This window comes from Asterias rubens, chromosome 9 (genome assembly GCF_902459465.1).
Source record: "Asterias rubens chromosome 9, eAstRub1.3, whole genome shotgun sequence".
NCBI classification, from domain to species: Eukaryota; Metazoa; Echinodermata; class Asteroidea; order Forcipulatida; family Asteriidae; genus Asterias; species Asterias rubens.
The window spans coordinates 5,812,287-5,884,375 of NC_047070.1; the positions used below are offsets into that span (position 1 = coordinate 5,812,287).

General features: G+C 38.3%; 2 protein-coding genes across 2 annotated transcripts; one reads left to right on the forward strand and one right to left on the reverse strand.

Moving 5' to 3' along the window:
• The first annotated feature begins 1,379 nt into the window (after positions 1-1,379).
• On the forward strand, positions 1,380-10,863 carry LOC117294699. Its single transcript, XM_033777209.1, has 6 exons — positions 1,380-1,479; positions 2,271-2,438; positions 3,415-3,609; positions 8,317-8,622; positions 9,664-9,780; positions 10,717-10,863. Exons 1-6 carry the CDS (start codon positions 1,380-1,382, stop codon positions 10,842-10,844), a joined length of 1,014 nt encoding a protein of 337 aa, XP_033633100.1. The 3' UTR covers positions 10,845-10,863.
• A 1,830-nt stretch (positions 10,864-12,693) lies between these two features.
• On the reverse strand, positions 12,694-51,028 carry LOC117295096 (pentatricopeptide repeat domain-containing protein 3, mitochondrial-like). Its single transcript, XM_033777664.1, has 24 exons — positions 50,955-51,028; positions 49,318-49,407; positions 47,764-47,809; positions 44,950-45,018; positions 44,462-44,569; positions 43,061-43,184; positions 42,077-42,198; positions 40,449-40,543; positions 39,635-39,722; positions 38,570-38,713; positions 36,692-36,836; positions 36,473-36,523; positions 35,482-35,562; positions 34,939-34,967; positions 33,903-34,009; positions 32,064-32,142; positions 30,507-30,597; positions 29,691-29,779; positions 28,814-28,893; positions 27,241-27,309; positions 26,711-26,752; positions 25,864-25,927; positions 20,494-20,588; positions 12,694-13,565 (listed from the first exon to the last, which is right to left on the reverse strand). The coding sequence occupies exons 1-24, from the start codon at positions 51,026-51,028 to the stop codon at positions 13,508-13,510; spliced, it is 2,040 nt and encodes a 679-aa protein (XP_033633555.1). The 3' UTR covers positions 12,694-13,507.
• Positions 51,029-72,089: the final 21,061 nt, after the last annotated feature.

Here is a 72,089-nt window from a genome sequence, read left to right on the forward strand (position 1 = left end):
ATTATTTTACTACAAACCGAAACAATGGATTTAAAGTGATCATTGTATTCTGCTTTCTAAACATCTTTCAACCATATTCAGTTCATAACGAACGCTTTGTACAGCCCAAAACGTAAAATCCTGTGCAGCGTGTCCCTTTAATGTTGATCCAGACTGGTTTTATCGCGCGGACCTCAATTAGAGATCTCCCACCCAGACAATCAAAATAATGGCATAAACGAATGAATGATACAAAGCCTTAAAATATTTGAAACTTTGCATTGTGCAATTGAGGTGTGCGGTGGCACCATGTGTAATTACCTTTGTTTCTCTTTGTCTACCACCTGTTTTTGGCAGAACCAATTATTCGCATTATATGGAGAACAATCTAAACAATAAAATAATTCAATTACTATTCAAAAGATATTTCCACATTGTGCTACCGTAAAGCTTCACCTATAATGAAACACGCCCTGTAAAAATACAAAAACATTTGAAGCAAAGGACTACAACTTTCGTCCGTTTTGGGGATGGGGTGAGACGTTCCCGCAACACGACTTGCTAATGAGAGTAGCCGATGGGATTTGCTCAATCTTGAAATTTAGTAAAATCACATAATGCGCACTCACATCCGGAAAGATTGCCGCTTGTTTGTTTTCTAAACTGTATAAAGTTAGTGGAACAAAAGGAAAGACGTCAGTTTTGTTTTTCGACTCTGCTATAAGTTCCACATTTTACGAATACCCTTTGCATATAATACAGACAACAAAAATATACCACGTTCGGTATTTCATGCCTTACCTCAAGTAAAATTACCTTAAAGTGTTTTCGAAACTATGTGTATACAGTGTTAGAATAACTTTCAGGAAACTGAAGCACCTTTTTGAATGAAATTTCCTTTTAACTTTCCCAACCGTGTAAGCATAGCTTTTTCAAAACTAGTTATACTGTTTTGGGGTCATATTGGTGATTGTTTTCAACCAGCATCTCTTATCTTAACACATATTTCAGATGTCCTTTAAATATTAAACTAAAACACAAGTGACAGATTTATGCAAAAAAAAATATCAACACCATTAACAAACAAACACACAACAATAGCAATTCAGATAATGTTGCCGTGGAATGAGTAGACAGTTGCTATCTTTATAAAATACAAGTGACAGATCTATGAAAAAATAATAACATTAAACAAAAACACAACAATAACAATTCAGATAATGTTACCGTCGAACGATATGGTTGGGAAAACATCTTTGATAGTCCATTATTTCCTGGCCCTTGAAATTGGTAAATTACCTCATTGATAACCTAAATCAGATCAGAATATCGCACTTGAGAGTCAAAATAGAATAACAAAAGTTTGGCTATAAGACTTGTCTCACAGTCGCCTGTGAGAAATGGCCAAGCGAGTTTCGTCAGTGCGTGTCGCTGAATTTGTTGTACACCTCATGTGGATTTTAGGCAAAGGACTGACTATCGTCTCTACCGTTACGTCAGGTAACGCGATTTATTCCTGCATATAAACAAAGGTATGCGTCCTGTTTTGGTTTTACGCCAATCTTGCGGGTTTTGTTGTTTGCTATGCTAAAAAAAACTTAAACCATGTTCAGCCTTTATAATGTTCAACCTTATGACATCCTGTTGGGATATTTGACTTTAGGAATATGTTTGGTGGTTTGTTACGGTAAGTTATTTGCACCAGATGCACAATACATGGAGTTTATCTAACAAGCAGTTGATGTGAAAACGACATAGGGAAAAGGGACCAGGAAAGGATCATCGCAAGTTTCTACGGATTTCTAGATATCGCACAGAAAAATGACATAATTGAATGAACAAAAGAAACAAGTAATCGAATTATTCAGAACATTGTGATAAAATCATTACCTCTATTAAAAAAAAAATTGGTGTTCGGCCTGTAATTCTAAAAAGATTCCCTTTTTTAAAGTGGGGAAAAAAATCCACCCACATGCTCAAAAATGATTCCACATTATGAACAAACAAAATCGGCACAGGTGCGGTTGACGTCTCAATCACAACGAAATGAAGCAAGGACAAACGAAACAAACCGTTTCCAGCAGATCTTGTCTTACGTTCAAGGAACGACCAGACCATTTGTGTCGTTGCTTCCTTCAGATAAAAGGGGATACTTAACGATTACGGTAGCAAGCCGTATCAAATTAGAGGGTGAACTATTTTTTTTTTTTTTTTTTACTTGAGGCATCAAACGTTACTTTTGTTATTTAATAACCATATCTTTCTTCGTTTTATCTTCCATGTTTTAACAGGATTGAATACTTCTGTGGACTGTCCGAGTGAATCTTGGGAGCTACCGGTCCCTCTCTATAACTTTGGGCGGTCTAAATCAGACTGTAGGTCGGCAGCCAGTTGCCGAGACCAACCATGCCTAGCCGGAGAAAGCTGTGAGTGCACGCCCACTTGTGGACTGCGCTGTGGTGAGTCTGTGGATACGCATAACATGCGATTTCACCAAACTCTTTCGAATTATGATTTATCTTAGAACTTAGGACGAGTTAAAATCCGTATTTATAGACGTTAGGACGTACTGAACCCATCCTAAGTTTCGACGGGTTACTCATCCTAACTCGAGATGGGATCAATCCAAGCGTTTCGTGAAATAGGCTGCAGCTTTACCCTTCGAAAAGTCAACTGAACTATAATTCGTCAAATTTAGTCAGAAAGTGAAACAATGCATCTCATCACGTTTTGTGTATCCATTTTAAAACACATTATGATGTGGACACATTATAAGACATTATGGACAGACAAAAAAAAGGTGTTTCTTTAATGAGAACATTGTACGGAACGCCTGTTGTTTGACAACTCGACGGTTCATTTGGCTGCTGCTGCTGCTTTTGCTGTTGTTTTGTTGTTGTTGTTGCTGATGCTGTTGTTGTTGTTGTTGTTGTTGGTGTTGTTGTTGTGGTCCTTTGCATGCAATGCAGTTTGTTGTCCCAAGTTGTACATAATGTCTCGTGTATAACATGGCCCTTCATTCAAATGTCTTATCGAAGACAACACACGTTAGACACGTATTCTTTACTTTCAACAAATTAAAGGCAGTGTGAACTATTGGTAATTATTTAAATAAATGGTTAGCATACAAACTTACTTGGTAACGAGTAATGGGGAGCTATTGGTAGTTTAAAACATTGTGAGAAACGGGTCCCTCTGAAATTTTGAGAAAGAGGTAATTTCTCCCCCAATCATTGAAAGACTTCAGGCTTGGAGCCTTTTTTCGGCATCTTTGACCAATTGAGTCCAACTTATCACAGATTCGTTATTTTATTTATGCAAATATATATGGGATATATTTAGTAAGAATACTGGTCTTTGAAAAAGGACCAAAGGTGTCCAGTGCCTTTAAATAATAATGTGAATATACAATACATATTTTGTGCACGCCCACAGAAACAATATGTCCGACGGTTGAGCCAACATTTAACATGCTCGGAAGGAGATCTGGACCGTGTGGGCAACCAAAATGCCAGCCGGGTTTAAAGTGTATTCACCGGTTCAAGGAGTGCCTCTGCGTCGCTGGTTGCGGTCATCGATGCCTCGTACGGCTGCATTCTGAACCTGCTAGGACCCAGATCGCAAAGAAGGGTAAATTCTTTTGACGCATACTCTAGTTGTACTTTTTTCTCTCGAAGTGCTCAGTTTTTATTTACCCGGTACCACAATTTCAAACACTGGGCAATTCGTTAAAACATAATGACAACAAAAATGCTCTCGTTATTAAGCGATTCACTCAATATCTCAACCCTCGCAGGTTCCCATTTATAAACCTAAGTCTAAGAGAAGAAAAAATAAGTACCTTGCTCAAGAACTTTCAATAACAATCTTGTCAAGGTACATTCTAAACTAAAAAGTCATGAGGTAACAACTATCGACACCCGATAAGATTTATTCGGGTAGACGTTCAAACCATATTCATATCAAGCATTACGTTTCTCCAAACTTCAACTATATTCACATAACAGTCACTATTTGCTTTGCTTTGGTAATATTCGGTACTGTTTTTCTTCGATGAATTTGGTTTCTATTCTGTTGCGTGGCCGAGTGGGTCATGAGCACCGGACAGCAGAGTGTGGGTTCAAGTCCCAGTCTTGACAGTCACATTTGATCCTTAAGCAAGACACCTAACCTTTAATGCTGCGTCATTCGGATGGGACGAAACGCCGTTGGTCCCGTGTGTTGTATAATTCAGGTATACAATAATTCAGTACACTTATCATAAAGAGAAGGGGTTCGCCCGGTGTCCTAATTGTGATTGGCAACAAATTGCGTCACATCACCTTGTAAACCATTACATGGTACTATGTAAACGAATAGGTATCATACTTCAAATGTAGTTTAACAATACCTTGTAGAAAAAATATTGAATAATGGACGGGTTAGTTTAAATACGATATTTTTCAGCACTTAGAAGACACTGGACACTATTGGTAATTGTCAAAGACCGGTCTTCTCACTTGGTGTATCTCAACATATGCATAAAATAACAAACCTGTGGAAATTTGAGCTCGATTGGTCGTCTGAGTTGCGAGATAACTATGAAAGGAAAATAAACCCTTGTCACACGAAGTTGTGTGCTTTCAGATGCTTGATTTCGGGACCTCAAGTTCTAAATCTGAGCTCTCGAAATCAAATTCGTTAAAAATTACTTCTTCCTCGAAAACTACGTCACTTCAGAGGGAGCCGTTTCTCACAATATGTTATACTATCAACCTCTCCCCATTACTCGTTACCAAGTAAGGCTTTTATGCTAATAATTATTTTGAGTAATTACCAATAGTGTCCACTGCCTTTAAGGTTCGTCTCTATGCACAAGAAGTTTTAAAAATCGCATATTAACATTATTTCGGGAGCATGTATTATTTACGATCGTCTCACAGACAATATTTAATATGTAATCTTACACAGAACCATGCGAACTTTCTGGACGTGATGGGCGACAGTTTCTATGGAGTGGTCTACGGCTAGAAATGTGCAGGGGTTTCAACTCATGTAACACAAGCACAGACTGCTCGGAAACACAATACTGCAAATGCAACCAAATATGCGGACTGGTTTGTGTGACCAGACCAGACACAAAACAACAATCAACCATGCAAACTAGGCCTACTGTCAGCACTACAATTTCAGGTAAACCACGTATTTGGTGTTGAATAATATTTCGATATTATTTTTGAGCGCTCTTGCTATAATATTTCGAGCGCACAGAATATTATTTCGTTTTCAGGAAATACTTTTAATGGAAAACAAACCCACCATATCAATAGGCAACGTTGTCACCATCTTGGTCATGTTGCTTGTATCCAATAACAGCAATGAGTAATAATATCCATTGTACAAGAAGGAACCAGACTTTTAATCTCACGTCAAAACTAGGTTCGGATGAAAAAAGACTTGAATGGTGTCGAAGTGAAGGATCTTGTCAACATAAAGGATATCACTGGGCAGTCTGAAGCAGTTTAAAGTTTTAAGTTCGCAGATTTACAAATAATTCACAGGGTTTACAGAAGGTAGTGGTGAAAGACTTCTCTTGAAATATTATTTCATGAAATGCTTTACTTTTTGAGAAAACGGTAAAACAATATAAATTCTCGATATCGAGAATTACGGATTTATTTTAAACACATGTCATGACACGGCGAAACGTGCGGAAACAAGGGTGGGTTTTCCCGTTATTTTCTCTCGACTCCGATGACCAATTGAGCCTAATTTTTCACAGGTTTGTTGTTTTATATATAAGTTGTGATACACGAAGTGCGGGCCTTGGACAATACTGTTTACCGAAAGTGTCCAATGGCTTTCAAGACCAAGGCTACATAATTACAATCTTTTGAATCTTATGTAAACTCAAAATACTTATCAATTGAAATATCATATGTTGCCGTTTTCGTTCGAGAAGTTCTTTAAAACGATCATGAAAAATAGTCTCCATTCAACTTGCTTTCTCGTTTTTGATAAACGAGAGCTTTTGTACTGTCTAATAAGTTACCACTTACCCAACCGCGTTGAAGGTACACGTGTGGTAGTTGTCAAAGACCAGTATTTCCACTTGGTGTATCCCAACATATGCATAAAATAACAAGCCTGTAAAAATTGAAACTCAATTGGTCATCGAAGTTGCGAGAAAATGATGAGAGAAAAAAACACCCCCGTGGGACGAATTTGTGTGCTTTCAGATGGGAATAAAAGACTTCTGGCTACAGAATTATTTTATTTTAGTGAGAAATTACCTCTTTCGCAGAATCTATGTTACTTCAGAGAGAGCCGTTTCTCACAATGTTTTATACTATCAACAGCTCTCCAGTGCTCATTGCCAAGTCAGTTTTTAAGTTAATATTTGTTTTGAGTAATTACTTAACGTGTACATTCCCTTTAAAGACACTGGACACTATTGGTAGTTGTTAAAGACCAGTCTTCTCACTTGGTCTGTCTCAACATATGCATAAAATAACAAACCTTTAAAAATTTGAGCTCAATTGGTCGCCGAAGTTGCGAGATAATAATGACGGGAAAAAAACACCCTTGTCACACGAAGTTGTGTGCGTTTAGATGGTTGATTTCGAGACCTCAAGTTCTAAACTTGAGGTCTCGAAATCAAACTCGTGGAAAATTACTTCTTTCTCGAAAACTACTCCACTTCAGAGGGAGCTCTTTTTCACAATGTTTTATACTACCAACCTCTCCCCATTTCTCGTTACCAAGTAAGGTGTCGTGCTAATAATTGTTTTGAGTAATTACCAATAGTGTCCACTGCCTTTAAGTGAAGATTATTCACTTTATGCTCATCTCACAGGCAATATTTGATTAGTTAATTCCCATACAGAACCATGCGAACTTTCTGGACGTGATGGGCAACTTTTCCTTTGGAGTGGTCTAAGGTTGGAAAGCATGTGCCGGGGTTTCAACTCATGTAACACAAGTGCAGACTGCTCGGAAACACAATACTGCAAATGCAACCAAATATGCGGACTGGTTTGTGTGACCAGACCAGACACACAACGGCAATCTACGACACAAAGTACTGTCATGACAACAACTACAGGTAAATACTTTATTAGAAGTAAATTGATTGGACTGTCTTCCTCCATGGTTGGATTAACACAAAGAGCTCTGCCAAAAAACAAAGAGTAGAGACATCTTTATTTAGTTGTTCATTCTAAAGCCGTAAACTGACGCAGCCAGGGCCCAATTTCGGCTAAAAGCTGCTTAAGCAGAAAATATTGCTTAACGAGGATACCTGCCATAAATTGAACATGTGACATGGTATTCTGGCTGGTAACCATATTATTTTTGTAAGCATAATTATGTTGTGCTTAGCCACTTGTTGTGCTTATAGTAGCTGTATGAAATTGAGCACATGTGATAACGAAGGATGCACCACACTAAATAGGCAAAGTATTGTGCACCAAACATCTTTCTTCTTTTTTTTAACCCACAATTTATTTGAAACAGTAACATTTTTGGGGTCATGCAACTCAAAGATCGAGTAAATTATAGCAATCTATCACAATCCGGGTGCTCAGTGCTTTCACTATTGAGGAAATTTGATAAATTAAGGCATTAAAGTTTGTCTCATTTGGCTTGGGAACTTGAGGAGTGCCTCACGAGAACTTTTCGGGTGTTATTTTCTGCGGGAATAAGCAAAAAATACTAAAAAACGGCCGACCTGCCGAAAATTGACAAGAAATCTGAGGTTAAGTTGTCTGAAAATAATGGTTTCCAAGAGGCTGAGAGACTTTAATAACTTGTTGGGTATTTGTGAATATTTATCATTAATTTTAGCATTGGTTGTCATGTGAAGTTATTTTGAGTGTTGCAACCACAACATAACGTTGAACCTTGGCCAGTAAACGTCTTGCTAACTTGTGCTGCGATGACGTAAGCAAACAACATCTTCTTTTTTGTTTACAAACTGCTATACCAACTTAAGGTAAATGTATAGTTGACAATTTTTTTCTCAAGAACTTCCTCTCAAACGAACTCAATTTTCCCGTAATTTTCGCTAAATCTAAAAGTAGTAGAGTAGTCTCGGCCGATTTCAAACCTTCCTCCCAGGCAGTAGTTTAAATAAGCAGGGCAGTTCTTTTCAGATCTGAGAAGTCTCCGGAATTCCGAAAATCTACTCCGCAGTATAAGAATATGAAGCAAGAAAAGTTCTCAAAAGACCATAATCTACCTGGCAAGTAGATACACACATGATGTTACCGCAAACCAAATATTGATACATCACCATGCAATGCCCCAAATCCCCTATAATATTATTAACATTTCATGTATTTTTATGTTTACCTACAGCCGCTGGAACCGCCACCTTTTCGACTGCGGGGAATAATGTCGAAAGAACGGGGGAGGCAGAGAGCCCACGAAGCCCTCGGTGGTCGGTGTGTAATCTCTACAAACACCGTAGGGTGTGCGGCAGTGACGGCAACACCTACCGGACACTGTGTGACTTTAGAGATAGACGGAAGGGTGACGTGTACGTGCAGCATCGGGGGTCTTGTCACGCAAAGCCTAGTCTCTCTGGTGTGCACGATGGAACGAGGTTCGGATGCAATACAACTTTACAGCGAGGGGACCTGTTGAACTTCACCGATTCTGCTGGTGAGCGTTTTCGAAACTGCGGCTTAAACGCACAGGATTAGGCCACCTTTATCCGAAGTCATTGTACGTAGCACAACTTTTTATTTTATGAGGGGATCATTTGAACTTCACCAATCCTATTGCTGAGCGTTTTCGAAACTGCAGCCACTTTTATCATCAGCCATACCATACAACACTGTGGGCCCTGTTACCCAAAAGCTACTTTTTACGGTGCACACTATTCAATGAAATGTTGATGCAATACAACCTTGCAATGGGGGGATCAGTCCAATTTCACTAATCCTGCTGTCGGGCGTTTTCGAAACTGCGGCTTACGCATAGAGAGTTAGCCTGTTACCGTTAGCCGTTGAGCTTGTCTCTCGACAGAAGTATACTACAATATTGTGTACATAACTGAAACGTTATAGAGTCAAACCCACGATATAGTTTTGTTCTGTTATCTTTCTCAGCCCCCCCCCCCCTCCCCTTAGGAGAACACAGTAATGGGATGTCGTGGCACTCCGAAGCTTATTCAAACACAATATCAAACTCTACCCTAGCAGGTACCGATGTATACGCACTTACAAGAAGTTAATTTTGCTCTTATTTGTGTAACACTCTGCAAAAGTTATACTTCCGAACTCAGAAAAAAATACTGAGTATACAGTGCTTACACACAACGTGGCTAAAAACCAAAATTGATATTCTTTATCCCCGATGCAAATTTAACATCTAATAAATCGTTTGCAGTTATACCTGCTGCTAAAACAAAGGATTCGAACTGCCTCTATAGCTACCAGGCAATCTCGGTGGCCTATTTGGTATGAAACTGCTCTAGAATTGCAAAGGTCGTGGGTTCGAATCCAACCAGAGTAATATGACTTAGATTTGTTCACCGAACTCGGGAAAGTAGGCCTACTGAGTATACATGTACAATGTAATACACATCGGTGTAAGGGTAAAACAAAAAAAATGCATTTGTATTTAACAATAAAACTGCCTCCGTTGCAGAGTTCCAACACGTATGTACAAACAGCACAATTCTGTTTCATCACAATGAAGCAACAGAACTAGTCCGTCATCTCTGCGAGGATCCTAGACCATGCGAGACTAACTCAGATTGCACGGGAAAGGACGAGATTTGCCTTTGTGTTACATTAACACATCACGAACAAGCAGGTAGGACATCAAACTGTATGTAGCCTACTACATGTATCTATTTTTTGTAAACATGCTGTTTACTTTTGTATAAAGAATTGCCCAAAATAACCACCAAGGAATTTTCTTTCACTGGACAACATGATACTATTAACTTTAGAGACTTTTCCATAATTCTACTTCAAACAACTTATGTCTTGTCATCATTCCGTCTTCTTCTTTATCTGATTTTTCTTCGTGTCCCTGTCATTGGTAGCGATTCCAATCATCTCTATTCGTTGCTGATCTTGTCTATACTGCTCCTCCATAAACTCTTATGTCATCCCTCCACCTTCTTCTTTGGCTACCTCTTCTCCTTTTCCCTGTCCTGGGTTGCCATCAAATTCATCGCCATTCCTTGCTGTTCTTGTCCATACTGTTCCTGTATAAGATCTTATGTCATCCCCCCATCTTCTTCTTTGTCTATCTCTTCTCCTCTTCCTTGTCCTGGGTTGCCATTCCATTCATCTCCATTCCTTGCTGTTCTTGTCCATACTGTTCCTGCATAAGATCTTCTGTCATCCCTCCATCTTCTTCTTTGTCTACCTCTTCTCCTTTTCCTTGTCCTTGGTTGCCATCCCATACAACTCTATTCTTTGCTTTTCTTGTCCATACTGTTCCTGCATAAAATCCTATGTCATCTCTCCATTTTTTGTTTTCTTGTCCATGGTTGTCAATCCATTAGTTGTGCTACTGCTATCCATATGTTGTCAGTTCTTCAGGCAGTGTGTCCAGCCCACCTCCATTTAGACTGTGTTATTTTCCTTATGATGTTTAAAACACCAGTTTACATTCGTACTTATGTACATACTGTGATGAACCTTTCCCTGTATAACTTCTAGTCTACTCATTCACAATATTCATTTTCTCTTCTTACAAAAATACTGTAACATTCTGATTTTCCCTCTCTCAATGCAGCTGTTGAAGATGAACAAGAAACCACCCAACCTCCTGAATCATCTACCTCATTTGACATTCCGGCAACAAACCCTCATCTGAACCTCACCGGTACCCTAACCACAGGGTCACCTCAAACTACTGCATAGAGGAGGGTATCGTAACCTCATGCACTGGGTTACTGTCACCCGAACTATCCCGATGGTAAAAACCAGCACCCTGATTTTTTCCCTCTTCTCTCGATGGGGGACCTGACATGTCTTGCAGCCAACATGGCCAGTACTCTTCCTACACCGATTCATACCTCTTCACTCAATGGGGATAGCATTACCCCGATCAGGAGAACTTTGGATGATAGGCTTTGCTTTTAGTCAGCATTCTTGGCAGGTTCAAGGTGCACTTGAAGGATGGCCTCTTACACCAATGGATACACTTCTACCCCAATTGATACATCTTCACTCAATGGGGATATCAATACCCCAATCAGGAGAACTCTGGATGACATGTACACTTTGCTTTTAACCAGCACTCTTGACAGGTTCAAGTTGCGCAGCCTCCTACATCTCAAATGGAAAAATGTATACACCGACTCAAACCCTTATCCTCTCATGAAGGTAGTAAGGTCGCCAATCGTGGAAACTCTGGTTGACATAATACGCTTTGCTTTTAAACAGCACTCTTGGCAGGTTCAAGATGCACAGCAGTGACAACCTCCTACACATACATATGGATAAATGTCCACCACGTTTTGAACACTTACCTCCCAAAGAGGGTAAAAAGGTCCCCCAAACTGGGGAAACTCTCCTTAACATGGAACGAATCAATGTTTATAGCAAATTAATGTAAATTTGAATACACTCTTCCGATCAAGAGAGATTATTACCTTAGGGGGAGGGGAGTCTTGGCCATTTTTCATAATAAACTAATCAAATTTGAATTTGTAAATTCACAAATAATTTTTTATTTTGTTGGCACGGCAGCTTAGTTTTATAACGCCCTCTTAAAAAGAAAATACTCCCTCTCAAAATAGTGAAACTTATTAATAAGTTGACAATCTAACACCAATTTTTTTTTTCAATAACTGCTTGTTTATTAGTGTTCATTAACAAGCCACACCCTTACTGTATGTAATTTATTTTCCAATTTGTTCACCATGTTCAGTTTGAAACCCTACTCTGTTCTAGAATGGTATCTGTACACTGTGTGTATGTGAACATAATGCCATTATATATGAAGTGGTGGCATTTACTGTACAACAACCATCAGACTGCCTCTAGCCATCGGGCTAGCTCTTGGTCTAGTGGTAAGGCATCTGCTGTGGCAATGCAAAGGTTATGGGTTTGAATCCCATCTAAGTGGTGATTTGCTTGTAGATTTTTGTTTCACAAAAAACTTAGGATGAGTAAAACCAATTAATAACCATCAATTGGTTAAAAACAAACAATATATTTGATCTCTGATGAAATTATAACCTAAAGGCAGTGGACACTATTGGTAATTACTCAAAATAATTATCAGCATAAAACCTCACTTGGTAACGAGTAATGGGGAGAGGTTAATAGTATAAAACATTGTGAGAAACGGCTCCCTCTGAAGTGACGTAGTTTTCGAGAAAGAAGTAGTTTTCCACGATTTTGATTTCGAGACCTCAAGTTTAGAACTTAAGGGTCTCGAAATCAAGCATCTGAAAGCACACAACTTTGTGTGGTAAGGGTGTTTTTTACTTTCATAGTTAGCTTGCAACTCCGACCAATCAAGCTCAAATTTTCACAGGTTTGTTATTTTATGCATATGTTGAGATACACCAAGTGAGAAGACTGGTCTTTTGACAATTACCAATAGTGTCCGTTGTCTTTAAGAAAAATGTCCTACAGGGAAGGAGACAGACAATGGGGTAAAGATAAAAAAGTATTCTTGTGTTATATTGGTTATGACGTATGCTACAGAATATATTTGTGTTTGGTTTGAATCCCATTTGTGTAACTGCTGGACTCGGTAACACAATTGGTGAAACATTCCTTACTATTTTTTTAAGTTTTACTTCAGGAATTTCATTTGACTTTTGGTTATTTTGGTTAGAAGCCTGAAGCAGCTTTTGATAAATCACTTTGAGAAACATTTCACTTCTGCTGTTATGTAAAAAATATATCAGGTTTTTATGCCGACAAATATGAAACTGAGAAGGGTTACTGACAGTAATGTTTTTCAAAATGTGTATTTCAATTGAAGATTATTTTTCCTGCATAGACAAAATCGCTCCAGATTTTCAGCAGTATCTCCACCACCTTTTCAAATGAAAGTTTCACAGGTTCATTTGTATGTTTTGTTATCTACAACAAGTAGGATTGACACAAACGGTGGGTTCCAATTACCAAACTTATACAGTAGATGGATTGCAATACTCTCCTCGTACGCCATATTTTATGAATTGTGCTCGCGTGAAGAGCTATCATTGCCCGTGAGTCACGCGCAGCATGGACACTCGTGCACTTTTCCAGTGTTAATACATCAAAGATGGCGGTCAATGACAAGTATTGTTCTATGTAGATCTGACAAATTATTATATTTTTGATTATTTTAAAGACAACCAATGCAGACAAGTATACTTTAATATAGTCAGGAAACTTTAAAAAAAAATATATTAAAACTATTGAAAGGGAATATTGAATTGTAAAGTTTGTTTTTACTTGTTGGTGTAAGTTAGGACTATCTTTGTGAAATCGACAGCTGATTTATTGACTATGAAATTCCAAATCCAATTAAATCTACCTTTACAATGTAGACAGCTTGTTGGGGTAAGTGAGGGTCAAGATCAAGAACTTCCTTTTATAGCTGCATCATCCTCTGACACGATGTCATCAATTCTTTTTCTACAAAAAAAAATCAAAGTCAAAAATGTAATCATAATTAAATATAATAAAAGGACTTTTGTACACATAAACTGCGAAAAATAGCTTGTTTTTCTTTTTCAATGTTTTGCAATACAACAAATAAATAATATCAATAATAGTGGCTTCTTAGAAACCACTCAAAGTCACTACTCATTGCACTCCAACACTGGAACCCCTGGTTACTATGCCATTTAGTTCATTCCTTAAACCATCTCAGCTCCCTGGGGAGTAAACAGCCTCTGCTGCTTAATATGTAGCGCACTAAGCTAATCAACTACAAGAACCATCTCTGCCCTCACAGGTACCATTTACTCACTGGTGAGGAGGAGCAATTATAGTCAAGTGTCTCGCTCAAGGACAATGTGTCATGACCGGGACTCGAACCAACTCCCTAATGATTCAGCCTCCAGAACTTGAGTTCATTGCACTACACCGTTCCACCATGGCATACCGCAAGTAAGCATTTTGGCAAAGCTGCATAACTTGCATTAGGACATAAAAACATTAGAAACTTTCTTACTTCTTACCCTCAAAAAACGAGAAATGACATTGCTCGCACAAGTATAAAAACATCAAAAACCATTGATGACATGAGCTGACACTTGAACCCAAGCAGATTCCTTTTCAATAGCTTTATGACAACACAACATACTTTCAAGTCAACACATTATAATAGGGGACTTTCGTGATGGTTGGTGGCAGCAGACTCTGCCAGGTAAAATCCATTGTTCTTGGTAATGTGCGCATGATCAGAACTTGTAAACAATGGACAGTTACCTAGAAGTCTGCTGCCACCTAGCGCTCAAAAGTCTCCCATAAGTGAGCGCATCTACCCATTGAAATCAAGAACTTTATGACAGAAGGGATCAAGGTGTTTTGACAGAGAGGGGACATCATTATGTCACACTCAATCACAAAACCAACGGGGACAGGAAAACAGTAGAAAAACAAAGAAGAGTCTTCAAACTCTCCAGTTGGCAACCTGCCAAGTAAGTGTTGGTTTACGAGAGTGTACTTGTGGGGTATTTTACACAATAGAACAATGGACCCCACAACTGAATTCTTTGTTCAACCTGGAGTGGATTTCACAAAGAGCTAAGACTAGTCCTAGATGTATAATCAAGAAGGGACAAGTTACTCACCCGAGTATTATAACACCCCTTACCAATATTCTGCCTCTTCATTGGTTTAGAGCGCGTCACATGATATGTCTTAGTTTTGCTAGACGACGCAATGTGATAGTGCATCGGTTTGCCGTGCGCTAGTCATAGTTTTAACCATACATGTAGCACTCGAAGCAGTCAATATTTGTATACTAGGACTAGTCCTGAGGAAGAACTTTTTGTGCAATTGACCCCAGAACCTACGCCCCAAGAGAATCCTTTAGAAAAGGGAGCATTGGAAAAACAATGGCAGGAACTATACACATTTCAAATAGGGGACCGATTACAAACAGGATTAATGAGGTCCCTGGTTGGGTGGAGGTCCCTGATATTGAAGAAAACAATGGGAGCTATTGTCAAAGTACAAACAAAAGGGAGACAATTAGGAGTTCCCTGAGCGCAGGTGATTACAAATAATGTGTGCGCTCTGTATTGTTGTTGTTGAGCCTTTGAGAATAGGGACTTTTCGTTTTCAACGACGGATGGTTCTGCGACGGTAAAGATGACATTTGGCGTCATCTGCCCAAGCGTCGGCTTTGAGGACGGTCGTCCCTCAATTTCTACGACAGTACTTGGGATGAATCTTCGTTGTGCTGAAAACGACAACGTTTAGCTGAACAACCGTCGCAGAACCATCCGTCGCCGAAAACGAAAAGTCCCTAAAGCCTCTGCTTAGATGCATTGTACTCCTTTGGTAATTGCCAAGGACCAGTATTCTCGTTTGGTGTATCCCAACATAAACATAAAATAAAAAAATCTGTAAAATTAGTGGCTCAATTGGTCATCGAAGTTGCAAGAAAATATTAAACGAAAAAAAAACTTGTTGCACTAATTTGTATGCATGATAAAAGGTTTTATGCCTGAAGTCTGTTAACATTTGAGTGAGAAACTGTCTCTTTCTCAAAAACTAACTAACTTCAGAGGGAGCCGTTTCTCACAACGTTTTAAACTATCAACAGCTCTCCATTGCTTGTTTACAAACAGTAAGTTTTTAAAAACGAAAATACCAATTGACCCCTTGCACGCGCGGATGCTTAATTTCGAGACCTCAAAATCTAAATCTGAGGTCACAAAATCAAATTCGTCGAAAATCAATGCTTTCTCGAAAACTACGTTACTTCAGAGGGAGGTGCTTCTTACAATGTTTTATACTATCAACCTCTCCCCATTACTCGCTACCAAGAAAAGGTTTTATGCTAATAATTATTTTGAGTAATTAACTATAGTGTCCACTACTTTTAAGGGCATTCAAGCATGGGAACTAAGTAAAATTTGTGATTTTGTTTCCTTCACACAATAAAGGCATATGTAATTAAAACCTTACTTGGTGATGAGTAATGGGGAGAGGTTGATAGTATAAAACATTGTGTGAAATGGCTCTGTCTGAAGTGACGCAGTTTTCGAGAAAGAAGTTCTTTTTCACAAACTTGATTTTGAAACCTAAGAATTCGATTTGGAGGTCTCGAAATCAAGCATCTGAAAGAACACAAGTTAGAGTGGAAGTTTGTTTTTTCTTTCATAGTCATCTCGTAACTTGGATGCCCAACTGAGCTAAAAATTTTCACAGATTTGTTATTCTACCAATTGAGACGACCAATTGAGCTCAAATTTTCACAGGTTTGTTATTTTATGCATCTGTTGAGATACACCAAGTGAGAAGACTTTGACAATTACCAATAGTGTCCAGTGTCTTTAAAGTCCAAGTGTCTTGGCCAAGCAGTCTGGGGTATTGAGTTCAACTTCTGATGGCTGAGTAAACAGAGTATGGGTTCAAATCCTGGTCAGATACTTATGTCCTTGACCAAAGCACTTGACTTTATGTAAAAGTATATATAGTTTTCTCTTATCACCCAGGAAGTAAATGGGTACCTGTGAGGGTAGAGATGTCATTGATGTGTACAATTAGCAACCTTTGTGCTACAATTTGGCTGCCGGTGCTGCATACTCCTAAGGAGTTTAGATGGTTTCAGGAATGCTTAAAGCCAATGGACACTATTGGTAATTGTCAAAGACCAGTATCTCAACATACGCATAAAATAACAAACCTGTGAAAATTTGAGCTCAATTGGTCGTCGAAGTTGCAAGATAATATTGAAAGAAAAAAACACCCTTGTCACACAAAGTTGTGTGCTTTTAGATGATTGATTTTGAGACCTCGAATTCTAAATCTGAGGTCTTGAAATCAAATCTGTGGAAAATTACTTCTTTCTCAAAAAATACATCACTTCAGAGGGAGCCGTTTCTAACAGTGTTTTATACCATCAACCCCTCCCCATTACTCGTTACCAAGTAAGGCTTTTATGCTAATAATTATTTTGTGTAATTACCAATAGTGTCCACTGCTTTTAAGGCCCAATAAAAAGGGACAATAATAGTGTAGGGTACTTTGATACAGTACTCATTAAACAACGGCTAATAAATGCATCTTATAGGCCTATTGTGGGAATCCAGTGTTTCCAAACTATACTTAGGACTTGCAAAATCTGTTGGTGTGCAAAGCTGTGTTCCCATTGAACTTTTTTCCTCGCTGCCACACGGAAAGTTAGTGTGACTGGCTTGGGTGTAATTCTACCGTGTGCGCTCTCCACCTTGACTTGTATTCCGTGACATTTGCGTAGCGATTTACAGCATGATTGCCATATGTTTACAGCGCAGAGCTGTTCACATTGGACTTTTTGAAAAGCGACCCTGTTAAGTTACTGTGTCTTCGGCGACCACTTTCGTCCTGTTAGCTTTGCATCATGTGTCATGGTACATGTTGTAAGTTGACAGGGAGGTCAGTTCACCATGAGTTCTCATTGAATTAAATTGTTTTCATTCTACAGAAAAGTTGTGGTTTTTGACCCCCCCCCCCCCACCAAAAAAAAAAAAAAAAAAAGGAACAAGGCATTAACATGGAATGGCCTAGTAAAATTTGACTTCCCTAATCCTTGGCTCTGAACAATGCAGGAGCATGTTATCAATGGTTCACAATGAGAGGCATACAATGTATATCATAGTCCAGAGTTGACTGTAAGGACAGGACGCTGAGAAAGCAGTAAGTCACCTATGTACATGTACTGAGCATGCCCAGTTTGCGCATAAAAACACGGTACCTCTGCGTGATTAACGACTCCGACAATTTTTTTTTTCTCTCGAAACTTAAAGGAACACGTTGCCTTGGATCGGTCTTTGAAAAGTGTTTGTAACAGTTTGTTATAAAATGCATATGATTAGAAAGATATTTTAAAAGTAGAATATAATGATCCACACAAGTATCACTCGAATTTGCGTGGTCAAACACGGTCGGCCATTTATGGGAGTCTAATTTTTAACTCCCATAAATGGCCAACCGTGTTATTTCCCAAAGTTAAAGGAAAACCACGCAATTTCGAGGCAAATATGTGTGGATCATTGTATTCTACGTTTACAACATCTTTCCAACCATATGCATTTTATAACAAATGGTTACAAAACGCTTTTTATAGACCAACTCGTCCGATCCAAGGCAACGTGTTCCTTTAAAAGAAGGTGACTAACTGTGTCTACAGAGCCAGAGATAACAGATCTAGGTTATTTGTCTGAAGACAAAACTTTTCTCTAGAACTTTTTTAGTGCAAAGGCTAACTAACATACCCCTTGCAAAAGCCGCCAGGTTAAAAAATGGAGGAAAGGCTAACTAACATACCCCTTGCAAAAGCCACCAGGTTAAACAATGGAGGAAAGGCTAACTAACATACCCCTTGCAAAAGCCGCCAGGTTAAACAATGGAGGAAAGGCTAACTAACATACCTCTTGCAAAAGCCGCCAGGTTAAACAATGGAGGAAAGGCTAACTGACATACCCCTTGCAAAAGCCGCCAGGTTAAACAATGGAGGAAAGGCTAACTGACATACCCCTTGCAAAAGCCGCCAGGTTAAACAATGGAGGAAAGGCTAACTAACATACCCCTTGCAAAAGCCGCCAGGTTAAACAATGGAGGAAAGGCTAACTAACATACCCCTTGCAAAAGCCGCCAGGTTAAACAATGGAGGAAAGGCTAACTGACATACCCCTTGCAAAAGCCGCCAGGTTAAACAATGGAGGAAAGGCTAACTAACTTACCCCTTGCAAAAGCCGCCAGGTTAAACAATGGAGGAAAGGCTAACTAACATACCCCTTGCAAAAGCCACCAGGTTAAACAATGGAGGCACTTCATATATGTGAGCTGGTGACATTGTATGCAAGGGTCCATTACCCCACTAAAATATATGCCATATGAACTGTTAACTTTACCGTGGTTACCAGTTTAGGTTTTCCATTATTTTTCATTGTTAATGTTATCGTCAGTTTTCCTTTAAAAAAAAAAACGCTTAGCTCCTCGTTCCTCGTTGATGTAAAGACCTACGTGTATTGTGATCTGCAAACTCTTGCAAATTGATGTCCTACACTTTAAAAAGTGGTGCCACTCCCCCCACCCCCCCCCCCCAACAAATATATTGATAAAAAAAGAGCGACTGCAAACCCTAGAGTGTCCTAACTTTCTGCTAAGCAAAAATTTGCTGGATACCAGTTACAGATACATGTAGTACACATGACATGATGCTTTGACTGGTAACCTCACTCGTTGTGCTAAGCTAGATTCCATTGGGCTTGCCTACTATTTGTGCCCAAGCAGCTCTATGAAATTGTGCCCAGATTATACATTTATAGAGCAATTGTACTGGTCAAGACACACCATGTGACCTCATAATGACCTTTGTGAATGTTCACATTGTGTCTAGAACCAATAGACCGTATGGAATAAACCCCTTTGCTGCTATGAAAGTCGCCATCTTGTAGGGCAAACCATAAGTGCGTCTAAACGCAAACATCAAAGAAGCACGCAGCACGCAGCGTTGTCGGCTTGATTTGTACGGCACAAGCACACACACACACGCTCACAGACGCCTTGCTGTAGGGCAGATATTTGAAAGGTGACGTCTGTTCAATACGGTCTATAAATATAAGGATGTGTGTAGCGCTTTACAACCCCCCAAGAACGTCTCAAAGCGCTTCCAACATTATAACCCCTGGTCACTGTGCACTTTCATTAATTCCTTAAACCATCTCAGCTCCCTGGGGGGAGAATACAGCCTGTGCTACAAATTATGCACTACTAGGCTAAACCAATCAAAAGAACCATCCTTGCCCTGACAGGTACCTCGGGGTGGAGTCAATTACAGTTTGTCTTGCTCAAGGATACAAGTGTAACGACCGGGATTCGAACCCACACTCTGCTGAACAGAAACACCAGAGCTTGAGTTCAGGGGCTCTGACCACCCGGCCACAACACTCCGTAAGGTCTAGAAAGAATGCCCCCATCCAACAGCAAGAGATTGGTGAAATAGCTCTATAACAGTGAAACTGACAGAAATCCAAATTTGGCAAACTTCCAGAAAATTTACTGATTATTTACAAATCCAATGGTTGACCTTAAAAACTAGGTTGATTTTAATCGAGTGACATAATCTTCCCTACCCGACATACAAATGTCTTCGGAATACAAAACAATTCATCATATTTTCGCCTCAAATTAAACGATTAACCTCTTAAAATATATGCAAAAAGATAAGCATATAGCAACATTTTATCAAAAAACGCAGAATCAAAGCGCACCGCTATCGCCGAGTAGGTTCCCCGTGTTTTTAGTGTATGGGACTAAAAAATTGTTATCGCGGAATTGTTGTCTTTCGGAGTAGTTTGTACATCGTATGATACCCTGACTACATTTGATGACAATTTACCTTTCCAATGGGTGTAGTGTGAATTCACCTTTGATCCGGTCGGTAATCTGCAGCGTGAGGGTGGTGCTCACGTTCGAGACCAGTTGTAAACAGTCCTAGCAAAGGAAAAACAAAAAATTGTTTTGAAGTTGAGTTAAGTGTTTCTTTTAGAACATCATGAAAACACAGTCTGTATTTGTTTTTTTACTGTGGTTTGACAGACTGAAAGTTAAAGCCCCCACACAAGCGTTTAATGCTTTGAAGTTACCACAAACAAGACCTTAAATTAACACGGCTTAAACTGTGCCCCTTTTCCGGTGCCTGCGAAAATTAAACTCGCAACTCTTAACAGATGGGCACTCTTCCAAACTTCATAATACCCTTACTTGGGATTAGATGGATTGCACATGATGTCGATGACGGTGACGGCTATCAATGGCTGAGAGTTGTGCGCAGCGCGCACACTTGTGCATTTTTCCATTGTTTATCAACATATAATGAATTCGGACTAACATGACTAAGGGTCAATGATCACTTAAAAGAAGTGGGAGCAAAATGGCCCAACGTGAGAAGTCTGTCAACTCCCAAGTGTAGAAAATGTTACAAGGTTAATCTTTTCTACAGAACAATGCAAGTTGCGGAAAGAAACCTTTTTAAAATACATTAAAAGACAAACATGACTATGCTTTAAAAGGTTGTATAAGATTGGTTTTTGTCAACATAATTGTGATTAGTGTGAAATGTTGAGACCAATTTAAGAACTGACTCCGCGGTATTACAGTTAATCACGATCCTATAAGCTAAAGTAGTAGTCCCAGCCTATTTTCTATACCATCCGCCCGGGTAATAGTTAAATAGCAGGACAGTTCTTTTCAGAACTGATAAGTCTCCCGAACACCCAAACAATTCAGTCCGCGGTAGTAGAATTAAGCAAGACGGTTCTCTAAGAACAAACTCTACCTGGCAAGTAGATACACACCAAATATACATAATTGTGATTCATGGACAAAATTATAAAAGAAAGATACAATAAAAGTAGCATGTTCAAGTTTCAGCTGAAAGTCAATTTGATGAGAAAACAGGAAAAAAAAACTGTCTCAGTATTTTCATCCAGGTTTAGCGAGTTGACAGCAGGTTCCAACCGCATCTCTTACTGCAGCATTCATGGCTGCACTGAACGTACACCAACCCCAAGAAATCTAAGAATTGATTCATGCGTGAATTGTTTCTCAGATTCAAATGTTTTGGGGTGAAAATTCATCCACATATCATATTTCTTTGAAGGCAATCCTTTCTCAAAAAAGTTCATACATGTACTATCAACAGCTGCAGTGCTTCTCATCAATTCTCATCGTTATATTCAGTCGCTGTTATTGAAAAAGACAGCGGACCCTTAAAGGTGACTAAACTTTGGGGGAAAAAACGAGGTCAAAGGACTTTTTTGTTTCAACATTGCGACCTACATGTAATGCTTTTATTAAATGCAGAGTTTGCATTTTATTTTTTAAACAGGAAAAATTTAGTGAGGAAAAAATGTTCCAAACATTTCGACCTACATGTAATGCTTTTATTAAATGCAGAGTTTGCATGTTATTTTTTAAACAGGGATAATTTAGTGAGGAAAAAATGATCCAATGGCATGCGCGAATTGCTGGAAACTTTTTGTTTGTTTTTAATGTTCTTTAAGGTAAGAGAGAGGAAGATCCAAGAGGATTAGGTTATAAATACTCAAAGGGTGAAAAATAAAGGGACAGATTACAAAGTACTGTCTTCACTTCTGCAAATTATCAAATTATCAATATAAACAATGAACAAGCCTATTAACAAAACCAGGACTCTGTCAAAAAAAGAACAACGCTGTCAAAAATTTGCTGCCCGGGGACCAATCTGCGATACACCATTTTGGCCCGAATCCAAAATTGTTTCTTTTGTTCTTTTGTTGATTCGGAAACGTTTGTACCTTGATTTGATACAATGTACCTAATTTGAGGAGCATGTGCTCCCATTCATCTGATTGGCCGTCCGTCAAGTTTACTCCTGGCAGTGCCTGGGTGACTTCTTAAAGGCAGTGGACACTATTGCTAATAACTCAAAATAGTTAGTAGCATAAATTCCTACTTGGTAGCGAGTAATGGGGAGAGGTTGACACATGTAGTATAAAACATTGTGAGAAACGGCCCCCTCCGATAAAGGTAGTTTTAGAGTCTACTATTAAGTCTATAGAGTCTACTAAAGCCTAAATAAAAAATACTTAGGTAAGCTGTTGTATTCAAACAAATTGTCCTAAATATCATACATGCCAATGCTTATCACAAAGTATAAAATCAGCACTTTAGGCCTAATATGGCTGATGCTGATACTTAAGTTCAGCTTTTAGCTAAATAAAGGTACAAAAACAAGTTCCGGCAATCAAACCGGATTCAGAAAAAGTTCATTAACTTTTGTTCTCAATCAAGATGTGCGTTGGTTTTTATTTGAAGAGCCCCTGATATTAAAAGTACACCTGAATAAAACAAATCCATAGAATGGCCTTTGAACTCCAAAAGATATTTTTAACCAAGGATTCATCTTTAAAGGAACACGTTGCCTTGTATCGACTAACACAGTCTGGCATTTATAGACAAATGTTTGCCTCCCATAAATGGCAGACCGTGTTAGTTCGCAAAGTAAAAGAAAAACCACTCAATTTCGAGACATATTTGTGTGGATCATTGTACTCTACTTTTAAAACATCTTTCCAACCATACGCAATTTATAACAAACAGTCACAAATGCTTTTCAAAGACCAACTCGACCGATCCAAGGCAACGTGTTCCTTTAAAGCCATTTCAGTAAACAGTATTGTCCAAGGCCCACACTTCGTGTATCACAACTTATATATAAAATAACAAACCTGTGAAAATTTAGGCTCAATCGGTCATCGGAGTCGGGAGGAAATAACGGGAAAACCCATACCTTGTTTCCGCCCGTTTCGCCGTGTCATGACATGTGTTTAAAATAAATCTGTAATTCTCGATATCGAGAATTGATATTGTTTTAATGTTTTCTCAAAAAGTAAAGCATTCCATGGACAAATATTTCAAGAGAAGTCTTTCACCATTACCTTCTGTAAACCCTGTAAGTTATTTGTGATTCTGTGAACTTTTTTTTTTTTCCTGTACCGAAAGGTTCCAATGGCTTTAAAGGCAGTGGAAACTATTGGTAAATAATACTGTAAATAATTATTGGCATAAAACCTTTCTTGGTGACGAGTATGGGGAGAGGTTGATGGTATAAAACATTGTGAGAAACGGCTCCCTCTGAAGTGCCATAGTGTTCGAGAAAGAAGTAATTTTCCACAATTTTGATTTCGAGACCTCAGATTTAGAATTTGAGGTCTCAAAACCAACCATCTAAACGCACACAACTTCGTGTGACAGGGGTGTTTTTTCTTTCATTATTATCTCGCAACTTCGACAACCAACTGAGCAGGTTTGTTATTTTATGCATATGTTGAGATACACCAAGTGAGAATACTGACAATTACCAATAGTGTCCGGTGTCTTTATAGCACTGAACACGTTTGGTAAATGCCAAAGATTCTCACTTGGTGTATCCCCACATATGCATAAAAATAACACATCTGTGAAAATGTTGACTCAATTTGGCATCGAAGTGTGCTTTCCTTTAGGCCTGAATTCTTTTAATACATGATGTATTTGAGTGAGAATTCACCTCTTTCTCAAAAACTACGTTACTTATTAAGAAGGAGCCATTTCTCTAAATGTTTTATACTATCAACAGCTCTCCATTGCTTGTTTTGGTAATACCAAGAAAGTTCTTTTGCTAACAGTTAATTTGAGTAATTACATATATGTACATGTACCAACGGTGTACAGCAGCCGATTTCACGAAACGCTTGGATTAATCCTATCTTGAGTTAGGACGAGTAACCCGTCCTAACTTAGGATGGGTTCAATGCGTCCTAACGTCTATGGATATGGAACTGAACTCGTCCTAAGTCCTAAGATTAATCCCACAAGTTAGGAAGAGTTTGGTGAAATCGACGGCAGTGCCTTTAAAAGTAGACCCTTGTTGTGTACACCTTGTCTATCTGTACTTGAAAATATCTCACGATATTATCAGCAAATTTTATTTGATGATCATGGTCGAACCCTTTCATGCCTTTGTGATAACCAGAGACCCACATGATAAGCGCAGTGTCTCCTTATCACAATGTACATAAACAAAGGAAAGTCTGGGGTCTATAATAGCCTAAATTGAGTAACCACTGGACCTTAAACAAACCTACATTTTGTCATCACCTACTTCAAAAAGTGTCAAATCTCTAGTTGGGTAAATCAAACTTGCAAATGACAAGTTATTGTGGGCTAAGTCCAGCGCAACCTTTGGCTCTTCATTTTTATTTTGAGTACAGAGCATATTAGTTAATATCTTCATATTTTCCTTTGGACTGTTGTGTTTACTCTGTTATCGCACATGGGCGGAATGGCAAACCAAAACATATTGTTTATCTTTGATGTAGTTATTAGTTTATCTTTGATGTAGTAAACTGGGCTTTTTAAACTTCATGGCTCTGCTAGCCTCCGATTTTTGCGCTTACTATCATCATTCTTCGCTTGCACGCCAAGCAACGATTTTCTGCCCTAGTGTAAGCTTAGAATGCCTAGTAACTAGGAGTACGCAGGCGCACAAACCAAAACTCCTTGCTAACCTGTAAAATACGCTTGTCGTTAAGCACAGAATTCCCTGCTTCTGTAAGCGCCGAATCTGTTCTTACGATCACCATTCTCTGCTTGCAAGCCAAGCGTAGATTTTCTGCCCTAGTGTAGCTGCGTGAGCATAGAGTGCCTAGTAACGTGGAGTACGCAGGCGCACAAACCAAAATTCCTTGCTAACCTGTAAAATACGCTTGCCGTAAGCACAGAATTCCCTGCTTCTGTAAGCGCCGAATCTGTGCTTACAGTGGCTTGCACCAATAAACAACAGCAGCTGCAAGTGGCTCGTACCAAAATGACTGAGAAAATTTGTTGTTGGTTCGAATCCAACTCCAGTCAATTCTTTGCTCAACCCAGAAATCATTTGAAAAAATTTCTACTCACACATACCCAGTAAGTTTGAAATGAAAAGTGACGTCTTGATCTGACAGTTTCCTATTAAAAAATAATACTCTAATTTCTAAAACAAAAAACTGCAACTAAATGTAAGTTCTCATTGTTTTTTAACAGACACATTTACTGTGAAAGTTGTGTACAAAAACAAACCAACAATGTTAGCCATATACAGAGGTGGAGTGATGATTAAACAGAAAGGAATGATCTCTGCAAAGATACACGAAACTACTTTTCCACTAATGTAAAATTTGAAAGAGTAGAAAACAACAACACTTACGATTGCCTTCTTGCTGTCTCTTGCTACAACGCATGCCTCTACATAGTCCTCAAGAAGAACATTGCTGAAAGTCAATAACAAAGTATCTTAGAATATTATTAATGCTTGTACAAAGAAAATATACAAACTGTAATTTTACTGATCGTAAAAAACAAATTATCATAGAATATTACTGCTTTGAAGACAAAACAACTCAGACATAACCATGGAGTTATATATAAGAACTAGAGGGCGCACTGGTGATGCTTCTATGTAGCACAAACGCGGCGGGACAGCAAGGAGACATGCGTGCGCCATTCTGTATGCGCGTTGAATAAGAAACACGCGTTGAAATTTGTGTTTATTGAACGCTACACGATATATAGAATGGGAAAACACAAATAGGCTACAATTTAAAAACTAGTTTATTTTTAAAGGCAGTGGACACTATAATAACTATTAGCATAAAACCTTTCTTGGTGACGAGTAATGGGGAGAGGTTGATGGTAAAAAACATCGTGAGAAACGGCTCCCTCTGAAGTGCCATAGTTTCGAGAAAGAAGTAATTTTCCACGAATTTGATTTCGAGACCTCAGATTTAGAACTTGAAGTCTCAAAATCAACCATCTAAACGCACACAACTTCGTGTGACAATGGCGTTTTTTTCTTCTTTTGTTATTATCTCGCAAGTTCGATGACCGATTGAGCTCAAATTTTCACAGGTTTATTTTATGCATATGTTGAGATACACCAACTGTGAAGGCTAGTCTTTGACAATTACCAAAAGTGTCCACAGCCTTTAAATTCAAGATCATGGGTAGATGTTTTCAGAAGAGGTATCTTACTTTTCAGAGTAATGAATACTTACCTCGGCACTAGGTTTTCTTGTTGGAAAAGATCCATGACATCCCTGATTCATAAAAATTAAGAAAAAAAAATCAGAGACAAAAGTCATCAAGTTGGCCAAGGTAGAAATAAAATCATGAAGGCCCAATAAAGTAACAAAATATAAAATCATGTAAAAGTGGCGAATCGGTACGACTCTTGAAAAACCTGGCTAACCACTGACATGGCGCACAAACTTTCTCGTATGGAAATTTTGTAAGAAACTTACTGATCATAAAAAAAGTTCAAACTAGAACCAATCGAGTCTGAGCATCTAAAGGGGCGCCTGTGGTAGCCAGCCACACAAACCCATATGACCTCAGATCAAAAGTGTTTGGTTTTTTCTGGAGGGCCCGGAGAAACACCCACACCAAAGGAGAGAACCAACGCACAACTCTACTCGCATACAATTATGGCCTTTGCAAACAAAGGCAAGAGTGCTGAGAGGCAAGCGCTTGCACAAGCCACCCAACAAATGCTGATGTATATGTACAGAAAGATTGTGTGTCTTACCATGCATGCTGAAGCTGGCCACATTTGAGGCAAACCATAGCAAGGTGTGTCAGACTCCTGGAGTTCCATCTATAAAACAACAACAAATTTGAATATGTTACCCACAACTCAATTCATGGATTGTTTTTACCCTTCAATGTTTTCTTAGGTATTGTTCTTTGTATTTTTCTACCACACGTACTACTTGTACATGTCTTCTTAGTTTGGGCTTACATTTCAATTTGGGTATGTTATTGTTTGTGATTAGCGCCACAAGCAATTTGATGGATTTGTGAGCTTTATAAGTTTTCATTAGCCACACTTAGTATTATTTTATCATTATGCTAAACATGGACAACAACACAAAAAATGAATGATCGCATCAACGGTTGCTACACTCAACTGCTGCGTAGAGTTCTCAACATCCACTGGCAGGACCACACTACAAACAGGGAGGTATACGGCAATCTACCACCACTTTCCGAAACCATAATGCAGAGACGTCTCCAGTTTGCTGGCCACTGTTTGCGAACAGCTGATCAACCTATATCACACCTGAACTTCTGGAATCCTCCTGGCGGACATCCAAATCGTGGCAGGAGGAAAATGAGCTACACTGACACCATCGCCCGAGACACAAATCTCAATCCAAACGAGACTCAACAACTCACGAGGGACAAAGCAACCTGGCACCACTTCATCAAAGCTGCTTCTACTATTCCGTCTAAGGATGAAGGATGATGATGAACAGTGAGACGTAGGTAAAACAGAACAGCATATGAATATGTTACCAACAGCTCGATTCATGCTATCAGCAAGACATACACTATTTAGAATCACATTGGCAGTAGTAGCAGAGGTGCAAAAGATTGCACCTTGCAACCAGGGAAATTTTGCACAATAATCAGAGAACTATTTAGAATTAGTTAGTAGGGGCCATTGCCCTACACGGGCATTCATCGGCAAACAGAGTAGGTGATTGGCGTGCGCGTGAAAAGAAAGCGGCTGCGCAACCACTCCCATAAGCAACCAGACGGAGCGTTGAATCGATGGTATGGCGATCCATCACAGCCGCACTCTGCCTAGCTGTCGCAGTGAACATGCCAGAAACCTCAGTATTTTAAGAACTGCCAGACGAGTAGCACCACAGTAGCAGCTGGTGAAACAACACAGACTGAAAATATGCCACTAAACGTCATCCGTCTTCGCTGCTGCCCGAAGACTTGAGGTTTTAGATCAGAGTGACCTTCTCCTAGGTGGGTTGCTGTGTACACTAGCCCCACCTGCCAGGGTTTGAAATCAGACTTTTCCTTCTCCTAGATGAACTGCCTCCCATGGCTGACGAGCCCCACCTGCCCGGAGATATCTGGTTTGAAGGCGCCAGAAACCCGCCTGCACACCGCCTGCACAACCCCTGCCCACCGTTTAGAATTACATTCAACATAATAGGGAAAAAGTTTGATTGTACTGTCCCTTTGGTAAAGTTTTTTTACCATAGGTTAGAGGATTTTTTTAAAGTTTTTTCAAAGATGTCCAGGTATTGCTTGGGTTAGTTTAAATGCACTGGACAAGTTTGGTAATTTAGGTGACTCACCGAACGGGATATTTTCTTGATTTGGATGTCTTCACGATAGTCCGAATCTCCAAAGCTATTTCAAGAAACTCGGAAGAGACCTGTAAATCAACAAAATGATCATGATGTATCGTGTTGGATTTGACATACAAGGGACTGTGACATAAAACAACAAGTTATTGTCACTTTAAGATTCAAAGGCTGTGGACACTGTTGGCAATTACTCAAAATAATTCTTAGCATAAAACCCTACTTGGTGACGAGTAATCTGTTGATAGTATAAAACATTGTGAGAAGGGGCTCCCTCTGAAGGAACGTGATTTTTGAGAGAAAAGTAATTTTCCACGAATTTGATTTCGAGACCTCCGATTCTCGAAATCAAGCACACAACTTTGTGTGACAAGGCTGTTTTTTTTCTTTCATTATTATCTCGCAACTTCGACGACCAATTGAGCTCAAATTTTCACAGGTTTGTTATTGTATGCATATGTTGAGATACACCAAGTGAAAAGACTGGTCGTTGACATCTACCAATGACCAATAGTGTCCACTGTCTTTAAATCTCGCAAATGTGGAATGTTTTTCACTTAATAAATGAATCTAGTTGATCGACTTATCAATGTAGGCTCATTTTGTTGGGCAGACAATAAATGAGTAGGTTAACAAAGCAAACTCTTGTCACAAGTTTTTCATATTCATATATTTTCTCTACTGCATTTATTAAAGGCACTGGACACTATTGATAATGTTGATTAATTCTTTCCCCTTTTGTTGACTGCTTTATATGCATTCAACAAAATTGAAAGGCTCAAGGTGATTTATAGACAATCCATGAAGTCATGAACATCCCTAAAGAAATCAAACACATGTCTTATAAACAAAATGGACAAAGTTTTACCTTCTCAGTGAGGTCATTGGCTTGAGCCATGACTGATAGTAGACACTCAATTAAAGGTTGATGGAACTTGTGCCCGAAATATTCAATGTCTGAAAAACGAGAACAAACAGTGCACATACAAATTATTAGTCCGGATTTTCAAGCGAATCAGAAAGAAAAAAAAAATGTAACAAATTAAAAGCCAAGAAATTGTTATCCTGGTTGATTTTTCTTCTGATATCCGCCAAATTTCATTTCAAAGGTGTTTTTTTTTTAGATTTTGCCAAAAATCTAGAGCGAATTTATCCAAACAATAAGAATGATCCCTGACATGTATAATAATAATAATAATTTGGGGGGCTAATCATCCTTACTCGCAGCTAAGAGCTGAACTGCGAAGGACGCGGCTACAACGTGTTTGAGAAGCAGGCATGCAAGGGCGCATTCAGCTGCCAGCCACATCAACCCATTATGACCATGGAGCACAGCCAAGATCGAAAGTGTTTGATTTTTTTTCCCGAGGGAGGAAAACCGGATGGTCTGGAAAACCCTCGTGGCACAGCAGAGAATCACTGTACAACTCAACTCACATAAGGCCCCGGCCGGGAATCGAACCGGGGTCACCTTGGTGAGAGGCGAGCACTTTACGCACAAGCCAACCGTGCCACCCAAAGTAATAAGGAACCCATTACTTTTTAGTGAAATGTTTCTCAAAATGCTTTATGCTATCGAAAGCTGTTGCAAACTTCAAATCAAAGTTTGTTATTGACATTAATTTCAAGAGTGATAACCAAAGATCTTTCCTTTAAAGAGTCTAATTCATGTTGTGTTTATTACCTTTCCAGAGTTTGTGAACCTTTGTATAAGCCCCAGCTGTCTCCATTGATCGTAGCATCTCAACATAAATCTGGGAGTTGGGAACTAGTGCCTGAGGGATCACAAACAAATATACATGTGTACATAAGGCTCAAACCTCACTTAAAGAGTACACATTTGGTAATTACTCAAAACAAATATTAACTTCAAAACTGACTTGGTAACGAGCATTGGAGAGATATTGATTGTAAAAAACATTGTTGGAAACGGCTCCCTCTGAAATAGCATAATGTAGATTTTGAAAAAGAGGTAATTTCTCACTAAAATAATAAAAGATTTATAGCTAGAAGTCTTTTGTTCCTATCGGAAAGCGGTGTTTTTTCTCTCACCATTCCCCCCCAACTTCGATGACCAATTTAGCTCACATTTTCACAGGCTCGTTAATTTATGCTTACAGTGTATGTTGGGATACACCAAGTGAGAAGACTGGTCTTTGACAATTACCAAACGTGTACCTTCCCTTTATGTTGAACATTACAGGTTAAAACAATGAAATAATTTAATGCAGTCTTTTTTTAAAGACAATGGACACTATTGGTAATTGCTCAAAATAATTTTTAGTATAAAAATATTACTTGATAACCAGCAATGTAGTACTGTTGATAGTAGAAAACATTGTGAGGAAGGCAAACCCTGCTACCATTGTGCCATACACATCCATTCAGAATTGTGTATGGATGTTCACCGTCTCTGACGTAACTACGCAAAAGCTTGCTCTGAATCACGTGATGTACAAACTGTCTCTATTGACCCAATTCATCTGACGCCATCATCAGAATAATCTTGGATACGCCATCATCAGAATAATCTTGGATGCGCCATTTTGGTGGTCAATGTCAATGTGTGTTATTCAGTGAAGTGCGCATTTTATGCGATGCAGCGTTTACACGTAAACCCTTTGACCACCAACATGGTGAGCGTGGCATCGGTCACCGCGTGTGGCGCGCGTGCAAGTGGTCATAGTCTGAGAAATTCAAATGTAAGCGGTAACTTGTGATCAAGCCGGTCCTTTTCAAATGTTGTCTTCAAATCTAAATCCAAAACCATGAATGGCTCATTACAGAAAAGTTTGACTGGTCCTAAAGAGGTACAACTAGCATTTGGCAAACGGACCACTGTTCAGCGAGAATGGCATCTCTGCCTACTAACACAGTCTCAATTTCTCCTCCAAGAGAAAAAACACATCATTGTTGTTCAGTGGTTAGACTGCAGCACTTGCAACAACATGGTTGTTGGGTCGAATCCCCCAAGCCAAGTGCTGATTTCACAACTACTAGAATAAGTGTTGTTTTCTACTTACTGGATCACAATTTATTGATATGTGAAATTCATAATTAAAGACGTTAAACCAATGTTTTAATGACAGAGACTATTTGTTGCCAGCTTTTTTTATGGCGTTTTTATGCCCTTGGGTGAGTTTGCCGAGTTCACTTGACAGGAAGATCATCTAAACAAACAAATAAAACCTAACCAAACCAAAAAAAAAAGAAAATCACCCAAAAGAAGAAACAGACTTACCGAAGGTACTATTTGGTCATAGTATTCAAACATGGCGTCCACACTATCCATCAGGCAGATCAGATTAAAAAACTTGGAACTGAAAAAAATCAAAACCCACAAATAAATGAATAAAATATCACTTTTATGTTAGGCCGTCGTTTGAGTACTCATCACAAGTTTGGTTTGCTGGGTTAACTTAAAAAACAACTGGAGTGTCTCGAAAGAATGCAACGCAAAGCTTTCCGTATAGTATTGACTCATACTTATTGCAGAGACCCTTCTTATTCTGACATTTGCAATGAACTGAATATTCCTTCAATTTCAGAGAGACTCAAAAGCCTCCTCTTAAAGTTTAAAAAGTTCATTTTAAATTCTAGTAGTCTCTCTCTGTTTTTATACCTGCTGGTGTTAAATGCTTCTTTTTTTCTCAAATTTTAATATATTTATAGCAATAATTTGTGTATTTTTACTCTTTGTATGTACATGCATCCGCAGTTCGGCTTTTTGGCTGGCATGTTTGCATTTTTAATAAACCAATTCACCGGAGTGTGGGTTTGAATCCCGGTCATGACACTTGTGTCCTAGAGCAAGATACCTTTACTATAATTGATTCTCTTCACCCAGGGGTATAAATGGGTACCTGTGATGTTAGAGGTTGATATTGTGTATGAAAAGCCACAAGCGCCTTACAGGCAGCTCAGGGCTGTATACTCCCAAGGGAGCTGAGAAACATTACAAATGGATGTTATTGGCCCTATGACCAGGGCACTAACGTAAAGCGCATTGATACAGTTATTGTGAAATGCGCTATATAAGAATTTGTTATTATCATGGTGGTTGACAACTCAATGTTTCCAATGCTTTGATCATCCTCCTAAATCTATCAGAGCATACTGATCAAAACATTGAGTTATCAACCACCGGTTCTTTTAAGAACAACCACTACTCAAAAGAGATTTTAAAAATGGTGTCACTGCAAACCTCACCTGATAACTAAATATCAAAACTTGTAAAACCCCACGAACCTCTCTTTTGTGTGTTTACACAATTCACCTGGCATAATCATCAAAATAGACTGTGGAAGTTGCAATATTTGAACAACGGATCCTGTTATAGTGCACAAGTTTATTTCCCTCACATGTTACAGCAATGTGGATTGTTGTCGCCCAGCTGTGTAGTTTACCGAACCCAAGCTCTCATGTTGCAGCAGAGTGTGGGTTCGAATCCCAGTCAGGACACTTGTCCCCTTGAGTGAGGCACTTAACCATATTTGCTTTTTAAAAAGTTGGGAAGGAAGTGAATTCTTCTGCACCAGCCAAGCTCCTAGTGGACTCATGCCTACATCCTTACAGACTGTAAAGGGGTAAACCTGTTTCACTTCAGCCCCAAGAGTAGACGGCGGAGAATGGCAACAGAACTCAGTGGGAAACAGATTGTAACGATGATCCCAACCCTTTACAAACAAGATTAACAATACACTTACGCACTCTAATAATAATACTGAGCATTTCTATGGCGCTATACCGAGAACACACACTCTAGGTCTCAATATTGGTCATAAAAGTTGGCAAAAAATATAGACAGAAAAACACTATTGTAGCAAAAATGTGTGTGCGTTTAGACTTCAGACTTTAGGGCTTCAGACCTGAAATAAACTCTTTCTCATTTACCAGCGATGCATGACTTGAAAGATAGAGAGCTTAGTCCATGTAGTAAAGCTGTACCTTATCCTTATTCAAACAGAGTAAAGGCCCGGTCACACAGGCCCCGATAACGAGAACGAAAATGAGAACGATAAAAAAGATAAAAGACAGGCAGAAGCCCCACCCCAAATGTGACAACGGTGCTCCAACTTACTAGTATATACTCTGTGAGAAGTAATCCCCTGCCAGTTTGTTGTTATCACCGGTATTCAGCAGAAGATCCACCCTGTACGCTAATTCCACATCTTTCAGATTCAAACACTGCAATAAAACAGTTTCAATATCGAATTCAAATATTTAATTTGTTTTCCCCGAAAGAGACCAAATAAATATAAGCAATTACAAAAGCATCGGAAAAAGAACATTAATTTTGTTTTTTTACCCATACACCAATGCGTGTTACATAGCACTGAACACTCAGTACTTTCCCGAGTCCTGTGAAAAAATATCACCGGCATGTTACTCGGGTGGGATTCGAACCCACGACCCTTGCAATTATAGAGCAGTGTCTTACCAACTATAAGAACTCCTAAGTAGGATTTACATGCTGGTACCTCGTTTTTTCAATCATACATCACTTTGGATCACACACAAAAAAATAAACTAATTTCACTGTACGTTTTTTGTTTTTAACCCTAACACTGATTCATTTTACACTCAGTACTTTGCCAAGTACTACACGCAACCATTGCATTGCTAGAGCAGATGTCTTACCACTAGACCACGACCACCGAGCTAGCCATATTGCTAAAGACAATTTAAATCCTATGTATTGGTAGTGGGTACCATAAAAAGATGTAATTTTTGTCTTTATCCCAGGTGCAAAACTAACATCAATTTCAGTTTATACTCTGTGAGAAGTAATCCCCTGCCAGTTTGTTGTTATTCAGCAGAAGATCCACCCTGTACGCTAATTCCAGTTTATTCTTGTGGCCGAGCAGACAAGACCATCGGACTTAAGCTCCGGTGTTTCTGATCACAAGAGTTTGGGTGCGAGTCACGGTCGTGACACCTGTGTCCTTAAGCAAGATACTTTGAAGTATCTAGTTAAAACTAAGACCTTGCTGCGTCCATCAGATGGGATGAACATTTCAAGTTGTAGGTTCCGTGTGTTGTGCGGGGCACATCAAATAACCCAGTGCACTTCTTATAAACGGACTAGCAGAAAAACATCAAAAGTTCATACTTACAACGTTCATAGCGTTCTTGAAGAAGTGAACTGTGAAAACAGAGGACAAAATACATGACACCAAATAAGCGTACTAAAAACTGACATTGATTTTCAAGTAGCCAAATTGTTCATAAATTCTTTAAGCTTCGTTTGTCAAAACAGCAAAGAAAAAAGAGTAGATGCATACTTTGCATAACTAATATGACTACTCCCATCTTGCTCATGCTTTATTATACATGTAGACTGACTATTTTCTTATTTTTACTTATTTATTTTCATTCTCATTAGTTTTTTTAATAAGTTTTGTACATTTCTCTGCATTTATTATTGCTTTGTGTACTATTAATGTTAACCCACATTTATATTTGCCTGTACCCCAGATGTGGGGCAACAGATCTACGGATCATAGTATATGTACATGTATTTGCTTTTGCCGTCCCTCGCCCATCTCGGGGAAAAGTGTATTGTATTTTGTTTTGTACAGTTATGGCTAATAAAATAATAATAATAATAATAATAATAATAATAATAATAATAATAACTACTCGCTATGACTACTCACCATCTTGATCATGCTTGAGCGAGAAACTCATCCCTTCTATGGTATCCATGATGTCATACAACATATCACTCGGTGGTAGAGCTGGTGGAAAATCAAAATTACTCATGGAGTCACACACACTAAAGACACTCATGAAAATAAAATTTCATCTGCCACATAGAACATTATATTTAGTTCAATAGTGTGGGGTGGACACGCTTTCCATTTTGTGTTTATTACGAAACAATTTCAAACAACGAAGATCACTGTATCAGCTTTATTTACAATATTCTTCCTTCGTTGTCACAGAGTATAACCACTCTGTGAAATCTGGATTGTTCATTTCATGAGGTGAAGTGAAAGGGAATAGACCAGATTTCATCCCGCGGTTATAATTTGTAATAATCGCACGCATTCAGAATTGTTAAAATATATTCATAAATACCTCGGACAGTTTCGCTATTCCTATTGGTGGAGAGCGCGCCACGTGGTGGTGTTTAAACGGCTGATAATGACCAGCTATTTAAACGGCTGATAATGACCAGCTGGAGCTTTGTTTATAACCGGTTGTAGTCGGATACTATGCGTTAGTCTTGGTGCAAGACTTTTCTTGTTACGGGCGATGCGGGCGCTGTCGGTGAGTTGGCCACGCTGTGCATGAAAGGAAAACGAGAACGCCTAGCACCAAGACTATGCGCGCACGAACGGAACCGAAAACTGTTGGAAATAGGCGTCTCAGTCATAACATTGCAACACACGGACGTCGTACATGTACATACAGAGCTTAAGCAGCCGGAAACGGATAAGTTTTACAGGGTTTCGTTCTTTATTACGCCTTTTAACCAAAAAGGCATTTACGAATGGGAATAAAAGAGTAGTGACTCATTCTTTAACGGCCGTTTAAAACCTTACAGGATCGTTGCCGTGTGATAAACACGGCAACAACCCTGCCTGTTTTAAACGGCCGTTAAAGAACTCGTCACTACCCTTTTATTCCCTTACTTATACTTACAGTCCTTATAAAATATCACTAGCAGAAGGTTGTAGGTTCCAAGACTCGGTTCTAAAAAAAATAGTAAACGTGTACTTTCGGTTATTATTTAGATAAATAATATTGACTTTATAAACTTCATTTTTTTTGATAAGGAGGAACTCCCCCTTTTCATCTTGTGTTACATTCCACATCTTATCTTCAGTTCAATATGAGATAATGTTTCTCAAAGTAACTCACCCACTCCAACTGCTTTCATCTCGCTGAGAGTTTGTAAAGCTTTTCTACGTCCGATGACTCCCATAATCCTGAGAGAGTCTAACAGGGAGTTGAAGGTTTGAAGGTTCGGAGAAATCCCCTCAAGCTGCATCTGTTGCATCAATTGCTGGAAAAAAAAAAAAAAAGGTCATGGCCCATTACTTAAAGGCACTGGACACTATTGGTAATTGTCAAAGACCGGTCTTCTCACTTGGTGTATCTCAACATATGTACAAAATAACAAACCTGTGAAAATTTTAGCTCAATTATTGGTCATCAAAGTTGCGAGATAATAATGACACCCTTATCACACGAAGTTGTGTGCTCTCAGATGCTTGATTTCTAGACCTCAAATTCTAATTCTGAGGTCTCAAAATCAAATTCGTGGAAAATTACTTCTTTCTCGAAAACTACGTTACTTCAGAGGGAGCAGTTTCTCACAATGTTTTATACTATCAACAGCTCTCCGTTTTTACTCGTTACTTTGTAAGGCTTTATACTAATAATTATTTTGAGTAATACCAATAGTGTCCACTGCCTTGAAAGGGTTTTGATACCTTTTGCAGATCAAGTTTTTTGAATCCCTACTCACTGTAATAAAGACGTATGTAATATAATTTACCTGCAGAGCTTTCAGCTTTATTAGTCCTCAAGTTTTTAAGAAAATTGAAAATCCTAGAGCAGTGTTTTCAGGAGTCGCGTTAACTAATGTTTGTCTCCTGAGACAAAACTATTTTTGTGACATTGTTTAACTCATTTGCAAGAGAAAAAAAAACACCTCAGCAAGTAATATTTTAGGGAAACTTGTTATTATCTTTATCTTCAAACTGAGTTTTGTATAAATCTGTGGACACTACCTGTTTAATGTGGCTTATGTTTTCAAGGCACCGTCATTATTTTCATTTCCATGAATTCAGCAGTTAGCTTGGTAGGATTTGAACCCACAACCTTGTAATTGCAAGTCCTGCAGTTTAACCACTAAACCAGTGATAGGCAAAGTTAAAAATAATAATAGTGACTTCTTAAATATAGCGCACATATCCTTCACTCAGTGATGCTCAAGGCGCTTCAACATAGAGTGTTTTCCTGCTAGGTTTGTGAGACTATGTTTGAATTATGAGATCTATCATACATACATTATCAAGGAGCACAATGAAATGGTTACAAGGTGCTGTGGCGCAATATACTGCCAAGCGAGCCAGGAACACCAGGGCGAACCCTTCTCTTTTCGATAAGTGAACTGGGTAAATTTACTTGCATTATACAACACATGGAACTACCAGCTTTTGAACCATCTGAAGGATGAAGGATCAAAACTAAGTTCCTTGCTGAAGGACACAGATGTCATGACTGGGACTCGAACCAACACTCTGCTGATCAGAATCACAAGAGTTTAAATCTGGTGCTCTTAAAGACACTGGACACTATTGGTAATTGTCAAAGACCAGTCTTCTCACTTGCTGTATCTCAACATATGCACAAAATAACAAACCTGTGAAAATTTGAGCTCAATCAGTCATCGAAGTTGCAAGATAATAAGGAAAGAAAAGACACCCTTGTCACACGAAGTTGTGGGCTTTCAGATGCTTGATTTCGAGACCTCAAATTCTAAATCTGAGGTCTCAAAATCAAATTTGTTAAAAAATTACTTCTTTCTCGAAAACTACTCCACTTCAGAAGGAGCCGTTTCTCACAATGTTATATGCTACCAACCTCTCCCCATTACTCGTTACCAAGTAAGGTTTTATGCTCATAATTATTTTGAGTAATTACCAATAGTGTCCACTGCCTTTAACCACTAAACCACAGTGACAGGCAGGGAGTTTAGTTCAAGAAGATACAACTGATTCCACTACTCACTAAAATGACGGTCCATCTCTCTTGGTAATCATCTCTGATGTACACAGCACCCTTGATGAGAGCGTTGTAAGAGTGAACGTCAGCCTGGACTCCTCTCTCTTGCATCTCATTGTACAGGACAAAGGCACTACTGGCTGCCCCATGCTAGATTATGCAAATCAAGGGGTAGATACGCATACATTTGAGACATCATTTAAATATTTTCCATTAAAAAACCATTCGTGCATCTTTGGTCAACTTGATAATGCAAATCAAAGAGTAGACATGCATACATTTGAGAGATCATTTACAAATTTTCCCAATAGATTTGAGAGATCATTTAACAATTGTCCATGAGAAACCATTCCTGAATCTGCGGTCACCTTCATAATGCAAATCAACAACTAAAATTGCATAAATTTGAGAGATAGTTTACATATTTTCCATTAGAAACTATTCATGTGTTCTAGTGTAGTCAACTTGCGCAGCCTTTGTTTGTGAAATTGTTGTGCTGCATCTGTATGTACACAGGTAGTTGGTATACTTTTGTATTTTTAGGCTGTACTGTATGTATTTTGTTGTATATTTGGTTTGCGGTAACACCATGTGTTTATCTACTTGCCAAGTAGAGTTGTTCTTAGGGAACTGTCTTGCTTTATTCTAATGCCGCGCAGTAGATAATCAGAGGTTCGGGAGACTTCTCAGTTCTGAAAAGAACTGACCTGCTTTTTAACTATTACCAGGGCAGTTCTTTTCAGAACTGAGAAGTCTCCCGAACCTCCGATTATCTACTCCGCGGCAGTAGAATAATGCAAGACAGTTCCCTAAGAACAACTCTACCTGGCAAGTAGATACACACATGGTGTTACCGAGAACCAAATATACATTGATACCTCACCATGCAATGCCTCAAATCCTATATATGTATTTTGTTGTCACTTTTAATTTAAATTGTTATAACTAATTTGCACCTTCGGATATCCTCCGACGGAGGGGCGCACTAGAAATTTACTAAATAATTAAAGTATTATTAGCTTTGTAGTTTCTCTAAACCCGTGAATTCCGCTCAAACCTTGTGATCCTTACCTTTATCATTCCTCTGACCATGGAGCAATAGCTGTGTGAGTTCCTATCAGGCATGGCATTGAAATACTTCTCGGTGTCGTTGTTCTCTCTGGAAACAGATCAAAAGAAACATTCTAGAGTTTAAAGGCACTGGACACTATTGGTAATTATTCACAATAATTGTTAGCATAAAAACTTATTTGGTAATGAGCAACGGAGAGCTGTTGATAGTATAAAACATTGTGAGAAACGGCTCCCTCTGAAGTAACGTAGTCTTGAGAAAGCAGTAATTTCTCACTAAAATATTTGAATTGAATTCCAGACCTCAGCTGAGGTCTCGAATTCAAGCATCTGAAAGCACAGGACTTGTGTGACAAGGGTGTTTTTTTCTTTCGTTATTCTCTCGCAACTTCCCGAGTCTTTGTCCGAATGATGGTAGTGGATTACTAAGGATAAGGATTCTTGGCAGGTATGGATGTTCTTACAGGTCAGAGATGAGGTTGGTGGCAGCTGTCACTTCACGGATTATACGTTCATGCAAAAACATTGTAACAGTGTTTCCTGTTTTCTCATTAGTAGACACTGTGTTCAGATGAGACACTGTGTTCAGATGAGACATTCATGTAACTTGTTTTGCATCTTTCTTGATAATTCGCCAATAAATTGGCATAATGCTGACAAAAAAACAAACGATTAACCTACCTTAAAAGAAAAATGAAGCAATTAAAATGACTCAATAATTTAGAGGTTGCTTTCTGTGTAATTCTTTTGATACTCAAAACTTATTCAGAAATTTGAGGAAAACAACTGAAAAAAAGATAAAGGGTAGACTTACTTCCATTTTGGTTCTCTGCCTGCCCGTTTGGACCACGGTCTTTTACCTTTGCTGTCTGATTGGTCAGGTATTGGTGCACTTTCTGGCTTCTCCTCCTATAAGACAGACATATAATGTAAGTATGAAGCAAAACTTGAACAGTTTTATTATAGCCTGTTAAATTTGCATCTGATATAAAGAACAAGATTTTAGTTTTATCCATACATCGATGTGTTTAAAGGCAGTGGACACTATTGGTAATTGTCAAAGACCAGTTTTTTCTTACTGGCTGTATCTCAACATATGCACAAAATAACAAACCTGTGAAAATTTGAGCTCGATTGGTCGTCGGAGTTGCGAGATAACTATGAAAGAAAAAATCACTCTTGTCACACAAAGTTGTGTGCTCTCAGATGCTTGATTTCGAGACCTCAAATTCTAAAATTGAGGGCTCGAAATCAAATTCGTGGAAAATAACTTCTTTCTCGAAAACTACGTCACTTCAAGGGGAGCTGTTTCTCACAATGTTTTTTACCACCAACCTCTCCCCATTACTCGTTACAAAGTAAGGTTTTATGCTAATAATTATTTTGATTAATTACCAATAGTGTCCACTGCTTTTAAAGCCATTATACACTTTCGGTAAACAGTATTGTCCAAGTCCCACACTTCGTGTTTCACAACATATATATAAAACAACAAACCTGTGAAAATTTAGGCTCAATCGGTCATCGGAGTCGGGAGAAAATAACGGGAAAACCCAATCTTGTTTCCGCGCGTTTCGCCGTGTCATGACATGTGTTTAAAATGAATCAGTAATTCTCGCTAAAGAGAATTTATATTGTTTTACCGTTTTCTCAAAAAGTAAAGCATTTCATGGACTAATATTTCAAGAGAAGTCTTTCACCATTACCTTCTGTAAACCCTGTAAATTATTTGTAAATCTGTGAACTTTTTTTTTGTTTTCTGTACCGAAAGGGTCCAATGGCTTTAAGGACTGTATACTCAGTATTTTGACAAATTTTAATGCCCAAATTCCAAGGGTTATGAGCGAGCAAGGCATGGAGGGAAAAAACAGCACGGTGAGATTGATCACCCTTGAGAATGAGGTTGGGTTTTGTTCAAACACCCCTGACTTAAAACAGTTTTTACCATCCAGTACATATCAACTCATGAAAACTGTCTGTGACTAATTATTCAGCTCTACTTACCCTGTATAACAAGTACATGTACCTTATGAAAATCTCTTTAAAAAATGTAGGCTTACATGCAAAGAAAAATGTGTTCAGGGGTGAATTTCACAAAGAGTTAGGACCAGTCTTATCTCAAGTTAGGACCAGTTACTCGTCCTAACTTAGGACTATCCATGCAATTTGTATATCTCCTAAGACTAGTCCTAAGTTAGGACTAGTCCTAACTCTTTGTGAAATCGACCCCAGGACTTATCTCAGGCATGGGTACAAAATTGTAGAAAATGGGATTCCACATTTTTACTCTGACGAGATGAGATGTTATGCATTTTTGTCTAGTTTTCAGTTATTGAAGATCAAATCTTTGGTAGCATGATAGCGAAATAAGCTTCAAATGTTACTTGCAAGTGACACAATATCCAGTTTGTCCTTAGTTAGGTTTGTCTTTATTTCACTTACCTCAATGACCTCATTTTCAGGTGTTTCTTCTGATTCTGTGACTTTCTCAGGTTCGGCATTGTAACCATGGAAACACAGGAGATCCAATAATGCATTGCTGGTTTCCATGGATACTTCACTTCCTAAGAAAAACATTTATCAAGTAGAAAGTGTACAAAATTTGTAAAGTTGTGATTTTATTGTAATTGAAAAAACCTCTCGAAATTAAAGAACAAAGTCAAAATAAAGTTGACAATCTTCCGATCCTGTGCATAGTGCAAATGCATATATTTTAAAGATAGGGTACTCGGTTTTGAGGAGACAGAACACTTAACAGAAAGCTTGCTAAAACCTTGGTCATGGTGGGACTGCAGAAGTTGCAATTACAAGGTTGCAGGTTTGAATCTGGCCAAGCTAACCACAGATTCCACGATAACTAGAATAAGTATTGTTGTCTAGTTACTGGATCACAATTATTTGTTTTGTGCAAAAAACTCACAATCATAGAAATTAAACCAATGTGTGCATGAGAGAGATTGGCTGTTGTCAGTAAGGCGTACTTTTTGTTTGTCACAAAACACAAACGTTGTAAAAAGCTTTCCTTAAAACATAACTTGCTGAGGTGATGTTGCTTTTGAAAATTGAGCAAAACAATTTCACAAAAAAAAAATTGTTGTCTCAGTGAGACAACACTTCCTTTAACCTGTACAGCGGATTACGCGACTCCTGAAAACATCATCTGTGATTTTGACTACTTATTCACAAAAAGTTGAGGACTGAAACTTCTAAAGGTAAATTATATTACATACATCTTCATCCACAAAGAGTAGAGATTCATGTCATGGCCAAAAACTTGATCTACAAAAGGTATCAAAACCCTTTAAAGGGAGCTTTGCAAATTTCCATTGTTGGGAAGATAATCCAAACAAACAAGCAAACTAACCAAATTGGCCATTCCAGTGGTGAAAACCAGCCCCTCTAATATATTCAAATATTTAAATTCACCTGCTTCAAGTGTGTTATAGAACATCTCCAGAGCCGCCTTCATGTCTGCAGCCTCCACTCTTTCCAAAATGGCTTCTTCACTCGGCTCATTAAACAAATACTGGTTTTGAAGAGGGTAGAATGCCTGGGGATACAATAAAATGTTAAAGACAAGATTGTATCATATGAAATGTTACTAATTCTTCTTGTTAGTGTGTCCACGCATACTAGATGTTGAATTTCAGCCAGAACTGAGCACAGTCTGTGGTTCTGAATCACATGCTGGTCAAACCCTTTTCGTTCAGATTCTTGAGCATTATTTTGCAGAAACCAGTACATGATCTGAGTCGGTTGAGACATTTACAGCCCAGCTTGAGTCAGTACCAGGTGGGAGTTTTCCTATTGCACTTCATGAACATGGATGCTATTGTTTGAAGGTTGCCTGACAAACCTTTTTTTCCCCATAAGACTACTTTGGTTTTGGCAACTTCACTCAGTTCAGTTTGACTAAAAGAAAAGTAAGATTTGAAACTTTGCATGGTGGAAATGCGATATACATGTACACAATGTAGTAAAGGTTTGCGGTTACACCATGTAATGATAATCGCTAAATGAATTGGGGTGGTTCTGAAAAGAACCATTGGTTTGAACTCTATGTTCTAAATAGTATGCTCTGATCGTCTTCTGGAGAAAAGAACTTCTCCTGGATTTGAGTTGCTCTTTGCAGCTTGGAATGGTTTATCTACCATTCAACAGTAGATAATATTGAATGGTCAGACAGTAGGAGGGTTGACTATGAAATCATGGCAAAACATCATCTTGCTGGCTGGTATAGTTTATTTCATTCAAAACCCCACATGATGACATTGAATGGCCAGAAAGTAGGAGGGTTGACTGTGCAACAAATGTACAAAGAATTCACAGCTATATCAAATTGCAGGCTAGTATAGTGACATACCATCAATCAAAACCACACATGATGACATTGAATGGTCAGACAGTAGGAGGGTTGACTGTGCAACAAATGTACAAAGAATTCACAGCTATATCAAATTGCAGGCTAGTATAGTGACATATACCTACTGTATCAATCAAAACCACACATGATGACATTGAGTGGTCAGACAGTAGGAGGGTTGACTGTGCAACAAATGTACAAAGAATTCACAGCTATATCAAATTGCAGGCTAGTATAGTGACATACCATCAATCAAAACCACACATGTTGACATTGAATGGTCAGACAGTAGGAGGGTTGACTGTGCAACAAATGTACAAAGAATTCACAGCTGTATCAAATTGCAGGCTAGTACATGTATAGTGACATACCATCAATCAAAACCACACATGATGACATTGAATGGCCAGACAGTAGGAGGGTTAAACTAACAGAAGAAATTTAAATAAAGAGACTAATCTCACCTCCACTTTGGGCTCATCGTGCTGTAAAGCCATGAAGTTCTGAGGCCACTTGTTGATGACGTATTGAGCAGCTTGCTTGCCTGATTCTGACGCCAGAGCATATCGTCGCTGTGTATCAAATAAAACAGTATCAGTTAATGATAAAAGTAACATGGTGTGTCATGGCTGAGCGATCAAGAGCACGGACCCAAGATCCGGTGTTTCTGTACAGCAGGGAGTTGGTGCAACTCCCAGTCGTGACACTTGTGTCCTTAAGCAAGACTCGATTGCTGCGTCTTTTGCATGGGACATAAAGGTAATGTGTGTTGTGTAACGCATGAAAAGAGAAGGGGTTCGCCCCGGTGTTCTTGGTTTGATTGGGAGTTTTTGCACCACAGCACCTTGTAAACCATTACATGGTGATACATGTATGTAAAGGAAATGCTCTCGTACCTGCAGATGGGTGCCGGGGCATTTTAACAAATAATTTGTTTTTTCAATAAACCAACCTTTTCTCCAGCATTTTTGGGCAAAAGATATGGATCATCATGATATATGTATGGAGCAGCCGTAGAATCCTGTAAAAAAACAAAAGTAATTTACATTTGTCATCAAAGAGCGGGAACGAGATAACCATTCATAAATACCTGAGACAGTTTCGCTATTCCTATTGGTGGAGAGCGCGTCACGTGTCACACGTGACGTGTGTGTGCATAAACTTTTGCTTATGACCAGTATAAAGTGGTGAAACATGAGCGACACGAGAACTTGCACCTGTGATTATAAGACAGTTTCTTCATTCCTATTGGTCGAGAGCAACGCGGCCCTGTTTTGGTAAAACGATGTATCTCAAAAAAGCTAATTTCAAGAAAAATAGGTTTAAAGTTGAAATAACTGCCTTTTTGTTTCAGAATATTGGATTGTCATTTTGTTTAAATTTTTCACTAATGTAATAATTGAAAATAAGTTTCCATATTTTGTTATAAGTTTTTGAACATTATTGAAGAAACTGTTACAGTTTATTCAAAGATACATCATTTCACCGAAATAATGCACACTCACAGGAAAGCGTATGTCGTCAAACTGGTGCATAACAATGGTATACTAAAAAGCATTTGGGATGTTGATTAATTTGCTCAAATGGTGTATGTCAGAGAGATACACCATTTTACCATATTTTTAGTTTGTAAAATAAGTGTAAGTGTGACATACATCTTTTTTGTGAATTAAAGTCACAAACTTTGAGTTGTACAGGTCAACATACAGTTTGTATCTTCTGAACCACTCATCCGTTGACGATAAGGTTTTCAGAATCGGAAAGAGCGCCCTCACTTTACTGGGAAATGGCTTTATCTCAAAATTTCAAAAAAATGACTTACATCGTTTAACCAAAACAGGGCCGAACGGCTGAAACAGTTGTGCCACATCACACGATACGCGCGACGCGCACAGCATTCCCTTATAAGGAGTTGTTTACCTGAGGGCCTTACTATTTCATAGCTGGAGGGGTGTTGTGTTGAAAGAAATCATTGAACAATTATAATTTTTGCATTTATTTTACTTTTTGACTAAAGTGTTGATATATTTTGACCGAACAGGGTATTTATGAATGGGAATCAAAGTGTGTTGAATCGGTTTTCAACTAGTGGTTTAAACCCGCCGAGGCCTGGTTCTTGATAATTTACCTCGACTTCGTCTTGGTAAAATTATCAAGAACCAGGCCTCGTTGGGTTTAAACCACTAGTTGAAAACCTCTTCACCACACATTGATTTCCTTATTTACAACTGGCAGGATTGTGTCACAGGTACGGCTCTAGTCTTGGTTCCTAGACCATTGGTGTTGCGTGGTCACACACAACCAACGTTCCGATTATGCACGGCAAAAACTGTACACGCTTGTAATGAACGAACGCTAGCGGGCGCTCTGTTTCTCTGATTTCCGGATCTCACCATGTCCTGTGCTCACCAAGGTCTAGGACATTTGCAAATTGAAGGCGTGGCCAGACTATGTAAATTACTTTTAATGTATGCAATATTCATATCACGTGACGAATTGAAGATGACTATTCAAACTAGACCGAGTCAAAGGTCAATATGATCGGCGCTCTATTTTTAATAATCTTTGCTCAAAGAGTAATTCCGTGGTCATTATAGGCCTATTAAAAGGAAAACAGTGAAATTTTAAGTATAGACTACCTATTCAGATACGTGACGATTTGAAATCGTAAATAATGTTCAAAAATCGAACGTAAGATAAGCATTCAGAGAGTCCGTGTAACGGACGCTTGTATGGCCCCAAAGCGTGGAGCAATCGGAACGTGAAATAAGCCTTGTGGAATATCACGTACCGCCCATGCCGTGTCTCATGGGGGTTGGAGGTGTTAAGTCCCAGGCGCTATGAACTCCCAGCTTGCGGGTGTCCCGACTCCGTTGTTTCTTATGATCGCAACGTTCCAATATGCTCCATTTTGATTTATGGCCCCCTAATTTCTTTTTGTTATGAGTTTTCAGGTAATTTTGATGATGTCAAAACGTAGGAATATCGCATCTACCTCCATGGTTATATTGACAGTGTTATTGTGTGAGTAGCTTAAAAATATTATGAGAATTTTTTATAAAAGGTTGAAATAAAAATAATGCTAAAACAAAATTCCCTCAAAGCATAATTTTGCCAAACAAAGTATTATTTTTTAATTCTGTGAATGAAGAGTTATTTTTGAGGTAATGATTAAATGATTAAAAAGTCATGCAACGCAATTACTGCATGCATTGTACACTGCATGCACAACACTGATGAATTATTCATGAGCCAACCGCAACGCAGCCTCTGATTGGCTCCACCGGAAAGTCGGGGGAGATTTGCCGAAAAACAATAAAAAAGTTAAGACCCGTCGTTGCAAATGTGCAAGACCATGGTGAGATCTAAATCAGAGAAACAGAGCGCCCGCTAGCGTTCGTTCATTACAAGCGTGTATAGTTTTTGCCGTGCATAATCGGAACGTTGGTTGTGTGTGACCGCGCAACACCAATGGTCTTGGAACCAAGACTAGTCCGGCCCTAAAAGGTAGTAACACAAATTATATATTAGCATATAATTAACTTGGTAATAAGGGAGCCGTTTCTCATATTGTTTTATACTATCAATATAGCTCTCCTATGCTTGTTACCAAGCAAGTTTTTTTAACGCAAATAATTATTTTGAGTTATTACCGCTCAGGGCTGTTAAGTAGTGTCAATACATAAAATGGCCATTAAGACTGCTATGGCTTATGGCTATGACCTTAGCAACAGTCGTAGCCAATAGCCATAGCTGTAACACTCACTCTTTTCACAGTTCTGCTCAGTGCTTGAAGAACAGCCGTTGGATCTCTGAAATTAAAGGACATAATTTATTGACAGAAATTAAACAAAATAATGAAGCAATTTTGGGTAAAACAAAGAAAAATTTAATGGAGTGGGACTTGAACCTTGTGAACCTCTAGATTAATATACTAGCCTTCACAGTTGATGTATTTCAACATATGCATAAAATAACAAACTTGTGAAAAATTGAGCTCAATCAAACTTTTAATTTCGAGACCTTGAGGTCTCGAAATCAACCATCTCAATGCCATCTCAATGCACATAACTTCGTGTGACAAGTTTTTTTTTCTTCTTTCATTTTTATCTCCCAACTTCGATGACCAATGGAGCTCAAATTTTCACAGGTTTGATGTTTTATGCATTATGTTGAGATACACTAAGTGAGATCACTGGTCTTTGACAATTACCAATAGTGTCCAGTGTCTTTAAAGGCAGTGGACAGTATTGGTTATTGTCAAAGACTAGCCTTCACAGTTGGTGTATCTCAACATATGCATCAAATAACAAACCTGTGAAAATTTGAGCTCAATCGGTCATCAAAGTTGCGAGATAATAATGAAAGAAAAAAAAAAACCTTGTCACACGAAGTTGTGTGCGTTTAGATGGTTGATTTCAAGACCTCAAGTTCTAAATCTGAGGTCTCTAAATCAAATTTGTGGAAAATTACTTCTTTCTCGAAAACTATGGCACTTCAGTGGGTGCCGTTTCTCACAATGTTTTATACCATCAACCTCTCCCCATTACTCGTTATCAAGTAAGGTTTATGCTAATAATTATTTTGAGTAATTACTAATAGTGTCCACTGCCTTTAATCCCCAATGCTAGCAGTCTCCTTATTTTGTCAATATCTTTGTTCAGGGGTGTCAGTCAGAAGCCACAATGTACTACCTCCGCTGGTCACAGGTTCAAGTAAAAAAAACTATTTTTGTTCAATCCAAAATTATTTTAAATTTACCCAGTCAGGTTTCCCAGCGGTGGTACTTGGTACACAAAATAAGAGTGACTTTTTGGGGAATGGAGTTAATTAGTTTTCAATAGACACGTCATTATATTTAGCGTGCCGTGGCCAGACTCAATTTCTGACGTTCTATCAGCAGAGTGCGGGTTTGATTCCTCCTCTTGACACTTGTGCTGTTTATGCAATACACCTAGCCATTGCAGGCATGATATTGCTAACATAAGTTTTGTCTCACAATTACTTTTTGTGACATTATTTTACTAATTTCTCAAAAACTACATCACCTCATCAGCAAGTAATAATTTTAAGGGAGGCTTTCTACTATCATTATTTTTTTTTTTTAAGTGAGTAAATTGTTAATCTGTAGACATTGTGCAAAAACTACCTTAACCCTTTAACCACAGGTTTCCTGGTAGGGTTAGGGTTAAAAATCAAGCCTGCCACTAATTCTTGTATTGGGGAACACAGGAAGCCATTGCACCAGACATTACTTACAAACCAACTGCCAAATGATCTTTAATAAAACACACAATAATCCTACATCAAAGCATCATACCTTTTCTTCCTCTTTGGAATCTGAATTTCTTTCCGAGACGGTTGAGCAGCCGTTGCTTCTTGTGTTTGGCAGCTTTGCACAAAGAGACATCTAAAAGATAACAAATAAAGACTTGTTGTAATGTTGGTAAAATTCAAAACATTTCCAGTGCCTTCTTATTTAAAGGGAAGGTACTCGTTTAGTAATTACTCAAAACAAATATTAACTTAAAAACTGACTTGGTAACGAGCATTGGAGAGCTGTTGATAGTATAAAACATTGTGAGCAACGGCTCCCTCTGAAGTAGCATAGATTTTGAATTAGAGGTAATTTCTCACTAAAATAAAAGACTTCTAGCTAGGAAGTCTTTTATTCCTATCTGAATGCACACAATTTCGTCCAACAAGGGTGTTTTTTCTTTCATAATTTTCTCCCGACTCCGATGATCAATTGAGCTCAAATTTTCACAGGTTTCTAATTTTTTGCATATGTTAAGATAAACCAAGTGAGAACACTGGTCTTTGATAATTAACAATAGTGTACCTTCCCTTTAACAACAGATTTAGGAAAAATGTCCATTACTATGATTATTGGATTTTTCAAAAATGATGTTCGCCACATTATTTGGTGTCTGTTGGTTTATTGGATGTTGTTATTCTTTTCAAATTTCATGTACCAACAGAAATGATTATGAGAAGTATTATATTGTTTAAAGGCAGTGGACACTATTGGTAATTGTCAAAATCCAGTCTTCTCACTTGGTGTATCTCAACATGTACATAAAATAACAAACCTGTGAAAATTTGAGCTTGATCAGTTGATTGGTCGTCGGAGTTGCGAGATAACTATGAAAGAAAAAACACCCTTGTCACACAAAGTTGTGTACTTTCAGATGCTTGATTTCGAGACCTCAAGTTCTAAACTTGAGGTCTTGAAATCAAATTCGTGGAAAATTACTTCTTTCTCGAAAACTATGATGTTACTTCACTCAGAGGAAACCGTTTCACATCCTCACGTGAAAAAATACAAAATGGATGCGCCTGCGTTAGCGGTGGTTGTCTGAAAGGTGAAAATTAATCGAAAATGGCCAATCTTAAGTGCACGTAAGTTGAAAAACAAAACAATATTAAATGATCACAACTAATGTAATGATCCTGAGCAACATAAGGTATTTTGGAGCAAATAAAGCGCCGTATATGTAGCACTTTTTCATTGATGAAGTTGCCCTTTTTCACGTGTGACAGATACAAATACCCAAAAGGGGCAGATCGGTGGACTCGCTACTAACATAACAACATCACTGTACAGCACAGTGTATACTGCTGTACACATGGATGTACACACAGTCACAGACCTAGGCACTCCCTATAAATAACGTTGTAATTTTGACTGGAAATCTTTGCAATGACTGCACAGTTAATGGATTAAGAAAATCCATAAACTAAACTAAAATTGAAAAAGGGACGTTCTATGAAATCCATGGCCCCATTTAAGTTGATGTAAAAGTTCGTTGGTCATGTTGATGATGATCGATCGTCGACGAGCTAATCGCTTTCATTTCTTTCATCGATGAAGCTCGAACCAGATGCAGGATATACTGCAACCGCCCATAGGGTGTAATAAACTAAAAAATTTAACTTCTAATGAAGATAACTTACCTCAGAAAACATGAACTCAGTGGCACTTTTGCAGTAGATCGGCAGAACGTGATTGCCCTCATGGAGGCCGCCATTTTGAAGAGTGACTTTTCTTGTCACAAGAGGGCGCTGTTGCCACATTAGCGACCAGCGACGCAAAGCACGCGTATAGTTAGAACTATGAGGGGCCTAGCTCCGACCCAGAAGCCGCAAAGGGGCCTTGTAGGGTAAAAATTGCCCGAATAACATTTATTGAATCAATTAAAGAAGATTGCCGCAAATGTTCATTTTAATGTTATGCCCCATGCATTTAAAATGTTTAGTGTGTTTTGCCTTTTTAATATACAGCGCCATTGAGCAATTATTTGGATATATTATGGCGCTATATAAATGCTGTTATTATTATTATTATTATTATTATTATTATTATATTATTATTATTATTATTAGATTTATGAACTTGATGAACAATAAGCCTACAAATGATTGAGTATTATGTAGTGCACGAAAAAATACGCCCAAGATTAGTGTAGTAATAGGGCCTACTTAAAGACACGGATGGACACTATTTGTAATTGTCACTTGGTGTATATCAACATAATATGCATCATATAACAAACCTGTGAAAGTTTGAGCTCAATTGGTCGTCGCAGTTGCGAGATAATAATGAAAGAAAAAGCACACCCTTGTCACACGAATTTGTGTGCTTTCAGATGCTTGATTTTGAGACCTCAACATTCTAAATCTGAGGTCTCTAAATAAAAATTAAGTTCGTGGAAAAATTACTTCTTTCTCGAAAACTACGTTACTTCCGTGAGAGGGAGCCGTTTTTCACAATGTTTTATACTATCAACAGCTCCCCATTACTCGTTGCAAAGTAAGGTTTTATGCTAATAATTATTTTGTCCACTGCCTTTAAGCTGAACTAGACTCCAACAGTCATAGCGGCCTCCTTCAAACAAGTCATTATCTCTCAGTATTAAACATAGCTTTCTTTCCATTGAACTGCTTTGCCAGGTATAATAATCATCATTAATTTTGTTCTTTTTCATTTAATAAAATCTTCATTTTAATTTTAGTTAATTAAGCGTTACTGTTTATAAATTATTTGTTCTTGTACGTCCCCTGTTTGTCCGTCCGTCTGTCTTGTCTATGTCTGTCCACAGGCTGTTACGACAAGCCTCTAACATCGGCCTCTATACGGTTCCTTTTCTTCAAACTAATGTATAAACCTTTAGTGCTATAATTATAGTAATGCTGTGTATCAGGTTGGAAATCAAAATGATTGAGTGAAATGAATTGAAAAGAACTAATAGGTTTATGGGGCCATCTGGTTCCTGTCAACGTATGCCCTAATGCGGATTTATTATAGGCAACTTTACTCACAATAAATACAACAATAGTCACCTGTAGGCCTAACAGTTTCAGTTTAATACAGGTGCCTCATTATTGAGAAAAACAAACATTCAATAAACTACGGAATGTTCACGTACCTGAAGGACGGCGTCAAATCCATCGAGGTGACGGTGAAAATTAATCGAATTTAAATGGGTATAGGTGCCGCCTACCAGGGACATTCCCAAAAGTTGTCTTCAGGTGATTTTTAGAGGTTCAGATCGTTTCTGAAATGGCGACTTCGGCCACAGCACTGTTTAGATCAACCCAGAGTTGGAAAATAAGCAGACGAACGCGATCATAGCAGGAGCGGTAGCAGAATTTTCCGTTTCGAACACGGCCTTCCTTTTGTCGTACTTTGTATATTGATTTGCAATCAACGGGGAAAAATAGGTCTGCTTTAAAGACACTGGACACTAGTGGTAATATTGTCAAAATCCAGTGATCTCACTTAGTGTATCTCAACATAATGCATAAAATATCAAACCTGTGAAAATTTGAGCTCAATTGGTCGTCAAAGTAAGAATATAATAGTGAAAAAAAAAAAACCTTGTCACACGAAGTTGTGTGCATTTAGATGGTTGATTTCGAGACCTCAAAATTCTAAATCTAAAGTCTAGAAATCAAATTTTGTGGAAAATTACTTCTTTCGCGAAAACTATGTTACTTCAGAGGAAACCGTTTCTCACAATGTTTTATACCATCAACCTCTCCCAATTACTCGTCACCAAGAAAGGTTTAAATTTATGCTAATAATTATTTTGAGTAACAGAGAGACTTGAAGAGTTGGAACTGAAAGCACATTGGAGGACAGAATAACCGTGTAGGGTGATTTTATTCAGCCTCAGCTGGAAAACACCCAAACCAGAATTTTTGCAATGTAACAGTGAAACAAGCACACACAAGTGTACCTGGAACCGTGGACCTCCTTTCGTCTCTCCTTTGTTTATACTACAACTTGTTATTTTGCAACCGTTCCCATGGTTTTTCTTCACACGTTTTCCAACTGTGGACCTTTCCCGAACCGTGGACTCTCGTGTCCTCTTTTGTTAAAGGTCCAGGTTTACTCACGGGGACTCAACTTCATACTCTTCAAGAAACAACTCCACATGGGGCTTATAAATTATTGAGAGAGAAAAAATCTTCCTTAACACGTGGTATACAATGGTGTACGTAATTTTATGGACACTTTGCAATCCCAATCTTTTTATTCCACTATTAACAAACCAACTAGAATTACTGCTGACACTGCAACAGTAATTGACAATATCTTGACAAATGATTTCAACAACCACCATGCCGGCGTTTTAGTTACTGACATAAGCGATCATTTACCGGTATTCCTAGTTACTGATAATCTTAGGGAAAACCCGCAGAACGAACGAAGAAACAGTAAGCGTGACTTTAGCAGTAACCATATTCATAATTTTGTCGACGAACTTAACCAAATTGACTGGAGTTTTATAACATCATTGAATAATTTGCATGAAATATATGGTAACTTTCAGGAGCATGTTGTTAAACTGTATGATAAACATTTCCCCTTGCAAGAGGTGAAACGCAGATATGATTCTTGTAAATCACCCTGGCTATCTGATGGCGTTTACAATTCAATAAGGAGGAAAAACCACTTGTATAAAAAATTTCTAAGAAATCCTAATAACCAAAATAAATCCATCTATACTCTGTATAAAAATAAATTGAATGCTTTGATTAAAATATCAAAGAAAAATTACTTAAACAAGAAATTTGAACAGGAAAATGGCAATATCAAAGGAACTTGGAAGCTTATAAATTCTTTGCTAAATAAGGGTAAGCCGAATTCCAACCCGTCTTATGTTGTTAAGGAAGACTGTGTTAAACTAGAGGATAACAAAGAAATTGCAGATGCATTCAATGAATACTTCGTTAGCGTCGGTGCGAAGCTTACACGTAATCTACCATTATGTAATACTTCGTGTGAGTCTTTTCTTGCAGGAAGATGTTCACACTCTATCTTTTTAACTCCAGTTACGCAAGAAGAAATTGCAGATTCTCTCAACAAACTTACATGTAGCAAGGCTCCTGGTTTTGATGGGTTAAGTCCGTTTGTAATTAAACAGGCTAGGTACATTCTTGCTAAACCACTTGCTGAAATCTTCAACAGGTCCTTATCTTCTGGTATTTTCCCCGATGCGTTAAAAATAGGTAAGGTTATACCAATACATAAAGGGGGTAATAAACATGATATTGGAAATTTTAGACCTATCTCAGTTTTGTCCACGTTCTCAAAGGTTTTTGAAAGGATAGTTTATAATAGACTAATATCATTCATTAATAAAAATAGCATTCTTGCTGAGTCGCAGTTTGGCTTTAGGGAAAACCGATCTACAGAGTTAGCAACCTCATACGTAGTAAATAAACTACTCAAGGCCATAGACGATAAAACGTTTTCCGTTGGTATATTCTTGGACCTTTCAAAGGCTTTCGATACCGTAAACCATGACATTTTAATTTCTAAATTGGAACATTATGGTGTGCGTGGAATAGCATTAGCCTGGTTTAAAAGTTATTTATCTAATAGAAAACAATTTGTATTGTTTAAGTCAACGCTGTCTAAAGAACAATATATTTCCTGTGGAGTTCCACAGGGCTCTGTGTTGGGTCCTCTATTATTTATTATTTATATAAACGACATATGTAATACTTCTGATACAATATCCTTCTCTTTATTTGCAGATGACACAAGTTTAGTGTACAGTCATAGTAACGTAGATACAGCTGTTAGTCACCTTAATTTTGAACTTTTAAAAATAAGCACTTGGCTGTTGGCAAATAAACTATGTATTAATGTACTGAAATCAAATTATATAATATTTTGTCCGAGACAGCAGAAATATACTCAAACGGTTCCTTTAATATTAAATGGTGTTAACTTGCAAAAAGTAAAAAGTACAAAATTTCTAGGCATTTATATTGACGAAAATCTTAACTGGAAGAGTCACGTTGATGTAGTGTCAAGCAAAATATCAAAAACCATCGGTATAATGAATCGTTTGAGGTTTTTCTTACCAAAGAATATCTTAATAACTCTTTACAACTCATTAGTCCTCCCATATTTAAATTACTCAATTCTCACTTGGGGTGGCTCTTCATCCTGTGATAAACTTCTTATTTTACAAAAACGAGCTGTTCGAATAATTTTCAACGCTCATTATCGGGACCATACCTCTCCTTTGTTTGCCGAACTGAAACTACTACACTTTAATGATCTCTATAACCTCAACCTTGGAAAATTCATGTACAGGTATATAAATAATTTGTTACCTTCCTGTTTTAGTTCATGTTTTACTCTCACTTCAGATGTGCATTCTTATAACACTAGAAGCAGCTCGAACAAGAACATTTATGTTAGTTTTAACAGAACGTCAATGTTTAAAAATGGCCTCGTTCAACGAGGTACACATTTTTGGAATAGTCTACCCACCCCTCTTAAAACATCATTAAGTTTATCTACATTCACCAAACAACTAAAAACACAACTGCTCCAATCATATTCTTAATCTGTAATGGAAAAATTGTCATTTAGCAATAGCTCAATTATGCTCCTATATGTCTGTCATTGTCCTTTTTTCGTTTGTCATTTGCCAGTCTGTGTTTGTCTGTCAAGGGTACGGGTACAAAAGCTTTGCTTCACCCTTTGCCCAATGTTGTTATGTGAATAATGTTTAAACTAAGCTTCGTTAAGTTAATATTGTTATAAATGATTATTTCGTCTTTTAAAATATGTTGTTATAATAGTGTTAACTTAATGGTGTATGTATTATGTATTATCATAACAATGTTGAAATAAATGTTCTATGATTGATTGATTGATTGATTATTGGCAACAAACAAATTCAAAATCAAAAGTTCTGGAAAGAAAATGGATATGGGGTAGGCATAATAGGCTACCCATCGAAAAAGTAAGAAAGCAAGTAAGGATGTAGCTTAACTAACATAGCCGTGATCAAACCTCCGCTCCAAAGTCTGCAGCCAGGATATACCGAAAACATTAGTTAATAACTTGTTAATTTTTTCATGTAAAAACAGGTGAAACCCTTTAAGTTATTATCCTCAGACAAGGTTCGACCGACATGTCATAATGCCCCCCCCCCCCCCAAGGCAATATGACTCAATGACTCAGAACCTCCAGTTAGAAAACACTTTATAATACTGCAGTTTCACAGTAATAAACGCACAATTAACATTACAATCATTAAACAATAATATAATTTTCACTTGTTTCTGTTTGTCAAACTGTCTCATCACTTCTGGAAAAGTATGTGAGCTTTGCAAAAAGTCTGAAATCAAAATTGCACACGAGTTATTAGTCATGTTTCTTGGTGATGACATCGCAGTTACAAAGACCATCGGATCATAGGCCTACACCAATTTTCATTGGGCCATAAACCTAAATTTTAATGAAAACAAACAAAAAAATTGTCAACTTTATCTTCTCTGTTTTTGTGTGTGTTTTTCACGAAATAATTTATTATTATTTGACAACTGTTAATTATAAATCAAAACTTTATTATAAAGAGATACCGTGTTACAAATCGTGTTATTATTTTTGTCAAATAATGCAACTCGTCAGAAGATTTTACAACATAATTAAAAACGGATATTATAATTCGTTAAAGGCACTGGACGCCTTTGGTATTGTCAAAGACCAGTATTCTCACTATTTGTATCCCTTATTATACAAACTTTTAGTAATAGTGTCTTGTGCCTTTAAGTGTGTAGGTAGTCATGACATGTTATACTGTACGGGATGTTAGAGAAATGCAATTTTATCCGCGTTGATGAAAATTAACGGATTGAAATCCACTAGTGTGCTCTTTTTTACGCGAAATCAAATATCCCCCAAAACATAACCCCCTTTTTACTTGTTATAAACCACTCCAAACTCGCAAGTGACGCACGTCGCCGCTGTGTTTTATAGACCTGCTTGGACGAAAATGTCAAGTCGTGAACTTTGCTGAATTTCATTTAAAATGTTTACAATGAATAAGGAAATCGAGTCATATGATTATAAATAGATTTCAAAAGTGTTTAAAAAAACACATTTATAATGCCCTTATCCATAGCTTTTCTGAGAGATTTGTGAAAAGCCTTGTTACGTAATCAATCTCAAAACGTCACAAAGCAAACTCCCACAAATAACGCCAGCGACATTGTCCAGAAGTGTTTTTAGTTTGTCAAAACCTTTAGGTTGGGACCTAATTTTTTAATCGATAATACGACAAGTTTAAAAGTGTACACATATCAAAATTACAATACCATTTCCGTTGAAAACATTCCGATCAGGTAGGTGTTTAAACTTTGTTTTATGTAAATTGAGCGTACCTCTCAACGATTTACAGAATTTCCCCGACAGGAAAGCATAACATGATGCATAGATGTATTGCAACTATCTTACACTGAATCATGAACATGGCACAGACAACGTTAGGCTAGCGTGATACATGAAATTTGCCCTGTCTGGTATATTGTGTTACCACCGAGTGTTTAACTTTTGACAGAGTTTCAGTATTTTTTTGGCAAAAATTACAAGACTTTGTACGCAAAACCTTGTGCTGCCAGCGGCCTAGCATTGGTGGCGTGGCCTTTCTGTTATTTTTTTTCTTCTTTTCTTTTTTAAGGTTTCAGATACCGTTTTCTCAATATGACTTCACTTCAAAGGGAAACAAAATACATGCCATAAAATCGGTTCTTGGAAAGCTTTATAATCAGCAAATTTTCAAAATAATTACCAATAAGGGAATCAATGTGTGGTGAAGAGGTTTTCACTAGTAGTTGAACCACTAGTTGAAAACCGATTCAACACACTTTGATTCCCATTCATAAATACCTTTCGGTCAAAAACATCAACACTTTTTTTGTCAAAATGTAAAATAAATGCAAACATTTTAATTGTTCAATGATTTCTTTCAACACAACACCCCTCCTGTTTCAGCCGTTGCTCTCGACCAATAGTAATGAAGAACCTGTCTTATCAGAACAGGTGAAAGCTCGCGTATCACGCCCCTGTTTCAACACTTTTTACTGGTCATAAACAAAGGTTTATACACACCCATAGGAATAGCGAAACTGTCTGAGGTAGTTATGAATGGTGTTTTAACCCTGGTCCCGTCTAATACCTTTGAACAATCAAATGTTTATGTAAAATGTGTCAATATTCAACATATATGTTTTCTCTCAGACGGCAGATACTAAATTTGATTCATGAAAATAATCTTCAAAATGTCCACTGCGCTCTTGGTTTTGATGGTCATTGCTATCACAAGAGGGCGCCACCACTCTTTCTTTGCAAGAGGGGCCTGCTGGAGTAGACTTCGGTACTATTAGTGGGGGCGAATCGGAAGACCTCGGCGAGGTTGTGGGACCGGGTTCAACAAACAGCAACACTTTATTACCGTCTGGGTCAGCAGTCTGCCACCGCTTACCACTGATGGGTATGCAGACTCTAGGTAGGAGGGGTACCAACTGACACATGTCCCCCACCTTGAATTGCAAGATGGTAGAGTCCAAGAACTGCGGTTGGAATCCCGGTGGGAGCTTCTTCAGGGCGAGCTGCACCTCGAGATTCAAATCCTGGCTGCAGAACACAAGAAAATAGCAGAAGTCCTCTTTCTGAATGTGGGTGGGTCGGGACAGCAACAGGGAGTAGAAGCTGATCGTGTCCGCCCACATGTTGTCTGAGACGAAGAGCTGGAAGCGCAGTCTGTCCTTGCCGAAGTGGACCTGGCGGACAGCCCAGAGGGCCGAGTCCTCGCGGGTCTGGTGGGCGTAAAAGTCCTGGTTGTTCGTCGGGTACGGGACGTTGTTGCTGCCGACCTTCCCGCGGTGGTGTAGCTCCCACGGCTCGGACCGGAGATACTTCTGAGCTTCTAAGATCCTCTCCATCCCGAAGGCTTCCTGCAGTAGCAGCACCACGCCTAGAGTGGGTACCGTGTCTCTGTGATCGGCCTGACTGCTGCCTGCGGGGTCCTTCGTGGCAGACTCACTGCGCTCCACGAAGTTGAAGAGCTTCAGTTTGGGTACCACAGACTCGATGAGTGGTCGAAGGGTCATCTGCAAAGGGTGTGACTGACCAGGATCGGTTATGAAATGAAGGGTCAGGATGTGCGGATCCTTGTTCTTGTCTTGGTCTACGTCTTCAGCTGTAGAAAAGAAAACAAACATTGTTTATTGATTTATTTATTTACTTGGACATGGTATACTATGGCCTAATCAGTTTTGCAACTGCTATCCCTAAGGGTCATGTGTACAAAGTTTACAAACACTAAACAAAAACAAATTAAAAAATAGTAAAATACAGTTGAGAAATAAGATATCCATGAAAAGTTCGGTAAACTTGAATCGAGCGAAGCAAAATAATGAACATCCATGGGATAGTGTTGAAGGGATTTGGGGCTGAACCTGTTAAACGATTGAAATACAATGGTAGACTTTGAGGCGCTAGGTGGTAGCAGACTTACCAGGTAAATTTCCATTGTTTACATAGTTCTGAGCATGCGCACATTACCGAGAACAATGGATTTTACCAGGTAAGTCTGCTGCCACCAAGCGTCCTGAAAGTCTCTCATTCAAAGAAACAAATTTCAATAATAAATCCTTCCTATAAACCAAGAGAGAAACCACAATCAGTCCAAGCCTGCAGCATTGAGACTGAAAGGGCAAAATAGTCTGGTCTCCTTTAAGTTCATTGATAATCAATATTCCTTGGTACTTCTGTGCACATTTGGAGGGAGGGGAGCAGCCGTCGATTTCACCAAGATTTCATCTTTAAGGATTTGGGTGCTTTTTCAAAATGTCCACAGATTTACATTAAACTTACAGGGTTTGAAGATAATGATAGTGGAAAGCATCTCTTCAAATATTACTTACTGAGGTGCTGTAGTTTTTGAGAAATGGGTAAAACAAGTCACAATTTTGTTTTCGTCTCAAGTGAGACGAAAATTATTATAGCATGTAAGATCCCATTAACCAGTTATGATATTTTACCAAAAACATAGCATAGCTGGTTAATACGATAGTTTTATGCTGAAACTGAGACGAAAATTATTTGATTTACTCATTTCTCAAGCATGTATAGCACCTCTTTCAATCAATCAATCAATCAACCAGTTTATTTCCACAGTTTCAAAATCATAATCAGTATCAAATCATAGGCAATGTGTTAGTTGGAAATAAAGTGTTGTTTGGTAAGATTAATTAAATAATAAGCATTGACATTCGTGAAACTGTGGGGGACCCATACAGAAGCAAGGCTTGTAAGGGTATGGTTCCCTGACCAAGCTTGGCAGTATGTACCTCAGTAAGTAAAATTTCAAGGGAAGCTTTCTACTATCATAATCTTCAAACTGTGAAAGTGTAATGTTAATTTGGACAATGTGTTTTGTGTTAGGCAAAAGGACATAGACCCTTTTACTTAAGATAAATCTTAAGACTTAAGGACGTGATCAGTTCCGTATCCAAATACGTAGGACGCTTTAAACCAATCCTAAGTTAGGACGGGTTACTCGTCCTAACTTGAGTTGGGATTAATCTAGCGTTTCGTGAAATCGGCTGCTGGTTCCCCTCACTGATCTCTATTATACTGGGATCAATGGTGCCCCACTGTGGGGTTCATTGAACTACGCTGTCGATAATCTGCAGCTAGGCCGTACCTGTGGCTACGGCTACGGCTTGATCGCTGTGTCATCGTACATTGAGACATCGGATATCAAAAAGCGACTCCCTTAGCAACAGACGTAGGCACAGCCATGGAATGATAATTTGGACACTACCGTTAAACCAACCAAGAAGTGTCGCGATTTTGTTCGGAACTTTTGTTTACATAACTCGACTCGAGAAGAGTTAGTGCAGTAATCATACTCATCGGTGTGAGAATACAAACTAATTTATATTGTTCGTTTTAAAGGCAGTGGACACTATTGATAAAATATAGCATAAAACCTTTGTTACTGACGAGTAATGGGAGAGGTTGATGGTATAAAACATTGTGAGAAACGGTTCCCTCTGACGTGCCATAGTTTTCGAGAAAGAAATAATTTTCCACGAATTTGATTTCGAGACCTCAGATTTAGAACTTGAGGTCTCGAAATCAACCATCTAAACGCACCATCTTCGTGTGACAAGGGTGTTTTTTTTCCCCATTATTATCTCGCAAGTTCGATGACCGATTGAGCTCAAATTTTCACAGGTTTGTTATTTTATGCATATGTTGAGATACACCAACTGTGAAGGCTAGTCTTTGACAATTACCAATAGTGTCCACTGCCTTTAAGCTCGCCGGCACTCCATTTATTTGTTGCTTTTGGGAAATAGTTTAAGTAAGAAAATAATAATAATCTGGATTTGTGACTATTATAGGGTATAGGCCCTACTCGCTTTTGGTTCGTACGTTGTATCCAGTATCAACGGATCTACACTTTCTCGTCAATTCTCTTTAACTTAAACTATTTTATGTGACGTCACTGTATTGATGAAGTGTATTATTCGTAGAGTCTACACTCTACTGTTCGTTACAGACAAAAGTGAATTGTTCAACTGAAGAAGGCTTACGTGAACCTGGAACATTGTACGTTTTCACCAAAATGCTTGTACAAAAAACGGCCTGTTTGTCAGTGCATGCTGTACTCCCCTCGTTAGGAAGGTTAAACAACAATGAAAGGAAATCCTATTAAGAGTGGGTTTTAACAAATCCACATGGAAAGAATTTGGGTTTTAAGCTGCTTTTCGATCATTGTACGAGGCTTAAAATAGTTGAAGTGGAACCGAGAGTCGCCTACTACCCCGCACGATAAAGTCAATATAGTTCAGATGCATTTTTACATGAACAGAAATGCCACACTTTAATCAATTTGTTATTCTGATATTCTGATTTGTGCACGATCTGTTAAGGAGAATGGACGAGAAAGTGTAGATTCGTGAATATAATGTACGAGCCGAAGACGAGTGCATTGTATTCACAATCAGAGAAAGATTACCGTCATGACACTGTTTACTTATTTGGGGCATAACAACGTGTATACTTTAATACCATGGCCACATTAGTTCAAAGTGAAATAATTCTGAAATGTTTTATGCTATAGAAAGCTGCTGTTCTTCTAACCGAGTTTCTTAAAAAGTTATTGCAAACGCTGGGCATACCCTATTAAGACAATGTCTAACTATTCGTTACGCTCTGATACCAGGTTAGGCCTACTTGCACTTTTTTTACTCTTCGGATTGTTTTGTAAGGTCCTTGTATTTTCATTGGTTTGGATTGTTGTATATTTTCCTGTTGTACAATTTTTTGTATTTTTATAATTATTTTGTTATGCCCTTGTGTACATGTTATGGAATGGGCGCAATATAAATGGATATGATTTATTTATTGTTATTTACTTTTGAATTTCCCAATTATTATGATAAAGACACTGGACACTGTTGGTAATTGTCAAAGACCAGTCTTGTCACTTGGTGTACGAGTAATGGAGAGAGGTTGATAGTATAAACCAATGTGAGAAACGGCTCCTTCTAAAGTGAGGTAGTTTTCAAGAAAGAAGTAATTTTCCACAAATTTGATTTTGAGACCTCAAGTTTAGAATTCGAGGTCTCGAAGGCATCAAGCATCTGAAAGCACACAACTTCGTGTGACAAGGGTGTTCTTTCTTTCATTATTATCTCGCAACTTCGTTAACCAATTGAGCTCAAATTTTCACAGGTTTGTTGTTTTGTGTATATGTTGAGATACACCAAGTGAGAAGAATTGTCTTTGACAATTACCAACAGTGTCCAGTGTCTTTAAGACTTTCTTTCGAGAACAAGCATTGGCTAATTTCATCTTTTTGTTTGTGCAACTTTCTCAGCTTTTGCTCCATTGTGCTGACAATAATGATTGCATCTTATAGAACTTATGCATTGACGCCATCATGCCCCCATCTTTAGTGGGTAATGATGGGAAAGGGGAGCACACCAATGCACGCACCGGCGCACATGATTGACAAATAAGCGTTTAACCTCTAGTCGAGGGCATAAGATCTATTGTAGTGTTCTTTGAACTACAGTGAAATGCATCAAGCTTTATGTGGGCGGTTTTAAAAAGAACTTATCAAATTAGTATAATATTATTATAATAACATTCTTTATTTTCGACAGTCTAAAAGAGTTAACGTTTATAAAAAATTGTTCATTAATTAATGAATACCAGTCGGCTCTCATTATATAGACCACTGTTGGAGGGCCTGGGTTCTTTTTGTAGGACACAAAACACAACATCTACAGATTTACATTTCACTGGCACAGGTTAAAGATAATGATAGTAGAAAGCTTCCCTTAAAATACTAGTTCATAAGGTGCTGTAGTTTTTAAGAAATGAGTAAAAAAAAAAATTAATCATGTCAAACGTGTTTTCGTGACATTTTTCTTTTTATGAGGATTAGGTCTCATTTATGCCATGTTTTGTTTTGCTTTACTTACTTACCTTTCATAACGATGTTTCTGTTATAACGAGGTATGCCTACTGCTTACTATCACCGTTAAAAACTGTCCACTGCACTAAACAGGGGTGTTAAAATTTACACCATGGGCGTTGTCGCAACAAAGCAAAATCGCAATTTACAACGCGGTGTTAAATAAGTACTTATTATGCTACTATTCTTACATTGGTCATAGTATTTTAATACCATTTTGGTGTTAATTCTAATTCTTGCTGCGCTATGTGACAAGAATCACACGGTGGAACATTTTACAGCACAGTTTGTCCAGTGTAATAGATGGTATCTTGTGTTTAGACATGTATTTCTTGGCAGCAACAACAAAAGCATCAAATGTAATACAAGCATTATACAGTCTACAGAATTGAGACATAATTACAACATGGCTAAAGATACTCCGTTAAGTTATTACCAACATGCAGGGAAAATTTGAAGCATAGTGCTTTTTTAAAGTTTACCCTGGGACAGACAAGTCTAGGACTAGACAAGGACAGACAGACGGACGAGACCAGCCAGATAAGTAAATATCTACATTGTTTTGAGTGAAACAAGATGATTACAATGACATTCAACAGTTGTCACTATTGGCCTAGTATTTTTAGTAAATACGTATTTAAGAAAGACGTTTTAATTTTCCTTGAGAAATTTTCAAGCGTGAGGGATTGCTTAATGCTGGTTTGGAGGTTGTTCCAAAATATTATACCATTTGAAATAAGACTATTTTTAGAATATGAAGTTCGGCTGAAGTTAATATGAAAATCACCCTTTGATGCACCACGAGTGTTATGTCGTCTTGTCTTGTTGGAGCTAAAGAAAAACTAATGATAAGACTTCAGAGTATAAGGTACGGCGGGCAGAGTGAGTAGGGATCTATTGTTCATAAAGAGGCAATGCCCACAAAAAGCATACGTCAGCAACATTGGGAAAACAAAATACCAACTACACCGGTTTTGTTATTTTCGTTGTTGTTGTTTTTACTTCTAAGCAGTTGACTGTCCATTATCGGGTTGCTGACCCCTAAACACGTCATAGACGCCTAATTTGTTGAACCTCAAAACATGGAGGTAGAAATAGATGCTCAAAACAACACAAAAGCTATGACAGGTCAGGTTGTGTGCCTAATGGTCCCAGTGACGTAAAACGACAGTACATGGCAGTAAGTGTGGAACCAACTCAGCGGGGACTTGTCTCCACTCTACTTAATAATCAATACAGGGGACTTAGACAAAACAATACCCTTTGTTTGAATTCATGAATGAAGAAGACTGGGATACAAAGGAGGTTTTCTTACACGGATTGAAGTACACTTTCAAAATTAGGATTAATTGTGCCCCAACTGCTTCTAAATTGCGTGTAAGGTACTGACTTATACTTTACGATTTCGATAGCTTTGTTGACTTTTAAAACTGTCAGTTTAGTGACTAAAGACTACATGTAAGCCTATTTATTATCGCATATCAACGTGTTGGTATTACAAACAACATAAAATGAGTAGGCAAAAGTAAAACAAATTATGCCGAAATGAAAAAAAAGGAAAAAAAGGAGAGACATCGCCTTTAACATCACAAGGCCTCTCACGGCCTCTTTAAAGTGAGGGATACAGTAAACTGGTTTGGGCTGCCACCCCAAATCGACTGCCACCAGGGGCACGGTGCCACCTACTCCTAGGGCTGAAACAGGGTTACCCCATTCACAGTCCGTAAGGATGTACGAATGGGCATTATTCAAAAGAGCCTCTGGCTGGTATAGAGTAGCATGCACGACATTATCATTTTTTTTTTAGAAGCGACTATGGTTAAAAGTACCTTGGTCAAGGGCACAAGTGTCACGGCCGGGGTTCGAACCCACACGCTGCTGCTGAAAACACATGGGGCCAGTCTCATAGAGCTTATATTGCTTAAACAATCTTCTGAACTTGTGCCACGGTAGTTTGGCTGTTAACCTAATTCTGGTAAGAGTAATTTTATTGTGCGTAGCTACTGGTGTGGCGGTGTCGCATGCAATTATGTCCTCTATGCAATACTATCCGGAGGACAGTATTGCATATGCAATAATGTCCGCCGGACGCATTTGCATCTGCAGTTGTGTCCGCCTCGTGCAAAACCGTTCTTATAGTTAATTAAACACCCTTGGTCGACGGAACACGTTCGCCATTTTTTACAAGCTAAGTGCATGTCATTAATGACATGTAACAAGTTCGGTCCTTGCAGTCTACCCGCAACCCATGCGTTTTAATGAGCTTTTGCCCGGTTTTATCTGCATGGGTTGGTGTGGTTTTTCATGCTTGACCTCGGTTTTAATATATAATTAATCCAAAGGGCTTCTGAACTTTAGTCTTTTCGGCCTTATCTGAAAAGTATTGACATAAATAATGTAGCAGTAAATTGAACTAAAGAGCATCTGTCGTTTGGTATGAAAAAAATCGGTGCAACTCAAATTTTAAAAAGAGAAATTTGTACGTAAAAAATTGCTTTAAAAAGAAAGAAAACAAGTCACAAAAACACGACAGATTGTCCCGTTATGAATGTTAGCAACGTCCAAAAATAGTACACATGGATAGATTATTTAGTATTCTTACTGGAAATGTTAAAAGCGAGACCGGATCGTACCTAGTCCAGTCAGGATACAGCGATTTCCACCGGTAGTCCAAAACCTACGTTACGAAAAATCAACCATTAAACAGTATGGTTTTCCTGAATATTCATGCTGCCTACATGTACGTTCAAAATGCATTCATTCATGCATATGCCAAGGTGTCCAGAGCGGACAGTATTGCATGGCGGACATAATTGCATCTGACAGCGGCACAAACCGGAGCAGGTGTGGCGAGCAACACGTCATTTATCTTGGTCTATGATCTAATGAGTTTATATAATTGTTCGACCTGTGGATAATAAACTACTGAACCCTCCCTGTTGCTGTTGAATAACGATGTCAAAGCATTAACTTTTGAACGGTGAATTTGAAAGAGCTGATGGGTACCAAAATGGCTTACTTTCTGTTGAAATGTGCCGGGGAAAAAACCTATAATAAAAATGACAATATTTTATGGGATAGTATTTGTTTTAGTCTGATCATTTTTATCTTCATGAACATTTGAAGCCATTGGATACTAGGCATGTTGGTAATTACTCAAAATAACTGTTAACATAAAAACGTACTTGTAAACGACCAATGGAGAGCTGTTGATAGTAAACAACTTTGTGAGAAACGGCTCCCTCTGATGTAACGTAGTTTTCGATAGCAAAAAAGTAACTTTTACTTTGATTTCAAGACCTCAGAATTAGATTTTGAGGTCTCGAGATCAAGCATCTGAAAGCATACAACTTCGTGTGACAAGGGTTATTCTTCTTCCGTTATTATTTCGCAATATTGATGACCAATTGAGCTCAAATAGGCACAGCTTTGTGCATATGTTGAGATTCACTAAAAGTGAGAAGACTGGAATTTGACAATTACCATAGGTGTGCAGGTTTTTTTGTAACCATCTTTCCCTTTTTGTTAATAGTTTGTATGAGTTCCAAATTTCGTGGAAAGTGCGGCAACTGGTACAAAGACATTAATTTAAAATGGCCTATGGCAAGAACAGCAGTTTCAAAGGTAAACGTTTTAACTGGCTGATTTCTTGTTTGGCGTATAATCATCATGAAACGACCCAACCGTTTGAAAACGTTTTTATTATCTTTCTCACGTCTTTACACGAACACACGCGCTGAGTTTGATAGTCCATAGAAATGGTCTAGCCCACACATCCATCAGAAGAAAAGAGAGAATAAGAAAACATTGAAAAGGATTATTCCAAGACAACGACCAAAAGTAAGGACTTCGTGATGACACCCAAAAGAACCACCTGGCTGGAGTAACATCATTAGAACACTTTTAATTAAAAGTGAACTCTTAAGTGAGCAGAAAAGTTAGTTGGACTCGCTTCGGACTCGATCCGTCTGGATGCCCAGCCCATCGTATGGGGCGCCGCTTGTCAATTCAATCGATCAACCAGCAACATTTATTTCCATACATACACATCCAAATAAAAAATGATTCAACAGAGACTGAAACTGAATGGAGGCATAATTCTTTAAGCTTTGAACATCCGCATGGACTGTAAAAGGGGTAACCCTGTTTCAGCCCTAGGAGGTAGCAACGGCCTCTGTATTTTGTTTCTTTCTAGCCCACATCTTGAAGTGGCCTTCAGGCCTTGTGTGTCTGGCGACTTGTGCTAAAAAACAAAGATGGGAAGATGCTTAGTGTTTTTTATATAATATTGTTGCCATGGTTAGTTACATTTTGTTTAACATACCGAGACTATAATCATACAATCAAAGCTTATAATTGGTTTACAAACCATGGAACTTTAGGCACTTTTACACATGGTTTTAAAACCATGAGACATCTTGAAACATGGTTTATTAACCATGGCAATTATAGCATCTTCAAAACGTCGTTTATGCCAAAATCAATTGTCATGGTTTAAGAGGTTTTGAATGTGCTTGAACTTCCATGGTTTATAAACCATAATTGTTTAAGCTTTGATTGTATAATTCATAAAAAGTTTACATAAACACAAGAAATTTGACATCTTATTCTAGAACAAACCATGGGATAAAAACATGTCAACAAAAAAAGCTAAACAATTAACTGACAAACGGCGCCCCATATCGATCGTATGAAAAAGTGTGTAAAAAAAAACATTGCCCTCGTAAACTTTCGGCACCAATTGTTCAGCAGTTTCGTGGTGCCGCAAAATGGGTTTGCGGCATCGACAACTATTGTTCCACTAAAAAACTACCGTTACTTACAAAGTGGTTAGGCATTGTAAACGGACTTGGAATGACACCTGTGTTATTGTGTGAAGTAACCGCCTTCCAAAAGGGTTTTAAATCGATTATGTGTCTTAAATCCGTTAAATCACCTCGATTATTTAGGAAGTTATTGGGATAGGGCCTCTGGGTGTTGATTATTGTCAATTCATTCCCCACTGTTCAACAATTTCTTCAGCTTGGGTTGGTTTAGGGGAAAATGGCTGTGTGTAATGTGTAAAATGCCATAGGCAGCTAGTCCAGCCCAGAAACAATTTATCATCATTTAGTGACTTTAAATAGGTAGCATTTCTTACATCATTTCTCGATGTTTTGGCAATAATCTGGGTGTTGATTATTGCCAATTCATTTCCCACTGTTCAACAAATTCTTCAGCTTGTGTTGGTTTACGTTATGGGGGAAATGGCTGTGTGTAATGTGTAAAATGTCCTATAGGCTTGTGTCCAGCCCAAAAACAATTTATCATCTTTTAGTGACTCTAATTAGGTAGCATTTCTTACAACATTTCTTGATGTTCCATTCACTACCGAAAATGTTCACAATCTTGCACACATGCTATTCCAACCCCTACATACCAGTTCAAAAGCATTATTTAAGTTTCTAGGAAAAGGGTCGTGAAGTTTTTTGCATTGGTTATGAAATCCTAAAACATCACAATTTACCATCCGTACTCGACGAATTTGGAATTCGATTGTGGTAAGCAAAAAAATAAAATGAAATAATGACAAATAATACAAAATAAATCACCCGAAGATAAACAGGGAAAGGTTTTCTTCTCACAGCAATTTCTTAGCTTTACCTGCAATTTTTCTTTTAAAATTAGTCGATCATCGAGAAGTCTTTATAATATATTAAATAGTGTTCCAAGTTTTGAGAAATGAGGCCAATACTCTTAGGGTTTTCAATCTTAAAGATTATTAAACGAGTTTTGGCATTTAGGAGAGAACAAAAATTAACCAACTTTAGTATAAACTATGAGCAAGTATGATGTTTTTATAAATGAAATATTGGTAATTGTTAACGTTTTGTCGTATAGTTAATTTGCATCGCCTGCCACCTGATTATTGAGAAAATAAGTAGTTGTAGAAAACTGCTTGGTCTGAGGTTTCGGTTGTATAGCAGTATTTCCAATTAGAGTTCGGTATCTTTTGTAAATCATGCTTTTGGCCATGACATGAATCCATACTCATTGTGAATGAAGATGGTGTGTATAAAATTATTTACATGCAGAAGTTTGTTGAGCTTCATTATCACAGAACAATGTTTCAGTAGAGCCACGTCAATCCTTTGTTGGTAAAATTAAACGTTCGTCTCATAAGCCAATTGAAACATAAAACAATTATTTTCGTGGAACTGTTTACTAATTTTTCAAAAACTACAGCACGAGCACCCAGTATTATTGTAGGAAGCTTTCTACCATCAGTATGTATAAACTGTGTAAGTTTAGTGTAAATCTGTGGACTTTTTTGTTTTGTGTCGTACAAACTGTACCCTAAATCCTTTAAAGATGCTATGTCAGATTTTTGGCCCGAAACAGTGAATGGTATTTCAAAAGAGTTTCACCCGCTCTAACGAAAACAAGTTTAACTTTTACTTTTAATGGTCAGGAACCATGATTTTTTTTTAAAACGTTTCTTATAAAACACATAAGAATTGGTCACGTGATATATTGTCGGGATCCTCACAAAAACTAATTTTGAACACTTTTTTTCACTGCTACAAAAAATTTGCGGACTTTTTCGAGCAATGGCTCAAATGAAAGCTTGTAACTTTCTCGACCCCCATCAATATACCTATTGAATTTTAAATCAAAATTGTTGGATCAAATCGGCCAAAAATCTGACATAGCATCTTTAAAGTGGAGACAGGAAGAGTACAAAGTATGTTATTATTGACACTACGTGCTAAAGAAACATACACCGATACATCGTCATATGTTTGTAATATCAAAAGGTAAGATGTCAGCCTTTTGCAACACAACATTAATTGGTGGTGAGTTATTTTCTGGATAAAGAGTAGAGGTAATGTTATTGTTAACAATGTGCTTGTCAACATAGTGTTAGTTGGTAGGTCACTGCACTATAATTTTAAGGGTCGTAGGTTCGAATCACACCCAAGTATTATGCATTTAACTTGTTTTCACAGAACTCGGGAAAGCAGAGTATACAGCAGGACCAGCGCATACACTTATCGGTGTATATGGGTGAAACAAAAAAGTAAACATTATTTTTCCCCGAACATCTGTAACATCTTTTTAACATAAATATTTTTTAATTATTTACTACTTACCGCAACTGCCGCTTTCTCGCAGTAGGGACAACACGGACATGGACGGTATGAGGAACGGATCACCAGCTCCGGCCCAAGATGATCTCCGGCCACCCTTCTTCGCAAGCTTGGAGCGAATCTCAGCTCTGTCTCCGGGAGACAGGGGGCCTTTCTCCTCGGTAGGGTGAGAGATGGAGATGGACGATCGACGAGACTGCATCCTGACACCCAGCAGGTTGTTGTTAATGGTGGTGGGTAGGATAGGGAGTACTTTACCGCGGGAGCCTCGCCTCTTGCGTCGGTCGGTCATGATTCTGTCTGGGTTCGCAGTGCTATCATCGGACTCGTCGGTAACTTTGGATGTTGACCTGCTATAAGATGGCCGTCGAGTAGTTGCTAGCTCATCACTAGAACTTGTTATGTCTGGCTTTGACGATCTACGGGTGGATAGTCTTCGTTCTTGGCTTGGTCTGTGAGAGCGATTGTGCTGAGGTTGTGGGGATGAAGACCGGCGTTCACTTGACCTCTCTGGCTTCAAGGAATGTGAAGATGGGGAGCGTGATCTTCCTTGATGACGCTTGCCTTCTTGTACTTCTAGATTTTTATATCCGGTTCTAGTCTTTTGAGAATTATTTGCAGGTTCTGTTGCAGGGGAATTGTCACATTGAATGTTGTATGAATGCCGTCTAGGTATTGGAGACTGTGAACGTAATTGGGAGCGGGAAGTGTTATTAGCAGCAAACCCAAGGCTATCATTATCCGCCATTGGTGTCGACCTAGAAGGGCCGGGTGATCTCGATCGTTCTTGGTGAGAGTGTGCCATCAGAGAAACTGAAGAGGATATGGATTGGTTTCTTGGGGATGGGGAACGAGACCGATTTGATAAGATCTGCTCGATCTCATCTCTCGGTGACAGTGGCCTGTTTCGACACGGGGACCTGTGTCGACAGGGGGACCTTGGTCTCGATGACATCGGTGTTGGTGACAGATTGTCCCCTGGGCTATATCTACGGCTTCTACCCGTAGGTGAAGCACCTCGATGTTCTGGGGCAGTTTCCTCCTGAGATACCGTGCGAAAGTCTCGGTGAAAATTAGGCGATTCGGCCCGAGGGGTGACAACCCTGAACGGGGACGTGGACCGAGTAGCGGGTCCGCCTCTCCTGGTC

Coding starts and splice junctions, on each gene's coding strand:
- LOC117294699 (XM_033777209.1), top strand. CDS start 1,380: ATGGCCAAGCGAGTTTCGTCAGTGCGTGTCGCTGAATTTGTTGTACAC. Junction 1,480..2,270: donor CGTCTCTACCGTTACGTCAG/GTAACGCGATTT, acceptor ATGTTTTAACAG/GATTGAATACTTCTGTGGAC. Junction 8,623..9,663: donor GAACTTCACCGATTCTGCTG/GTGAGCGTTTTC, acceptor ATCACAATGAAG/CAACAGAACTAGTCCGTCAT.
- LOC117295096 (XM_033777664.1), bottom strand. CDS start 51,028: ATGGCGGCCTCCATGAGGGCAATCACGTTCTGCCGATCTACTGCAAAA. Junction 42,199..43,060: donor CTATAACACACTTGAAGCAG/GTGAATTTAAAT, acceptor TGTTTTTCTTAG/GAAGTGAAGTATCCATGGAA. Junction 25,928..26,710: donor CAAGAAAACCTAGTGCCGAG/GTAAGTATTCAT, acceptor ATTGACTTTCAG/CAATGTTCTTCTTGAGGACT.